This window comes from Octopus bimaculoides, chromosome 12 (assembly GCF_046866305.1).
Source record: "Octopus bimaculoides isolate indiv1 chromosome 12, ASM4686630v1, whole genome shotgun sequence".
Classification (NCBI taxonomy): domain Eukaryota; kingdom Metazoa; phylum Mollusca; class Cephalopoda; order Octopoda; family Octopodidae; genus Octopus; species Octopus bimaculoides.
In genome coordinates, this window is record NC_142939.1 from 23,609,860 (window position 1) to 23,681,948 (window position 72,089).

Here is a 72,089-nt window from a genome sequence, read left to right on the forward strand (position 1 = left end):
CCCCAATCCCGTTCATACAACGACTGGGGTATAACTAGTCGGTATACGGCACTTACTCGGTATTACCTGTATCTTTTTGGGTTTGGTTAAATCCAATACCCTCCTCAACCTTGTTATATATATATATATATATATATATATATATATATATATATATATATATATATATATATATATATATATATATATATATATACGTATACGTATGTATATGTATACACACACACACACATATATATATATATTTATATATCTATACACGAAGTTTTGCATGTATACGCAAACACACACATTTTCCTTGAGAGACAGATACATGAACAGAATAAAACAATATTGGTTTCAAATTGTGGCACAAAGACAACAATTTTGGGGGAGAGGGTAAGTCAATTGCATCGATTCCACAGTTGAAATGGTTCTTATTTTATCGACTCTGAAAATGAAAGTCAATGTCGGCGGAATTGGAAGCCAGAACGTCAAGACGGATAAAATGCATCTAAGCAGTTTGCTCTGCATACTAACCATTACTCTGACCTTGCTTCCCTATAGAATGATATAATAGTGAACGCTGAATAATTAAAATTCAAATGTAAAAACAAATGAAACATTGAAACCTCAAATCTAGGTTTTCTTTTAAAGGTATCTGTAGCAATGAACTCCACTTGGCTGTAAACCATATCTTTGTTTTTCTTGAACTAATCTCGGTAACCGTGTTGCGGAATATATCAAGAAGTAGGAGAGAAATATAGTTAAATCTCAAGAACTACTTACATTATTGTAACACAGACAATGAAGAATGAAATTCTATCGTATCTGGTTTTGACCTCACCGATAAATGACAGCATATTAGCAAAATATCATTTCAATATCAACAGACGGTGATAGTTGCGGTGGTGGCTTTTGTGTAAACAAATGGAAACAAATAAAGCATATCCGTTTTTCCCTTGAGTACCATAAAATATAGACGTAAGCCTCTACTCGTTTCAAGAATTTGAGATTGAAAATTGTTCGCTCTCCTATAGAAGTTCCATCAACGCCTATTTTGTATTGTTTTCACGAGAATAGAAAATGGAAATGAAAAGAAAACAAAAGTTTCTTCAGCATCAACATAATTGCGATATTATTGTGTGAAATTTTCTCTGTAATTTGAAGCTATAATAAGTATTATGGTGCTATCTAGTTTTAGTAAGTTTAGCTCCTAACCTATATATATATATATAAGTATTAATTTCGATACCAGAACTCAAATTATTGTTTTGTTATTTTTTTATTATTGCTAATGTGTTACACAATATACACTCTAAATGCATTTAAATCATTTATTTCTGTTGTAATAAACAATTTCTGCTTCAATTGAATTCCTAACGTTTATATAAAATGGTCGATATGTTGACCGAAATATATTTTCTACTATCAACTTGTATTTGAATTACATATATCAAATATGTTTAGTAAGCACGTTTTATGCATCGCACATTGCATTGCTAGCATTTATATTTTTGTATTGTAGGCATTTATATTCAATCATTTTGGTAATATAAAATAGCATTTTCGGTACTGAGAGTATATCGTATGGTAAAAATTGTTAATTGTTAAATGATTTATTAATTAATAAATTGATAATCCTTTACCCTTTTAATTTGTATATATATATATATATATATATATATATATATATATATATGGGGGGGGGGGAGAATTCACAAAAAAGCAACAGACGAAGACAGGTGGTGTAGAAAACAGATGTATTAGTATAACACTCGAGAATTGAATAATGCTTAAACGTTTACAACCTACGCTCTTCCACAGAAAGGAACACAGAAAGAAGGAGAGAAACAAGAAGAGAAAAAAATGTGTGTAGTGGTTAACAATGTCCGACAGGCTTCTTTCAGTTTCCGTCTACCAGATCCACTCATAATGCTTCGGTCGGCCCGTGTCTATAATAGAAGACACTTCCCTAAGGTGCCATGCAGTGAGTCGGAACCCGAAACCATGTGTTTGCGAAGCGGGCTTCGTACCACAGAGTCACTCATCTATATAATATATATATATAACAAAGCTTAAATTAGAAACAATCATGTGTAAAATACATATCCCGGTGTTTTGGTGGTTGTATTCTGATCTACAAGGGATTAGGAATTCTCTTACCATATGAGTTGTGTCAATGAGCATTGTTAAGTTATCAACATAGGTGCAGCCATGGTTTTCGGATTAAAAGGTTGCTTCCCAACCACATGGTTCCGGGTTCAGTACCACTGTGTGCCATCTTGGGAAAGTGTCTTCTACTATAGCTTGAGACAAACCAAGGCCTTCTGAGAAATATTTACTAGGCGGAAATTGAAAGCCTGTTGTAAAAATATATATATTTATATATATTTATATATATGCGTGTATGTGTGTGTGTGTGTGTGTGTGTGTGTGTGTGTGTGTGTCTGTGTGTGTGTGTGTTAGTAACGTAGGAGGTTTACACGGTCAAATGCTCAAAATGTTCGAGAAGTGGTGGGAGATTGTTATGATACAAATCAACAAGTGTATACACTGAGGTCTATGATCGCAGAGTCCGAAAAGCATAAATTTCGAAAGGTATTCCGGGTGGAATAGTGGCAATTTGGTTGATGAGAAGTACCAAAATTCTGAGAGAGGTAGGCGAGATGAGGGTGCAAGAGAGGGGGAAGTTCCTCTATGCATGATCAGACTGTTCATTTATGGATGATCAGTTTCAATATTATTCCAAATAATTAAACAGAATTAATTAAGGTTGGCAGTACTTAGACCAAGGGAACAAAACTTCACTGATTTTAGCCACGTAAGGTGATTGTTCATTTGATTCAGTACATCACTTAATTTGAGGAACAATCTTACCAGTAATGAACTCATGATAGCCATCCAAACGTTCCTGTTAGTGAACATATCTAATTTTCACTGCCAAAAGAAGCATTATCCGAGCACGGCAACTATGGCTGTAATGGTTTGATTATACTTTCATTGAGTAATTAATATAGTGCATTTTCGAACGCAAGGCAGTTTTTGGATTCAATCCTTTTAAGCTGAAGAACGAAAGGACAGGTTTAACACAACTTAAATTAAGTCAAATCACGGAAGCCAATGAAATTCAATGCAAGAATGGACACGGAGCACAATTTCTCATTTAGACGTGGAGAACTATGCGTCATTATGGCACACATTAGAGGATATTGTACAACTTGTAAATAAAGCCATCAGCGCGCGTTTTAAAAGCTGTATTACAATTTAATTTATGAATAAGATGTCTAAAATAAGATGCAACATAGCATGGTTTATTCGTTAAGGAAACGACGAAATTCATATCTTAATGAAAATATTATCAATTGAAAAGAGTGACGAATATAGTTAAACATATTTTAATAAGTCATTTCGCATAGAAGATGATGACAAATAGTTGGAAAATGAAGGAATAATTGGTTCAAACAAAGAGACGTCTCCGTAAGTTAAAGGTGTGCTTAACTTTGCTCGCACGCACAAAAACCGCCCGGCATCGAAAATTTAACTATCCGTTCCCCATCTGGAGCTATCTTCACAGGGTGCGTTATTATTATTATTATTATTATTATTATTATTATTATTATTATTATTATTATTATTATTATTATTATTATTATTATTAGCATTAGTAACTCATAGCTGGGTTGTCTGAATAGGGTTTACCCAAAGTGTTTCAGTGAAGTATGCATCAAATGGGTACACTCCACCCGATATTCTAACTAATTAGATGTTTACTAAAGATTAACTGTATTCGACAAGTATGTTATTAACACCAATGGTTTCCTTGCTCTGACTGTTTATAAAACACAGTTTATGCAAAAGATATCAATCTTCGTTTTCCAGTAATTTGATCATGGCAACACACAAAGGACAATTGTAACATCATATTTGTATCAGGTCCTGAAATAGAGTTCTGCAAATTATCATGAGGCTATCACTCACCTGGAAACATTCGCTGCAATATTTAAAAAAAGTAATCCTGCCGTACTTTCCCATAACAAATGTTATAAAAGCATTTTATCATCCTAGATTACGACTTACAATATCCAATGACTTTCGTTTTGTTGATCAGTAGATAGAAATACATTTGGAGTGCACTCACCCGTCACACTCTAAAACTATTTCTATCTTCTTCTTTGACATTGCGTAATCATTTATCGTTAGTTCATTGTTGTTAAAAATATATGTTAACGCAAACCTAATTATTGTCTATGTGAATATTACATGTGTGTGCAAGAGAGAGAGAGAGAGATATAGCGTATATGTATGTGTGTGTGTGTGTGTGCGTGTGTGTGTGTGTGCGTGTGTGTGTGTGCGTTTATATATTCGCATTGTACACTAGTGAAAGTTATATGCTTTAAATCTTCGAGTAGTGATCTAAAAAGCGCACACTGGAAAAGATAATTCTATATCAGTAAATGTGTATACATGTGCCTCTATGTGTCTCTGTGTGTGAGTTTGTGTGTATGTGTGTGCGTGTGTTTGTGCGTGCGTGTGTCTGTGTGTGCGTGTGTCTGTGTGTGTGCGCGCGCGTGAGGAGAAAAGGATAAAGAGACCGGGAAGAAGAAATAATTTTACCATTTATCACAGGAGAGGAAAACCGAATAATTGCAACGGAGTGGCAACGGATTAACTATCTTTCTGAATTCCATATGTACTCGTATACATATTAATGAAAAAAATGCTCTTCTTACTTTATAGCAGGCGGTAGATGAGGCAGCTCTTTCGAAAATGTATTCTTTCCCAGATATATATACTTGCTTGCAGACATGAACATTCTTCAATAGATATTCATGAAGCGTCTATAATAAAAGTTTATTGGATTCAATATTGCATTATTTTCCGTCTACACTTTGTTCTTGTGGTTATCATGATCAAAGCTGTGTATAGTTGTTAGATGGAATTCACTAAGTTCAATAAAAAAAGTTAAATTGCTTAAAATTTTAAACATTAAGTTTCCACTTGTCTCAAAGCAGAACATTCAAAATTACTTCTCTTTTGAATTTCGTTCATGATTAAATCCATTTTGTATCTGCTTTAAACCGAAGTTTGTAGCAGGTGAACATTACGCTTATCTCTATGCGTCCAATGATTAAAAAAATTGCCGGTTAAATGTACGTTTGCAAGAATTTTAGTTTAAAATTGAATTCGCATCCAATGTATACTGAACAGAGTATAAGCTAGCCACTTATCACTAGAACGTACAATGATGTGAAGAGGAGAACAATTGCGATCGGATGGAGATACAGAAATACAATTATCACCTGCTGTAAACTTTAGTTTGCAGTCAAAAATCGATTTAATCCAGAAAAAGTAGTAGAGAAATAAGGGGGAAAGTATATAGAACGTTTTGCATTCATGTCAAAATATAACTTTATTATTTAATGATATTCTTTTCCAGCCATGGCCCGCTAAATTCAATTCCCTGTAACCCATATACAAATGTGATAAATAAAAAGAAAATAATGTAAATGCTGTAACATTTTCCTTGCAACGTTTAATATTTTTTATAGTTTTATAGTTTTATATACGAACATAATCATTGAACTCTAGTTTTTCATTACATTCGATTCAATGGTAATATAGACTTTACATTCATCAGTACTGGAGAAGAACGAGGAAGCGAAGTTCATGTACAGTCAGTGTGGAGTAAACAGATGTCATTTACAATAAAGGGATCTGATTTTAATAAATTAAGAGATCGACATTTTTTATAGAATAGAATTCAGATAGACAGACAAGCAATTCCCTCTCGCTTTCCCACGCCACTACAATCATTTTTATATTTCGGGTCTAAGAGTTTAGCTATGATTTGTTTACCGATCTCGTTCCGAACTGAAAAGTACGTGCAGAGTACACACGCATGCACACACGCACACACACATCTGCATATATATATATATATATATATATATATATATATGTGTGTGTGTGTGTGTGTGTGTGTGTGTGTGTGTGTGTGTGTGTGTGTGTGTTTACATATATATATATATACATATACATGCAGATATACATATATATGCATAAATGTATATATGTATGTGTATATATATATATATATATATACATATATATATATGTGAGTGTGTGTGTGTGTGTATACAGAGCCATCTAAAAAGATGTATACACCCTGCAGGAAAGGAAAAAAATCTGTATGAATATTAAAACTGTACAAACTATCTTTATAAATATTGATACCTCTTTCGATGTTTTTTCAAATTGCGATAACACTGAATAAAAATATTTATACAGATATTTTCCTTTCCGGAAGTGTTTATGCATTTTGGAGCGGACTCTGTATATTGTGTGTGTGTGTATGTATATGTATATGTATATATATAAATATATATATATATATATATATATATATATATATATATATATATATATATATATATATATATATATATATACATACATACATATACGTATGTACATATACATATATATATATATACGTATATATATATATATATATATATATATATATATATATATATATATATATATATATACATATATTTATATATATATATGTAGGTAGATGCATATGTGCATATATGCACATAATACCAACAGACACATGCATGTGCTTATGTGTGTGAGCATCTGTGAAAGAAACTCTTTAAACTGAATGAGAAATAATATGCCCCATCCAAATCTACAAGCGCCTCTTTAACTTCATATAAAACCTTCCGTTTATGTTATCAGGGTAGTTTGAATTCTACAAACCTTTTCAGCGCTTGTGCGTTTTGAAGTCGAGTAGCTGTGTTCAGCGGATGTATATGGTATAGTGGTTAAGAGCGCGGGCTACTAACCCAAGATTCCGAGTTCGATTCCAGGCAGTGACCTGAATAATAATAATAATAATAATAATAATAATAATAATAATAATAATAATAATAATAATAATAATATTAATAATAATAATAATGATAATAATAATAATAATAACATCATCAACAACAACAACAAAAAAACAAACGAAAAACACCTTAGGAATGAGAACTCAGGTTCGAAACTTCCCCAAAGACACCTGATGAAGGCTGGAGGGTATATCTGCCGAAACGTTGTGTTAACAACAAACAAGGTGAGGACAAATATCCGACAAATGTAAATAAGGTAAACAATGTATGTAATCAACTGGTGTTTATTTTATATCGAACCCGAAAGAATGAAAGTTGCAGGCGACCTCAGTGGAATTCGATCTCGGATCGTAAATATGAATGAAATGTTTAACGATTTCGCCTAGTCGCTATTCTAAGTATGTATTAGATTTTGAAGACTTATGTCGACCAAGTTCTAAAATATATATTGAACATCCCACAGGATTGTGAAAGAACATCCAAAGGATTGTGAATAATCCTTGTGTCAAACATATTACGCTCTCAAAATTCTACCTCATAGATAGATAACTTGGAAAAGATTTTATCTGATAAAGATGTATATTCTAATTTACATAACCGGTTAATATATGTTACAAATATTACGTAAACCGCAATATTTCCCACTATCGTTGGTCAATAATAATGGTTATTACGCATGTTTAGGGAGAGTAAACGAGTAATGAATTACTTAGAATGAACCATAAGAAAACTAGAATCTCGACCAAATGTGATGAACAACAATAACGTAAATCGATTGGTGTTTTCTGTGAGATTTTATCTGAAATGGATGAGCAGTGGCGTAAGTAAGTATATTCTGAAGGAAATTGGAAAAATCTAACCGAATTGATGTATTAAGAAAATACAATTTAGCTAAGACTTCCCCATCGAAATCGATTGAAAATAATTAACTTTGTATAGACTGTACGTAAACTAGATAAAGATATACAATGATGTTTAGTTAAGTGGGTAAATTAGAAGAACCTATAGAAAATTATGCGACAGTTAAAGCGTTTGTTTGATGAAGATTGATAAAAGCTGTGAATGAATAAAGTTGAGAAGTAAAGTAACTACGAGGAATAATATCATAGATTGTGAATCAGAGAGTAAGATTTACGATATGTTTATCTACACAAAGAAAAGGTAACTTATAGAGATAGATCAGCTGTTTTATATATTAATTTATTTTTTGTAACTTATAGAAGATGCAAAACTAAGAAAATGCAATTATAACAACACTCATATAGAGAGAGTGCCAGAGAGATTTACAAGCCAGGATACTATGATAAACTGACATATATCATAGTAAGAATATAAATATATAGAAAATGAAAACCACTTTGCTAGATAAACAGTGTGATTCGAATAATATCATATTTTATCACAAATCACATCTATCATTCGGAGAAATCTCATTCAGCAATTCCAGCATTTCATTTGTTGTTTGCCTTTGTGCATTGCACCCATATTCCAAAGTATTTTTCTTTACTTTTTCTTTTGATATACATACAAAATGTGGAGTTTACTTATTTCCTCATCAAGCTATAAATTCCAGTACATACATGTATGTATAAATGCAGAAATGCTTAGATACATATACACATTCATATGTACATATATACATGCAGACATACATGTGTGCATATATATATATTTGTGCATGTAAAAATTGATATACAAATATATATATATATATATACATAAAATACATAAATACAGGGATATATATATATATATATATATATATATATATATATATATATATATATATATATATATATATATATATATATATATATATATATATATATATATATACATATATACATATATATATATGTATATATATATATATATATATATATATATATATATATATATATATATATATATACATATATATATATATACATATATATATATATATATATATATACATATATATATATATATATATATATATATATATATATATATATATATATATATATATAGATATTATATATTTATGTGTGTGTGTGTATATATCATTGTATGTATGCATGCATGTATATGTATGTATATGCGTGCGTGTTTGTGTGCGTGTGTGTGTGTGTGTGTGTGTGAGAGAGAGAGAGAGAGAGAGAGAGAGAGAGAGATGCATATGGAAAATGAAAACGAAGATAACTAAGAAGAAACTGAATTTCTATAAGCAAGATGACATTGCAATGCTATCTTGCAATGCTATCTTACATTTTTTTCTCCCGAAATATAACGTGAAAGGAAATTCTGAATGTCAGAGTTGAATTTTTATTTATGTCTGTTTTCCCTGAAGAACCTGGACCCTTAAGAAGTGTAACGTACTTCTATCTTGTATATATGAAGACATATACGAATGTAAGTATGAATATGCGTGCCAGTATATCATTTTACCAAGAAAATAAGCGTTCTTGTGTATATAAAACCTGCTATATGCTAAGTTTAGATTTCGGTAGAATATGAGATTGAAAAGTGAAATATAGAAAGTGTTCGTGAAGCATTCTTTCAGGAATATTAACTCATATACACAAATACATAGACGTGGCATAATAATTGAAACACACTTTGAATTCTGGGATTTTGAGAAAAAAAGACTTCAGTCAATCGCTTACAACACTCTTCCTCGTTATATTGCTTATGTATCGCTTACGTATACATTGACGAATTTGGTGAAAATATTTCTTACATTATCTAAATGCATTAAAAGTCAATTAAACAAGTCGTTATTTAAACATCTGCATACAATGACTAAAAATCATTATGGAGGTATATGTATTGTTGACGTCATACGAATTCTATAAAATTATGAGAGAACGTGAAATAGTTATGTAAATATCGCTAGTCGAACTTTTGGCTGTTTTGAGCCTTAAAAGTTTCACAACACATCAGCTTTTTTTTTACTTCCGTACTATATGCACGAAGGTAATATTTGATAGGTTACATAACTTGATTTGTTCTGGCCATTATCGGCCAAGGCCACGACTAACTTAATAGCACCACCCGAAGAGGTTTCGAAAGTCGCGTTTCGGAATACCATAGAGCACTCCAGCAAAGATTTTTTTTGTTTCCCGAGACGCATCCGCATCCAGGTGTTGATGGCTTGTCATATACTTTCTGGAATGAGTTTGTCTTCTTCAGATCAGACGTTTCATTCGGAAGGAATTTTTATTTGAAATTTACGGCCGAACAATTCTAAATACTTTGTACGAACAAATTATTTCAATTTTGATGTCATTCTTTTGAAAATCAAGGTTGTACTTGACGTGAGGAAGACTTTGACTGCAGGTCAAATACTAGGTTTGTCTCTCTCTTGACGCTAAATCTCATGTACTAAAGAGGATGAATGACTTTAAGGAACAAACACAGACACACAAACATATATACACAGTACATACATACATACATACATACATATATATATATATATATATATATATATATATATATATATATATATATATATATATATATATATATATATATATATATATATATATATATATATATATATATATATATATTTATATACATATATACGACGGGCTTCTTTCAGTTTCCGTCTACCAAATCCACTCACAATGCTTTGGCCAGTCCGAAGCTATAGTAGAAGACACTTGCCCAAGGTGCCACGCAGTAGAACTGAACCCAAAACCATATGGTTAGTAAGCAAGCTACTTACCACAGAGTCATTCCTGCACCCATATTCATGTATATTTATTACTTGTACCTTTTTCCTTGAGGCCTTAATTATTCCGACTAAATAATATAAACACATTTACAAATCAATAACTGTGAAACCCATATTGAAACATATTATAACTGTATAAAACAGCCTCCTTTGTAATAGGTTTATCTTTTTATAATGTGGGATAAGAGCATTTTTAAACAAATGCTATTAGTGGCTCTGTGGTAAGAAATTAGCTTCTCCAACACATGGTTTCTGGTTCAGTATCACTGCGTTACACCGTGGGCAAAGCCTCGAGAGTGAATTTGCTAGTCGGAAACTTAAATAAGTCTGTTGCGTATATACATGTGTGCGCGCGTATGTGTGTTTTTGTGCGCGTATGTGTGTCTTTGGGCGCGTATGTGTGCCTCACCACGGTTGGTCGACCGGTGTTGGCTTGTTTACGTCTCCGTAACCTAGCGTTTCGGTAAAAGTGAAAGATAGATAAGAGAACGAATGCATTAGTATCAGGTATGAAAAGTACCCCACAAATATGGGGATTGATGACTTCCATTAAACCCTTCAATGCTGCGCCTCAGCATGGCTGCAGTCTAATGATTGAAACAAATAAAAGATAAAAGATAACAGTAAACTGAACTGAAGCTGCTGAATCGGCCACCGAGAAATTTATAACGTACGTGTCGACGCTTGCACAAAATATACACGAATTATTTCTTCCTAAAAGGTGTCATCTTCTTTCCATAAGAGTTACCGAATTTGAACATCTTATAAAAAACACTTAGTTGCTATTATGCAAATGTGTCGTAAGTCCAAGATGTTGTTTTTTGGGTTTTTTTTTCGGAAAACGGAAAAATAGTTTCACCATTCTAAAACCGTTGTACTACACTTCGACAATTTTTGATATCTTGGCATCGGAAGCAGCTGGAGATACGATAGTTTGACCAAAAGAACCGCCTATTGCAATAAATTTGGAAGAAACGTATTTCGTCATTTTGAACATACGACAGTTTAGCATAATAGCAACGACTTGTTTTAATGTATTAATCAAACTGATTACTTTCCAATATTATGATAAAAAAATATTGAATGAGAAGTTATCGATCACTTCCATGATTTTACACGACTGCATTCTGATGCGTTAGAAATAATAAGAAGGAATAATGAATAAATGATAATAAATAATAGCCAAAATATCTAATGAAAGAAGCATGGTAAATTTAATTCAATGAAGTTATACGACACAGTGCCAGCTATACGTGAGAATTACACAATTGCATGTAAAACCTATAAGTGGCATACCAAATCGAATAAACTTGGATAGCGCAATATATAGAAGAATTATTGGTACAACATTCACTTAAGATTCCAAATTCCGCCTTTACTCGTTTACTTGTTTCAGCCTTTTTGACAGTGGCCATGCTGGAGCACCGCCTTTAGTCGAGCAACTCGACCCCAGGACTTTGGAAGCCTAGTACTTATTCTATCGGTCACTTTTGCCGAACTGCTAAGTTACGGGGACGTACACACACCAGCATCGGTTGTCAAGCGATGTTGGGGGACAAACACAGACACACATACATACATACATATATATATATATATATATATATATATATATATATATATATACATATATATGACGGGCTTCTTTCAGTTTCCGTCTACCAAATCCACTCACAAGGCTTCGGTTGGCCCGAGGCTATAATAGAAAACACTTGCGCAAGCTGTCACGCATTGGGACTGAACTCGGAACCATGTGGTTGGTAAACTAGCTACTTACCACACAGCCACCCCTACGCCTTGTTGAACCAAGCAACCTGATACAGACATTTCGAAGCGACAAGAAAAATCATTGATTGCCATCTAAGACACTTTGCCAGCAGATGTGAATTTAATTTTCCAAAATCACTATACATCATATATATATATATATATATATATATATATATATATATATATATATATATATATATATATATATATATATATATATATACATATATATATATATATACATGCTCACATATAACTTAAGGAAGTGTCGAGGTCCATCAAGAGATCAAGGTCACATATACGGCATAAATAACGTCATGGTGTAGGGTAAAATGCTCTCGAAAAGTATCATTTCATTGGTGATTAAGAATGTGCTTCTACTGTTGTTACACAGCATTCAGACATCTGAATAACTTTTTCCGCTGATCAGTAGATTATGTATGACTATAATTTCAGAAAACAACAGAAAATTTGTAATTTCTTGAGCCATAGTTTTCTATCTAAAAATTATCCATTACAGAAATAGAAAATAAAATATGTGATTGACAAAAAACAAAGCATCATTTAAAACACTCACTGTACAATTTCACAATTCTTAACAAAAAGTAAGAAATTGGCAAAGTAATAATAAATAAGTATAATCTACATTTGGAGTAGAACTTTAGCGTTGTGAAAATTTTGAATATTGCGACATGGGTTAATGTTCGAAACTGCTTCAGTGCCAGGCCCGACGGGTTGGGTTCATGTAACCAGGAAAACCAAGAAAAATTAGAAAATTATAACTTGAAAAACGTTAATGGATCGATAAATATGGGTTAAGTACTATATAATTACAGTGAGTCTGTGATTGGCCTATTTGTAACGATTGCCATAGATGATAAAATATGAACAAAATCTAATAACGTTTAACTGCATAAAATCAGTTAATCTGCGTAAACAATACATAATGATTCAGATTTTATTAGCTAAACGTTATGTCACAAAATGTTATAGTAAGGAACAACATGTGCGTTTTAAATAAATTTGCACATTAAGAAATCAATGGCTGCAAACATACAAATAAATGTTGCGTTATGCTGATTATTGTTATTACACAATGCGATTTTGTTCACAATTAATTAGGTAATTAAACGGCAATGTGAACCACTACTGGAACAATACCAAATGTGATATTCACAGTATTTTATAGAATGCAAGGAGATTACACATGCACATAAACTTACAAGGAAACATTCCTGTCTGTGCAATTCTTGCAGAAGCTAGAAATTAAATAACATGTATTGAATATTTATTAACATTATTAACGGCGTTAGTGAAATGTATCTATTGGTACTGTTTTATAAAATATTGAATATACCTATATTATATAACATATTATATAACAATCGGCGATCTGACGTAATCGTTGCTATGCCACACAAAATGCATAAGGGTCATTCATGCGTCTCTTTACGTTTTAAGATTAAATGCCATTGAAGTATACTTCGCTTTTCCTTAGTCTTGGGTCGGGTAATATTTCAGATTGTTAACGCAGAAGTAAAGAATATTTATCCTAATGTTCGATATTACCTTGTGTGCATATATATATATATATATATACACATATTGACAAACAGACACACACACACACACACACTTGCACATACATGCAGGCTCATGCACATACACTCATATACATCGATATATATATATGTATATATATATTGGGATATCCCATATATAATTGCATTAACTAAAATTCGGAGAGAGACGAGATAAACTATCTGCATCAACTTGCTATAAAAGCAGGTAGTAATTTTACCATCTTCTCATTCTTAGTGCAGTTCTGTTTTAACAGTTATTTTTTTCAAAGTTATAATGGAAGTGGCAAAGGGGCATATTCGACATATTTTGCAACAACGCAACGGAAAGGGCGAGGAATATCAATGCAGCATATGGGGATCAGACAATAAGCGTAAGTCCCGGATAACGGTGGTTCCAGAAATTCCGAATCGGAGACTACAGCCTAAAAGAGGAGCCTCGTCCTGGAAGATCTGTAGAGCTCTAGGAGGAAGTCCTGCAAACCCCAGTGGAATAAAGCCCCATCCTAACAGTTTAGGAACTAGTAGAGAAGTTTGATTCGGTCATTTAACCATTTGTCGTCTCCTGCGGGCTACCGGAAAAGTTAGCAGATTGGGTCAATGGATTCCTAAACAAACATTCCGAGTGAAATAGCGCGCAGAGAGTGGCTGTGTGCTCTTCTCTGCTGTCACGTCTCACGGATGAACTTTTTTTTTTAACCAAATAGTGACTGGTGACGTGAAATGGGTTCTCTATAAAAATGTCACTCGCCGTAGACAGTGGTTAGGGAAAGGAGAAACAATGGCACCCCAGGTTTTCACCCACGTAAGATGTTGTTATTTCTTTGGTAGGATATGCCCTATTTAGTCCACTTTGAAACTTTTAAACCCAAACCAAACGATGACAAAGGATATCGACTACATACAGCCTGAACGGCTTAAGTCAGTGCTAGAAAGAAAACGACCCTCTTTGGTTTCAAGACGAAATACGTTCTTCCATCAGCATAACACTCGGCCCGATACAGAGTGGATAACATTCCAAAGACTGGAGCGGGTCGAATGGGAAACGGTTCCCCACCCATCACATTAGCCGGATATTGCTCCATCTGGTTATCATTTATTCCGCAGTCTTCAAAATCATTTGGACGGAAAAAATATGAATTTTGAAGACGAGGACAGAACAGAACTACAGGAATATTTTTGGCCATGGACAAATGCAAGTCTATCAGATAGATGGAAGAGCATTGTACAAAACGAGGGAGAGTATATTTTAGATTAAAAAATAACTTAATTCTGAAAAAAAAACAGACAGAAATTATAAACAAAACTGCATTATTTATGGGATGATCCCAATATATATATATTTGATCGTGGCTAAGTTGAAGTGCATGAAGAATGGATTCTTGACGGATTCTAAATAAGATTGGGACGTATCCGCTGTTGTCATCTCTTGCTTCTGAAATGGGTCTACAACTTCATAGATGTTATAAAGCTCCATCCCTTCTTTGATTAATTTTTACAACATTGTATTTGAAGATTTGAAAGCAGATGCTTTATATTTTCCTAAATTATATACACCAGAAGGTTGTGAATTCTTATTACAAGTATATTCTCAGTTAATTAATGATATTCCACTTGAACAAAACCCACATAACATCTGCTGTTATGACAATTGAATAATGGATATTAGTAAACTTGTTATGTAATGCTTACGTATTCAACTACTGTTTCAGATAAGAGTTCCTTTCTTTCCTTTTTTCACCTAATGACTATATACACAGAAACACACTCACGTATATATATATATACATATATATATAAACACACACATATATATGTATGCTCCATGCAAGTTGGACCTATTTAAATACATATATTTTATATATATATATATATATATACACACACAGATGTACATTCTTATAGGCATATTCTCACAGACATATATATATATATATATATATATATATATATATATATATATATATATATATATATATATATATATATATATATATATATATATATATATATATATATATACTAAGTATATATGCATGTATGTAGACTATATGTGCAATGTAGAGTGTGTGGTGTGAGTTTTCTAATTTCTATGCTCTTTTTTCCGTAGTTCTATAAAAACTGAAAACTTTTCAAACAATCGTATTAATGATCATGAAATCACTAAGAACTTGCATCATGTTGCGCCATATATATCATCCCAAAGGTGACATTCATTATTTATATTAAGTACTGAATCATTTATAATCTGCTCACGCTATGAATCATAATTGCAAAGAGCACAACATCTATTTCTCATATTTATTATGTGTAAATAACCGTTACCGATAATCGTTTCACTCAAAAACCTATAACCAACCATATCGTTCCTAATTTGCAACTAAATTTCGATAGCATCATGAGTTAATGTTAGTAATTTCTCTCCAGTGAAAGAGTTACTGAAATCACACTGGACGTCATCATTCCTCCGCATATTATACAAGAAATAATATACACAAGTGATATATATTAAGCCATTGATAACGTGTGTAACTTAATATCTTCGATTTCCCATTGAGCAGGCATGAACATAGAAATCATGTATGATTCTACGTATCTGAGTTTTACTTTTTGAATAGCATTACTCATACATATTCTTCCTGTTAATATGCATTTTAGTTTCAGATGATATCAGTGATTGCATGAGTACATCTGTGTTTTTAGAGCGCTTAAACATATTAGTTTCCTTGCAAGTTGAGCGTGCTCTGAGAACCACAAACATACATACAAGTACATATAAAAACACATGATACCAAGAGTACTATTCTCAAACGAGAAGATATTGTTTGCATTATTTTAATAATCTAAAGCAAATATGTAGCATGACCTTTGAAAAAGTGTAAACAGACGGAGAAATCTATTTAAATTATAGGAAATTATAGTGACATCTGTTTTAAATAATATATCTGTTCAATTTAGAATTTGAACCAATATTGCATATGTCTTACACAATTTCTACCCACATACACTCATACACAATTGGCAAAATGCTTTCTCTCTCTGTGGAGAGCATATATGTGCATATGGTAGTGCCTGTTTGAATATATCTATGCATACGTGCATATATATATATATATATATATATATATATATATATATATATATATACTTTAACATACAAGTATATGTGTGTGTGTGTGTGTGTGTGTGTTTGTATATTCATCTCTTTTTCTCTATATATATACACACATGTATACATACATATATGCATAGGTATGTATTTCTATAAGCGTGAGAGTGTGCTTGCTATAAATAGTGAAGCATATATGTTGTATTCAATATTCTTACTTATTTGATTTAAAGCATGAATTGAATTCTTATTAATCGTTCATCGAAAAACGATTTGTTTTATTATCTTTATTTAACTTACAATTTTGTTGTGTTATTATTCATTGCTCGTTTTATTTGTAGATAGCGATACATTTATTTCAAACCTACACACTATGACATAAAACCTCAGCGTTTCCACACTTTATTGGAATCTATGGAGTTGAATTTTACGAGGTGGTATCTAGTTCCAGGACTAGTTATGTCTAATAAAAAATAACTTATTTACCTATGTTTTAACAACATATCTTCCGAAATAGTCATCTTTTACAGCAATACACCGGCCCCCACGTTCCTGCCGTTTTTAAAAATCATGCTTGGAAGTCGTTTACCGTAAGTGAGTCGAGGACCTTCTACGATTCGCACTTGATCTCGGCAATGGTGTTAAAGCAGTGACCGTTGAGCTGCATTTTCATCTTGAGGAAGAAATGGAAGTCTACAGGAGCTAAGTCTGGTGAATGAAGCGGGTGCAGAAGCGATACCATGTTGTCTGGCGAGAAACTCAAGATGGCAGAGTGCATTGTTGTCGTGAAGAATCCAGTTCTTCGCTCTCCACACATCCGGTTGATTTCGCCAAATGTTCTCCCTCAGACGCTTCAAAACGTCACAGTACAACTCTAGATTCACGCTCTGGTTCTGGATGACAAATTCTCAATGCACAATACGGGGGATATCGAAAAAAAAAAACGATGAGCAAACTCTTGACTGAGCTACGGTTCTGTAATTCAGTTGGTCGTGGAGATGAAGGGCTCTTCCATTGCCATGACTGCTGATTCGCCTCTCACTCATACCCGTAGGACACTGTGGCAGACTTCCAAAGTTTAACGAAAAATTCCAATTGTATTTAGCAAATAATAACCTAGATTGTAATTAGTAATACATATGGATTAGTGGTTAAGAGCGCGGGCTACTAACCCCTAGATACCGAGTTCCATTCCAGGCAGTGACTTGAATAACAATAATAATAATAACAACAACAGCAAAATCGAAAAATATCTTTGGAATGAGAACCCAGGTACGAAATATCCCCAAGTCACCTGATGATGGCTGGAGGGTATATCAGCCGAAACGTTGTGTTAACAACACAGAAGGTGAGAACAAATATCCGCCAAATGTAAATAATGTAAATAATGAACCCACATGATGTTTCATACAATATATTTCTTCAGTTGTAATTTGTTTCAAAACGGTTAATTCGCTTACTCTCCCGTCTTTCTTATTTGATTAAGTTGATCGTAGTGTTAACGATAATCGAACTGTTCAGATTCACTGAGAGGCAGTCTTCTTTATACTCAAAATTCTCGAGCCAATTTTTTTTTCCTGTTTTGTAGCAAATATATTTCACCCTGATATATCTAACTAATGGGTGTCAGTAAGCCTCTTTGTGCGCCGGCACGCTAGTTCAACAATAAAACAAACAGTAACCGTTGGAGGGGGAAAATGGAACAATTAATGGAGAAATTAAACAATTTAAAATACAAGTCGCCCTGAAATAGTACAGCACGCATGAAATGATTACATAGCCGAAGGTGTTAATTGAATGTAACACGTTTCAATGTTTGCCAATACTAATTTCTATTGAAATTCATATTGAAATATCGTAATGTTATTATCTAAATGGTTTCAATTTTTAAACTGCTGCTGTGCTGAACTATATTACTTTCAAGGAAATAATCGATTATAAAGACATCCACATCTTTATCTGGTACGAATTTGTAGAAATTCGCCACTTTGTCATAAATAGGCACCCAATTTTTCGGTAGTTGCTGTCTGAGTCACAATTATACATAGATATATACATCACAGACATATTAATACAGGTATACATATATACAGAGAAATTCATATACAATTAATACCTAAACGCCGACCAATGCTTTGCAAATGCTGCTAAATGGAAAGCACCAAGAAGACATTTAATAGTTGAAAACTTGTAAAAAATAAGTTACCATTGAAAAACGTATATTTCAAATATCTAGTTTGTCTTGCCTAGAACATAATCTATTTTTTAGAGGGATGACATTGAATTTAGACCACAAGTAAAAGAATAAGAGACAGAATAGCATTTTTGAATATTTCTATTTTAACTGCGTATATTCTATGTAAATAACCAGCAGGTAGTTATAGAGAGATTCCGGTTTGGCAGAGCTGCGGGTTGATGGCACTAGCGATGTCAATTTGGTTATATTCTTGACAAGCCCAATAAAAAATTGCTGTTTGATTTCGAATGTTAACAGGAAGCGAATACAATAACAGGAATCATAGAGTTTATAGCAGAGGCTGCAGCTAAGAAGATCTAAAGAAGGAATTGTAATTCCGAAATATCATCGGACTATAGATAACCAAATTCCAACAGGTATATAGTCCATTGTTTGTTCTATAGTGCATTGTTGTACCATTCTAAACTTTTTATTCTTTAGGAATCATAGCATTTATGACTATCTGTGACAGCCATTTTGGCGTAACGGAAGTTTCCTGGTGCTGCAGCGCTTAGCTATGAAGTGACTAAAATTTGAGTAATATTCGCCCTAGTATATTTTAACAGCACCCTCTAACACAGTAATGGGGTTCACTTTAGCTTCCTTATACCACCCGAGACCATCTTGATTTGTTTCAAAACACCAGGTAAAATATACGGGTTAAATATGCTCCCGTGAATAGCCTCCGTATATAATAGTTGTGTTGATATCATTATCAGTTGTATTGATTTCGGTCTTCGCTAAGTTCGTATGAAGAAAATTCGACGTAAGTGAATATAGTTTCCAAATCCGGTAAGCATGTCGCTAATTTGGTCTATTTGCCGAAGAAGGAAGGTAAAAAAAAACATTTGCAGATCTTTGCATAGCTGCTAGGTGTAAAGTTCAAAAGAATTTTCACTGATCCTTTTCCCTTTCATGTCTCTGTCACAGTCTTCAATACGCATGGGTAGCAGCTTTACGTGAAGGCGCAAAATGCTTATATACACAAGTATGTGCGCAAATATGTACGTATGCATGTGTGTATGTATATATGAAAGTTTCTATATATGTATCTCGTTTCGCTCATTCTATAGTTGCGTTAATTTCTATCGAACGTACAATGCAGATGAAGTGCCTGTGGATTTTGGGTGAAATATAGGATGTGTGTTTTGCTTAATACTTTACATATCTAATCTTAATTTCATTTCCTCTGAACGTAACAGAATGTGATTATCCATAAAAATCTTTCAATGGCATTATTCGCTATTTATGGACTTCTTCACGAATTCATAGAACAGTAGTTACTTTCTTTATATGGAAACGTTTCTCTTCCATGCTTGCACATCGTTATTATATTACTGTGTCTATTCTTATTGTTATGAAAAGATATGTAGGCTAGACATATTGCTTTTTTTTCCATCTCCCTGTTCTTCTTAATGCCAAGGAAACTGTATTCTGCATATATTAAAAAAAAGTAACTCCCCTTCGTGTTTTAATTTGTTTATATTTACTCATAAATATTCATATTCAGTGTATTCTAATGCATTATGTTGCAGTGTTTATATATATTTCATTAGGTCACTATTTTTAGCTATAAATACACTTTCAATGCGGATAGTCATTTAATATTTATTTGCGTTACATTTAATAAAAGAAATCGAATCGTCTATTGCGTGTTTATGCGAACGTTAAATGTTGTAGGCGTACTTAAATTATAGGTATCTTTATATGTACACAAATATGTATGTATATCAATGTATGTTTGTCTCCTTTACGCCTGTGTATTTGTGCACGGGCATGAGTGTGTGATTAAGTTAAACTAACTAAATAAATATGAGTTCAAGATATATACAATACGATAATTTCTCTTCTCCCTCTCCCCCTCTCTCTCTATATATATATACATATGTATATATATATATATATATATATATATATATATATATATATATATATATATATATATATATATATATATATATATATATATACATGTATGTATCTGTGCATGCGTGTCTTTGTGTCTGTGTTTACCGCTCCCCATTACCGCTTGCTTGACAACCGGTGTTCCCATGTTTATGTCTCCGTAACCTAGTGGTTTGGCCAAAGGGATTGAGATAATAAATAGTTTTTATGTTTTTAGTTTGACCTGTTTCAAAATGGTAGACTATGTCTTAGTTTATGCCTCACCACACGAATTGGTAAATTGCCAGTGTTTTCTTTTCCATATTCATGCAATAAGTCTCCTGATACATTTCTACGATTTCCTTGGCTCAGCTGAGAGGAAAGGAATCATGATAGTCTAGCATTCGTATTGCATGCACAGATAAGCTGTATAAATTATTAGGCAAAGCAGCAGCTCATGCACCATATATCACTGGTCTGCCTAAAATCCCATGCTCTTCATACACTTTCATTTCATGCAACCGAAGTCTACACTGTCGCAGGTTATCTATAGTGGGATCGCCTCTATGACCAGACTGCCAGCATTTTCTGATAAGATGACCAGTCAAACATTAGGACCGTTCAACATTTTCGCAGCTTCTTATCTACCTGATTGCTTTCTACAATTTCATTCCCCTATCTATCAGAAATTAATTTTTAGTCTTTATGAGTTTAAATTCTCCTGAAATTTAAAAGAACTGCAATGTTTCTCTAGACAGAAAGCACTTTCCAATATTGTTTCAATCCATTCTGTGTAATCCTTAACTTAAAAAAAAATTATATTGCCACAAAAACATTAATAAACAACTGTTTTACATCAGTAATAAAGCTTTATTCCAAGTATGAAGAAGAAAACTTATTACAAGACTGACATTTTACATTTGTTGCTTTCAAATCTTGGCACCAGGCCAGCCTTTTCGGGCGGCGGGGGATAAGTTGACTACATCTACCCAAGTACTCAGTGAGTACGTATTTTATCGACCCGACATGATCAAAGGCAAAATTAACCTCGGTGGAATTGAACTCAGTAAAAAAGAAGGACGAAATGCCGCTAGGCATTTTGTTCGCACTGCGTAAAATCCTGCCGGCTCGCCTCCTTTCATTTTACGTTTATTGATATTCACTGGTAAGTGTAGTGAGTTTCTTATAAACATCAATGCTTACAAATATCCTCTTCTACTCTAGGCACAAGGCCCGAAATTTTAGGGGAAGGGGGCAGTCGATTAGATCGACACCAGTGCGCAACTGGTACTTAATTTATCGACTCCGAAAGGATGAAAGGCAAAGTCGACCTCCGCGGAATTTTACCTCAAAACGTAAAGACAGACGAAAAGCCGCTAAGCATTTCGCCCGGCGTGCTGACTTCTTATTTCTTTATTGCCCACAAGGGGCTAAGCATAGAGGGGACAAACAAAAGGATTAAAACGATTACACCGACCCCAGTGCGTAACTGGTATTCAATTTATCAACCCCGAAAGGATGAAAAGCAAAGTCGACCTCGGCTGAATTTGAACTCAGTACGTAATAGCAGACGAAATACTGCTAAGCATTACGCCCGGCGTTCTAACGTTTCAACCAGCTCACCACGTTAAGGCTTACAAATATCGATCAGCATAATTGTACCACAAAAATAGCAGTAAATACGTGGCCAGGTATTTCGTTTTCTATAATTGCTCTTAATATGAATGTTTATTCAGAAATGAATAGCATATTATCATTATAATACCTATAACATTTACTGCATAATTGTTTACTCATTTACTGCTTATCCGTCAGTTGATAGGTTATATAGCTGTTTATATAAAATGCAGTATATTATTGGTGCTTTATTCATTTACTGCGTTTAGATCGGGGTAAGGTAACATATAACCGGACATATTATACAGTATATATTCCGCTAGACTCTTTAATTAATCTAGGATGTGTGTATAATTTCGTGAATGAACACTGAGAAATATAATCTATGCTGAAATTTACGGTTTCTTCATCAGGTTCTTGTTCAGCATAGATCATAACCACTATTTTCTCTTCTTCATAACCATACAAAATGGACTCCCGTCCCATTCAGTATAAATTAATTTTCGCTCATCATATCATAAAATAGTGTCTTTAAATACCAGTGGACAGTGATCGAGTGAGCATATGATCTGAACCATTTATGACATACATTTTCTTCATGACTATTACAGGTAACGACAATGAACAAAGACATGTTGCTGTAATATCGTCATGCTATCATTTACGGAATTCGTATCACGTATAGATGATCGTGGTAACAAATACGTGTAACTAAGTTAAGCAGTGAAGGTCTCCCTTATAATCTAATTGGTTAAGTAAAAATTATTGCAAAAATCACGAGTAATTCCTAAATATATTAACTATTAATTATGAAATATGTGATTATATAGTTTTGCTGATACACTCTACACCCTGGGCAAATGCATTTAAAGTGAATTGTGGTATTATGCAATGCTCGGGGTTAGTTATTTCAATAACAGTGTTAACTTCCTTGTTCCTCTGCCCGATATTCTTAAGAGACCAACTTGATTCATTACCATTGATTTCACTACATTCTCCTGAAGTGATAGAATTGGTTGTAAGAGATCTTCAATATCACATTTGTATAATGACTCAGAGTAATTAGATTACTTAAAATCAGCTTTATCACCTAAAAAAAAAAAAACAGATATAATAATTCTTTAATTACATGGTGTTTCAGAAATTTGCAAGTGGATAGAAATGTCACGATAGCTATTTAAAAGTATAGTGACTACGCTAATGAAAGGAGACAACGAAGAAACCTCTAAGAGGGAACCCAACCTGCTAGAAGTAATAATCACAGAGAAAGGTCACCTGAGTAATTGTTGTTCAAATATTAAATGGCATTATACAACAGGCAGGCTATCTCCATTCTCTGTTGTTCCTGTCTGTACCATTAATGCCACTAAGAGTGGAACTATCCGGTTTCGTTACTACAACATTCAAGCATCTCCTCGCCCTCAACCTCCCAAATCTAATCAATTTATTTGCGTTTGCTCTTCCAATAGCCCACACTAACAAATATGTCCAGTTCTTTCTCCTCTTTACATCGTCCTCCAGAAATCTTTTCCTAGCACATTTCTCCTCAGAATATGTGATTGGTTTTTAAAGCTTTTTTATATAATACACACAAGTTTCAGGAAGTCTATTGTCATTCTTACAGAAGAAGGTGGCTCTGTTACGCAATATTATCCATTCAAAAAATATAGTTAATATGTATAAATACAAATATACGTATATCTGAGTGTGTGTGTGTGTGTGTGTGTGTGTGTGTGTGTTTATAAATATTTTGAATGCTTATAAATATTTAGGTTTAGGTTTAGATATTTATATTGTAGTGCCTTTGCCTTTTGTATGTGCGAGAGCGTACGTCAGTAAGTTTGTATAATATATTTTCGCGTACAATACACAGAGTCTACGAGGGTTGTATTTTATTCTGTTACTACGCTAACACGAACAAGTTAAACATTCTCTCTGAAGTGGCGCCGATTTTTGATCGCATAGATGTTCAAATCAACTTGTAACGTTATCGTGTTAACCGTCGGATAAATTATTAACGTAAGGTTTCTTTGATAAAATGTTGACTGTTAAATAGATTCATCCGAAAACTGGTACAGTCGAGTTAAGCTCGCCTCCGACAAATCTTAAATCACTAATTTCACTCCCATTACAAACGAAGTAAATATATTGGATGGAATTTAAACTATCCTCTAAACTTTTCGAGAAGCGTGTATATCTTATTTTTCTAAAATGAATCTTGATTTTAATATACATTAATCTGTACACATTTTTGATTCATAATTTGATTTAATTTTGCTGATAAAAAAGATCCAGAGCTATAAGTCACTATTTTACTATCATAACATTTCTTTAATCCAGCAGTGAATAAGTCATAAATTACTTACGGATGTGTACAGTATAGGTATTACATCGTATAATGATTAAATGGTTTCCGCATGTAACTACCGAAGACAAACATGCGCAAGTTAAGTAAATGGCTCACGGACCTCAATTAAATTACTTTTTAATACAATGGAATATGTATGAGTAATATATGCACCTAAGTGTGTGTATACGCGAGCACATTAATACATATACATATATGAATATAAATGTATGTATGTATATATATATAAATGTATGTATATTCATATATGTGTTTATATTTTTGCATATTTTGTTTGTTCGTGTGTCTGTGTGTGTGTGTGAGCTAGAGAGAGAGAGAGAGAGAGGGAGAGAGAGAGAGAGAGAGAGAAAGAGAGAGAGAGACAGACAGACAGAGAGAACGTCATATTTTATTTTGTAAATCGGTGTTTCTACAGAAGTTTTCTAATTATCTTATCTTGAAATGTCAAGCAATCAAGATAAACAGTTGATGGCAACTAAACGAATAATGATGATGATAAACAAAACAGATACGCTGTGGGGAACATTCATCTTAAAATGCCAAAACAACTTCAATGTAGTACAAAAATAACAAACACAAGGGAAAGTGTGCCAACAGGGAAATAATCCAACAAAAACATCGTAGAAAAAAACAACCACCAACCTAACAATTCTGTTGCTGATATCTTTAACATTGCACATCCATCTCGCTGTGTGGCCGTAATTATCTTACATAGCTTTTATATATCATAAATATGAAAGCGAGTGAACCATAGAATGATGTCTTAAAAACAGGTGGGTAGAGATTGATAGCTTAAGAATAGAAGGTTGAGCGTTGAAATTATATTCCGTATGTGGTAAGTGTGTAGTGGGCGAAGTATAAGAATAAGTGGTTTTAAGAAAGCAAAATAGATAACAGAAAGTGGATTAAAGAAGTGTAAAATAGGACAAAAGAATGAGAGTTGAAAAGAGTAACGATAAAGTGTGAAAAGGAAAAATTCAATGATTTATTTAATGACGTGCGCTTGTATGTCCATGCACACAGGTGCGTGTATATGCGAGAGAGCAAAAGAACAAAGGCAGTAAAGCGTATTAAGAAAATACTGTGAGAAGTTAGCAACAGCTGTGTTTGTAAAACAAGTGGGAGTTCAAGGATAACAATATGAGACGACATGACTTCAGATTTTCTCTAATCAGTGGTGATGTTATGTTTTAATATAACATACGGATTCAAACATTGTAAATAATGCAGGATTTCTCACCCCCAGTGTAGCAAAACTTTACCGAGAGAGTTTCATCTAAGGTTACCGTGCATGCTATTTGTTATCTTGTATTTGTTGCAATTTCTTCTTCTGGATCCGCTCTTATCCAGATCTATAGAAAAGATATCCGGTTTTTTTTTTTCGATATAGAGGGATATTTTACTCAAATGCATCATGTATTTTAAGTCACTAAAGAATGATTTTAAAAGATCTTTGGTTGCCACTTCCAAAACCTGGAGCGTCTTTGTATTGCTTTTCTCATAGGGTACTTTTATTTAATATTTTAATTCAGTAACAAGAATAAAATAGAAAACTTTCCTTTATTTCTGTTGTATATATATAATATGATTGGAAATTTGTATTTAAATAATACTGAAAAGAAAACAAAAACCTGTATTCTGATTATAGAAAAAGCTAGATTTGATGCTATTGTCTTAAAATATTCACAATTGTGATTGGATTTTTATTTACGTGGGTCTTCTATTATAATGAAAATAAAACAGGTGCAATGAACAGTAAACATAGAACATTCTTTGCACTAACGCACACGTACAAAATTGAATATATATAGATTGATGCAGTCCACTAAAAACTTACGTAACGCAAGGGCCGAGAGTATCGTTCTGTGCCCTATGCTCTTTGCTCTTGTGTCACATATATTACGTTAGAACTGATTAGAAGATATTTATATTCTAACGTATTGATTACTCTTTCTCAATTGTTTTACATTAAAGTGATAGGCATTGAGTCTAAACACACACACACACACACACACACACACATACACACACACACACACACACACACACACACACACACATATATATATATATATATATATATATATATATATATATATATATATATATATATATATATAAATATATATATATATATGCATACTTGCGTACATACATATATATGTGCATACATACACACACACTCTCCCATACGTACACGCACACACACACACACACACACGCACACACACACACACACACACACACACACACACACATATATATATATATATATATATATATATATATATATATATATATATATATATATATATATATATATATATATATATATATATATATTTGTCTTCGTCTGTGTGTGTGTAAGTGTGTGTATAGTACGACCGCGGTTCCTTGTATGTTTGTCTATGCTCAAAGTAACATATATTGATAAATCCTATCATGTCTGTAACGTTGCGCATACTCACATACACAACCCCAACACACACGCCAGATAACACCGACCGACTGAAGTCACTGTTTAATGCCCCTTTCTTTTAGTTATGAGCCAACGCAGATTACATCATAGATTAGCGATACTTAAGCGCAGAATTTGTTAAAAAGGATAGCGTTGATGCGTAAAAGATTATTTAAAATACTTTCAGAAGTGCATAATTCATTGGATTCTTGTCAAATTTTACTTCATTATACCGTATTTCAGATTAAAATGTCTGGAGTAGTCGAAACCGATTATTGATCTACGTTAGTCCTCGTTGTATCAGAGCACAAAATGGGATATTGCAATAAAAATAGTTTATTATGGAACATAAGCATAACAGAGTCTAAAGCTTGCAGAAACGAAAGAGCTATGTGCATGATATATTTTCAGCGGTTTTTAGTTTACATTGTATATAAGCACCAAAATTACAATACACTTTACTTTGTAGTCTCATTGCTGAAGGTATTACTTATGCATTCTACATATATGAAAAGTTACACTTACTTCGATGATCTCATGTACGTTAAAGTATGTCGTATTTCAATATTTAAAACTTCTTCATGTGTCTCTTTTATCTGTTATTATATTATCGCGTCTTTCTAAATAGTTTCACCTAATCTTATTAAAACTGTCACACTACTTTGCTAAGTATACCGAGGGATTCAATTGTTTTAATCGACAAAAACTGCTACCAATGCCAGAAACCAGTGCACAATCTTGCCTAAAGTCATTAAATGGGAACTCGTATAAAGAATAACAGAATAATAGAACTATTAATGATATTTCTTTTATATATCCATATCTACAGATAAGGCAGCATTACAGTCAATTTTCATGAACTGCAATAAATATATCTTTGCCATGTACCTTTTGGTTATATAATTATTTATTTTGTTGATCCATCATTTGGAAACTGCGTTTACACCGTATTCCGGTTTACAACCACAGTTTGATTTGCATTAAGGATAAAAAAATTCCTGAGATTTCTGAAATCCACGAAATATTTGCATTGTATGTTATTTGTGAAATTAGCAGTATGATGCTTCACTCAATCTTGAACCCTATCTTCAATTTTGAATATTAATTCCTATTTCTTTATTTTTTTTATGGGGTTAGACGTGGCATTCATAGTGTTCATTTCATTCACATTTCATCTATATTTCTAATATTATATTTATTGAAACATCAAAATATAGGTCTGAATATTCTAAACATTTTTTAATGTGTCAGCAAAATATTAACAATTTTGGAATTTATTTAAATTATAACTTTCGGAATAAGATTTCTTTTTCACTTCTCTGAATAAGATTGCGAAAGGCCATTAGCTGATTACATCATATTTCCAATCGATGTTTATTTCCATTATACAGAATTGTTAGTAAAATATAAAATTTCAAAGATACAAAGGCCATTGTATTCTAACCTACTAAATTGCTGCAGGCAATGTAATATTTGTTTATTTTAATTTGGTTACTTTCTAAAATACCATTCACTAATAATGAACAGTAACGATTTATTGTCTGCTGAAGATTTCATATGTCAAATAAATGTCTATACATCTTAATATCTATTAATGTCTAATCCTGAAACAAATTTCTAGGATATTGTATATAACTTTATATTTAGTTCGAAAACCGTTTAATTTTAAAATTTCATTTTCATTACTCAATTGTGAATGAAATGTTAATTGTTGTAATTTTCCAACTAACTGATCTTATTTTAAAGGTTGCTGCATCGACTGCGTAATGGGGAGCAAAAAACCTATTCTTAATACGATATGAACTTGATCAATTTCTGGTTTATTATACATCTGTGAGCAACAGTATGATTGAAAAAAAAGACAGTATAAACTCATATTCTAAATTAGCATCTCTCAGCGTAAGAAAAATATTTTATGGTAATTTCTATCTTGGCTTGTACTATGTCTAGAAATTTTTATTCGAAATTCCTGGCTTTCTGACAACAGCATAAATGAGCTTTAGTCTAAGAGCATAAGAAATGAAAGATGCATTTGTTAATTGTATTTAGTTAAGGTAATTCTATTAAATTCTACAAATTAATTAAATTCTACACCGAAGCACCGATTCAATATGGCTGACCATAGAACGAAATTTAATTGAATACCCACCATAACACACACAAACACACACACACATAGATATATAAAATAAATATGGCTTTGTGCGCATAACAATGGTGCACTTTTGTGTGAGTATGACTATGTACTTAGGGTGGGGTAGGAGTAGATATGAATTTACAAAGAAAGCAAATGATATTAAGACAGTGCTTCTTAAAAATCCTTAATTGCTAAACGATAATGAAACAGAAACCCATCCATTAGGTATATGCATATTGTATCTTTAATTTGAAATGTAGAAAATATATCAAAATTTTGTACAATAGAGTCTTAACAATATATGGAGACTAGAAATAACAACCCGCTAAGTTTTTTTTTATGGATTCGTACATCTAAGAACAGGAAACAGCTGCGATAAATGCATACTACTTAAATGTTTCAATAAATGCAAACTATGTACATTGTTTCTGTGACATAGACAATGTGCTTTCCTAACTCTCTGTTGAACTCCAGGTCAGAAATGTTCAGTGGTTGCATGCATATGTATAAATATATTTTGAAGACTTGAAAAACTCTGCCTATTCCTGACTAATTTGATATCTTTGCAGCCTTATTATTTAAGGTCTAATGAGGATAGCTCTTTTAACTTTTCACTTTTTATTCTTTAAATTTCAGTTTCCATTGTTTATTGTTTTCGTTTTCTATAGGCTGCCTTCTCAGTTCTTTGGCGTTTCTTCGATTATTCAGTTTCTTTAGTTCGTTATAATACGTGGTTGCGCCTGAAGAATATGTTTCAGGTTTCTCAACATATGAAACTATAGTAGCACTTTAATACGTGTATTTTGACCTTTAAATAAATAATACATACATACATATGTGTGTGAGTGTGTGTGTGCATATACATATGCATGCATATACGTATCTATTAGTCTATCTCAGGTACATGTATCAAATATATATAAACATGTGTGTGTGTTTATTTGCTCTTAGATGTCAGTGCAACCGTCAACCAACATTGTCCAAACGTCCCGATTGTTCACGTTCCTTCTCGCTTCATTGAAGCTAACTCCCATCGCCGTGAAGTTGTTCCGGAAATCAGTGAAGCACGTCTCTATGGATTTCTATTTCGGTATTTTCCTCATTCCGGCTTTCTCACCATTAAGATCAAAACATATATCTCCTCTGTTAATCGAAGCAAATGGCCAGTAAGCCATATCTGCAGCTTATTAAATTTGTTCTACATACTTTCTATGCCAACTCTCCTCATGGCCTATTCGTTTCTCACGAAGAGATATCGAGTATGGAATGTAAGCAGTGTTGATGGAGCTCAAGGAACATTTGAGATATCTTCGCTGTCTTCCTCATGATGTCTGCAGCGTAGGTTTTGTTGTTATAACGATGAATGAGGATCGCTACAGCATATCGTCTCATTGATGGACTTCAGTTTTCATGTTAGTCGAAGGCGTTCGAATACTGACTTAGCTTTGCCTATTCCTGTTTTGATTTCAACTTATGCTTTAATGATGTATTTTGGCCATGTTGGCACGCAAATGCTGACACTGTTGTTGAAAAGTTTGGTACCAAATATATTTTGAAAAAGACTCATGAATGCATCTTTAAAATATCAAATTAGGAAAAGTTGAAGCAACCGATAAATGCAAGAACACTGTGTAATAGAAATTATAGACTGAACCATTAAAAGGTTTACTGGACTTTCATTAAGAAATGTCTCTAACAGACGGGGATGTTATCATTGAACTTAGTCAATGAATGGTGTGCGGAATGTTCCATTGAGAAAATTTGGAGCTAAAATCACAATGTCATTGTAAGAGCTTATGTTGAAGAGCAACGAATAGCACAAGTAATACAAACAAAATGAGATTAAAGGAAGCATTTCAGAAAAAGTAATAATTGAAAGAATTCCAACTATTGAAACTCTTATTTGATTCATTACCATGATTACGGAAATCATGAAACAGGTTGTAGAGAATTATCACGTATGGAAGAGTACCACGAGGAGAGCAGTGTTGATATTCTTTTCTACCCCAGGCACAAGGCCCAAAATTTTGGGAGAGGGGGCCAGTCGATTAGATCGATCCCAGTATGCAACTGTTCTTAATTTGTCCAGCCCAAAAGGATGAAAGGTAAAATCAACCTCAGGAGAATTTGAACTCATAACGTAAAGGCAGACGAAATACCACTCAGCATTTCGCCCGGTGTGCTCACGGTTCTGCCAGCTCGCCGCCCTAACGACATGATATTCTGACAACGTAAAATATTTCATGATCGAAAACGTATAAAAAAAAAAGAAAAAAAAGGCGCAGAGAGACTTTTCGAAAATCAATCGATTTCCTAGAAAAGTCACAACTTGCATACTAATTCCAGAGAAATAATGTTTATCCTTTATTTTATTCATTGCAATTATAATCTAAGCTTTGTAAATAGGATTCTGCACGTTTAACTGTAATTTCTTTACTTACCCTGTGTTATAATTTCTAATATTAATACTTAATCTATGAATCTTGTTATATATTTTCCTCCTATGCTTGGGGACACACTGTATCGCCTAGAGGTGGTTATCAAAATAATAGATATTGAACTTGGGTCTTTCAGTCATTTGCCAATGTTTATCTCTTTCATTAGAGTTCACTAAAATATTCCTGTAACAGTTGTATTCGTTGATGTATTCTGCTTCAAAAACCTTATATCATGCAGTCATGTTTACAGCTGCATTATTACGAACATACCCTAATAACATAATTAGTATTGTATTATAATTATAATGCATGCACCACATTTACATCTAAGCTATTATGTAAATGCATCTGCGTTCGTGCTAGTGCGCACATATCTGCACGCCTGTGTATGTATGAATGTGTATCCATAGACAAGAGAGCGATATAAGATAGACAGAGAAGGAAAAGAAGTGCTACAGTTATAACTCTATGTATTTCTCTTTATTTAAGGATGGAAGAAGCAAACACATCGTTATTTCTGGTAATAAAAATAGAATCTACTGCATCATAGACCGCATGTTGCTTCCTTTAAAATTATATTATAATTTTTTTCTCTTCTCACGCGTATGTCATAATGACATTTTAATTACGCATTTTCACATATATTTCAAGAACTTAAGAATGCTGTGTTGGAATTAATATAGGTTGAAAGAAACAACTGTAGTTGTATCATTGTATTCGACGCTGTTTTTATTGGCTGCTATTATGGAATGATAGAGCAGTGAGATATATTTGTTTTATAACTCGTTTAGATTTCGAGGAGATGATATAGATTCAAAATGCATAAACTCCCAATCATTATGTATTACTGATTCACCGCTAAGAATAACACGTTATTCTCATTTTTGTCACGCATTATCTGGAAATACTTGCCATTTTATGGAGTAAAATACTTATTCTCTAATTGAATTATTATGCAACAAAAGAATTGTTACATAAAATAACAATAAAAAAGTAAATATGAAACTTGACAATACGATAAGGATCTTGGCGTATGTTGTATTCAGAAAATAATAATACTTGTTTTGGTTTCTCTATACACATGGAATTCCGGCAGTTATTTATGCTCCATAAAGAAATTACTCCTATGGTTGATACATGGATTGTAGTGGAGAAAAACAACCTCCTCCGTCTATCATACGCACCTAACATGCACTTCATGAAATATATGGTTTTGAATTGTGCTTATATAAGTCTTACGCTCTGCAGAAAATCGATCAAACTATTTGACAATTCCTCTGAAAATAACTGAAATATTGAAGCGAAATGTGTATGCTGTAGAATTTAGCCAAATGGCAGCTTGTTGAAACGATTATATTATATTCCTAGTAATCCTTCGAAAGTATATCCAACCAGAAGAGAACTCAGGATTTTTATCGGCGAATTTAACATGTGTATATAACTCTGTTTGAAATTATTCAATTTATCATGTATATTACGAAGGTGAGCAGACAGAATCAATAGTATGCCAAGCTGCTTGGTTTCATGTCTCCTGGCTCTTCAGGTAATAAGAGCGAATGCCGGCAAGATCAACGTTCGTTTCCTCCCTTCGGAGTCGATAAAATAAGATACCATTGAGTACAGAATCCAATGTAATTGACTGGCATCTCCTAATTATTAGTCTTGATAAACAATGATGAGATTTAGCATTGCACATGCTTTAAACTCTTCATCATGAATGTCTATTGTATCGTTAATAAAGGGATCAAAATATCATTGACTTTAGGCCTATGCTATGGTTTAATTTGTAACGAGAAAATATATAAAAAATAATATTAAATGATTATTATGCGGCGAATGCACAAGAGAAGAGGAGGTACGAAATTCAAACCAGAATAGGAAACATCTAGATATTGAGCACGATATGGAGAGATATAATACAGTAAGCACCACTGGTGGATATGTTATAATAGTAATGTAATAAGAATATTACATAAACTTTTAGCGTTTTTTAATCCCGTATATTCTAAAATGATTAAACGTGAATATACATTTAAAGAATATAATTCCTTCTAGCAATAAATGAACTTTAACTATAATAGCAAATATTCTACATTAATCTAGAATCGTAATAATTATTTTCTAAATGTATATTTTTTATCGAAATCTCTAAAGCGTAAATATCATGTTTTGTTTTTGAAACCTAGAGTATTTAACAACAGCTACGCCATCTGAAAGAGATTGGACTACATTGCAAAGAACTATTAAACGATGATTTACTGTGGTAAGTTCATTTGCTTTATAGATCATTCTTTGAAATAGAAACTTGAAGCTTCTAACTTGTCTAATAAACGCATTTAGTATTTGGTAAGCGGATAGCGAATCATTTGTTGAATCCACAGCTTGTTTCCACCTCCCTGTTTGTTCGACAGTTGACATGCATAAAGAAATATTGCACTTGCAATATCTATGTATTTCTTTTAAAGTGACAAGTGTGCTGGCAGAACAATTACCACGCGGAAAAAATGTTTAGCCGCAGTTATTCCGGCTATACGTTCTGCGTGCAAATGTCGCCGGGGGACTACTTTGCCTTTAATATTTTCGGGGTCGATAAAGTAAGTACCAGTTGAACAAGGGTGGATGAAATGAACTTGCAATCTCCTCCACAATTTCTACCCGTATGCAAATATTTGAAACCGATATCATTGTATTTATTTTTTATATCACAGGCGTCTACATGTGCAGGAAAAATGTACACATTATAGTTTAGTACGAATAGTGTCGGTGCACATATGTATAATGTTGTATGTATGTGTGTCGACAATTATTTCATTTTTAATAAGTGAAGCGTGTATTTTATTCTATTGGCTTCTTAAATACTGGACATGTATTCTATTCTATTGACTACTTAAATTTATTGGCCATGTATGTTATGCAGACATCTTGTGTCCGTGGCAAATACTCTGGAAAATATTTCAATTTGTCTAATTTCGAATAATTTCTCAGCTCATTAATATCATCTTTAGCAAAAGATTAAAACTTTAAAACTGTTAAACTTTATAACTTTAAAACTGGAACACATTGAAGTTCTGCAAAAGCTACAACGATCTCTACAACTTAATTACTCTGACGCCATAGAAAAACAACAACAAAAAATAATTTTCGAGATTCGTAGAGAATTCTCTGAGAACTTTTTGGAAGTTTTGAACTTTTTTGGTATATATATTTATATTCTTTCAGCATTATTCCAAAATCTTCTTCGCTGGGATATTTGAAGCTTATGCAATCTATTAAAGTGTCACCCTTTCACACTATTTTATTTTTCATCGTTAAATCATTTTCACCTTTTCACATTTTCGTTTTCATTCTCTCATTTTTTACTTTCTAACTTTTTCTTGTCTTGCCTATAAGTAATGTTGATCTCTATTAAATTCTCCAAACTTAGCTTAGTTTCCGGTTTATTCAGATACAATACTTCAGTCTCCTCTTTTACCTACCCAACCTTTCTTATTAACGGCGTCACCCTGTTGCCTTTCTATGCCAGTCTTTCTTTAATATATAATCGGATTTCAAGTACTAAAATATGTCACAAACACTGACAAGCGAGTGATAATTTCAAATACCTTACTATCATATATACTTTCCCTAAAATATTTCTGGTATTTCAAAGTTGACAGCAACATAACCGCGATGGTTATAAAAACATATCTAAGTTCAAAATTGTGACAATGCTGTATCAGTCCAAATATTTAAGGATTTATTATTTTTATCCATAGATTATGAAATCATTGATTGCAAGAATTAATAAGTCTTGGTCGAAGAATATCCTTTTATATCAATCCTATAACTTAGATCGAAATGTCTCATAAAATTCTTTGCAGGTCATCGATATAACCATTTGAAAAAAAAAGTAGCAAGTAATAGAAATACGTTGCTTGCTCTTACAAAATGTCCAATCCTAGTCAGCGAGTTAGTTAACTGGAATTGTTCTCATATCACCTAAACAACACTGTTCTACTCTATGATGTGTTATGTATAGAATGCATCAAATTCAACATGTAAGTAATCCATCATGAGAATGAAATATAGCTTCGGCTATTGCATAACCTGCAGCCAATCCTACTTTGCAATAATGTAGTTAACATAACAAATATTTTGCCAAAAATATCTAAAAATTTGCGGACACATCTTAGCTGCAACTCTTGAAATATACTGCCACCGTAATTACTATCAATGCAAACACATTTATCATTCCTCCCGGCTAACGATCTGACACTTCGCGTTACACTTACAGAACAAAAGTCTTTAGAAACAGTGATTCTACCCCTCTGCATACCTTATTGCAACGTTTGTTACTTCATCTACAAGCTACAATTGATTGTATGTTCGGCTGTAAGTAAACGTATACCTGGTAATTGTCACATTCAGTTGTAGAAAAACATTTATTCTTCCATTGACGCTGCATTTGGAAATTTCGAATAAGATTAACATTTGCAGTGACGAGGATTATGTTGAATACAAAATAGAGATTTATTTGACTCGCGAATTCATCTCAAAACGAGCATAAAAGGGTACAATACCTTCTCCTTTATATACATGTACAGTGTAATTATATTTTAGTTATCAAAACAAATATTCATATTATTTGGTGAGATTCCAGAAAAGCAGAGCATGAATCAAAATGACGTCTTTCGCTAATTTGCGACTGACGTTCAGTTATATCAATAGAAAATTAGAATCGTTTAAAGATTGCAGTCTACCTACGTATAATCAGATACATAGTAGTAAGAAGCGAAAATGTATTTCAAATGGCGAGGTTTTACTAAAATTTAGGCTATATTTCAATGAAAAGTCCTAGAGGTCGGACCGTCTAGGGAGATTTCACCATCCCTGTTGCAATCAGATTCATTCCTGCAAGTTCTGCCTGAATGTTATTCATACATTATTGTAGTTAATGACAATTTAGGAATTGTCTGGTATTTGCGAACAAAGTTGTTCAGCAATGCTATGATTAATGCCCCACACTGTTTACTAAAAGTAGAGCAGGAAACTAATAATTTTCTTGACATTCACAGATAATTGTCCCCATTTTCAATGTGCTTTCACGTTATATTTAGCGATATAGGGTAAACCATATATAGTTTTTTTAATATATATACGCATTAAAAGATATTAAGAATTACTTCATCACTTGTATTGAGTGGATGTCCATAAAGTCAGGAAATCTGGCTGGCAAAGATTTTCTAATGCACAACCTGAAATACTGAGAAACTTTCGAATTCATAATTATTAAGAGTAATCTTAAATAATATCATTTGAATATGAACAATGTTTACTTGAGGTTGGTGTGCGATGTAGAAACATATGCTGCGATGCATTACTGAAGCCTATAAATAATCATGTATATATTATTATATATATATATATATATATATATATATATATATATATATATATATATATAAATATATATATATATATATATATATATATATATATATATATATATATATACATACATATATATATATATATATATATATATATATATATATATATATATATGCGTGTGTATTTGATAGTGAGCTATTTTCTATTATTTTTTCAAAGACTTCCCTTGTAAACACATTTATAGAGCGTGCTTATTGATGTAAACATTGGCAGAAAGATACCTTTAGTTTATATAAGTGATATCTACCATTCTATATAGTTTGAACATTGATTTTCTTCTAACATTTACTTACTTCCACTAGACATATCTATTTCCAAGCCTTTAAGCTTTTATTTTAATTCACATATTGCTCTATATTTCTCCTTTATTAGTCTTCTGCTTATTTCTTTCCTTTTCCCTTTGTCTTGCTGTAGGCTACCTTTGACGTTATATCTTTATAGCATTCCGTTCATCATTATACACATCCATCACATTCTGTTAAAAATTCCTATTGATGAGTTTGGTTTCTTTCTTTCTTTCTCTGATAAGAACATTACATTGTTTTACACCATTTTATTCCTTAGGAATAATACCAATGTTGTCTTCGAAACATATGTCGGAAGTAAAAGTATTTGAATAATACCTGCGTTTAACTCCACTTATATATATAAAAATCTGTGGTGGTGTGGGTGTGTATGTATATATATATAAATATATATAAGGATATTATATATACATATATAAATAATGATATTATTGCTAGGAGGACTTAGAACTTCCGCACTTTTCCCCGATTTCAAGTAATGTGTGTCAGTGGAAATTTGAGGTTATAATCATCTTCTGGCTGCCATCTTTTAGCGTGCTGGTGCCACTTGTAGCATCCTTGATCATATATATATATATATATATATATATATATATATATATATATATATATGCATGTGTGTGTGTGTGTATTAATTGCTAGTGGGGATACCGTATTTTGACTAGCAATCATATGTCCTACCAAGCTTATTAAAAGTGTATAAGTCAATGTTGTGCTGTATTGAGTTAGCAGTCATCTCCACAGATAGAAGCAGCACTAAAAGGTAGAATGTTTCATTCACGAATGCATCAACGAAAAGAAGTCAGTCGAAGGAAGAAAGACAGATAGGTAAGTGTTGCATATACATATTTTAGAAGGTATTGTAGAACATCAAACCTATTGACTGTCCCTGAATAAAATGGTTAAAGGTGAAACACTACTGAATTTTTCAATTTACACATTAAGTATGTTTCTGGCAACTGGTACAGAATATAAAATGCTAGTAGCGACATTGTATTTCATTTAGCAAACATTAAGTTATTTTTATTATTTTTTTCCGTTTTCGATCACATTGTTTATATAGAAGGATGGTACACAAAACGTCGTAACTTTTATTGCTGGCTCTAAATTCTATTGAATATATGTAGAGATAACATAAAAGTACTCGTGACTGTATATATATTAATGTGCATATATGTTTCTCTTACTCAGGTTTCCTTGGCAGTTGACATATTTCAAAAGGTTTGTGTGTTTGGTCCCAGAAATGAAATACTTTACAACCATTCTTAGATATAGGTGACTCGATATTTCCAACTGAATTGCTGAAGAATTACTTAAGTGATAATTCATGCAAAAATTTTATGTGTATTAATAACCTGAAAGTAATGAAATATGCAGTAGATATTGTGTTATATATTTATAGATTTTTAATATTTTTCGATTTCCTTTCTTTGAATATTTTAGATACTATACCAGATGTTTTGAAAGCAAGGTTTATAATTACTTGTAATATTTGGAAAATAACTATATCTCATTACATTATATATTCCGTTATGTTATTACGTAGCATCAGTTTGGATTCAGACTATGCCTAAACCATTTTGGTAAGCAGTTATATACGATATTCATTGTATTACTGTCCCTTATCGTGCATCGATATTAAAGCTTTAACATTTTGGATTGTACGGATGGTATATGTATCAAATATGTGGACATTGGCATGGAGACGTTCTACATAGAAATGTGATAAAGATATGAAATTGTAATGATTTCAGTATCCAAGTATGGTATGCAGCTAAAAGCGCAGATATCAAACATGCATGTGCCATGTGCATTTACTATTCATAGTAAATACACCGGAATATATTTCAATTGATTTAATATCCGATAATAGTACTTCTGCCTATTAATCTCAGCTTCTACGCGGAAACTCCTTTTTTGAATATTTAATGTATCATTATAACCAGGGACATACGTAACACTTAACCAGAAAACAGCAATTAATATCGATGTTCGGGATATTTTCGTCAATGGCATGTAGACTTTGTAAATTAATATAAAATATAAAATTATAACATGGGGATATATACACTTGCATTCCTCATGTATTATACTCAATTAGATAGTGCTATTAAGTAGTTATTCATAATATATTTAATAATTTCTGAGGAGATGCACCGCCTTGTAAAAGGCCAGGATATATGGATTTTCGAAACATAATGTGTTATAAATTTATTCAGAACAAAATATCAGCAATCAAGCTTTGAGATCAAAAATGTTTCTTACTGAAATATTCTGTATTATGCATTTATGAAGAATACATCTTTTCAAAGATACTTTATTGTATTCCCATCAATTTGGTGCCATATATAGTAGGCAGGCCACTTTGTAGAATTCCCTGTGGACATAACACGATTAACTAAAGGTTACACAGATTTTATAACTTCCTTCCAGTTTGATAATCCCTTCGCATATCTCCGAAGAACCGATAGGAAATTGCATTTCCCCAGAAATTAAATTAATATTTCTGCTTTAAATATTTATATATGCATGCACATATATATATATATATATATATATATATATATATATATATATATATATATATATATATATATATAGAGATAGATAGATGCATATAAGTGTGTCTGCGTGTGTGTGTGTATGTGTGTGTTTGTGTGCATGTGAGTAGATATATGGAAGAACCGGTGGATAGATGAATGTATGGATGGACAAATGTATATATAGCTGTTAGAAGGAAGATCTAGAACGGGATTAATACCTAAATTATATATGCACACCGAGCACCACTACACCTTGTTAGGCTTGTAGGCCGCCGCTATATTAGCTGAAAGCAGTGGATCTAACTACAGTCCTTCATTTTTTGAAACTTGTCTATTATAGAATGAGCTAAATTAATTTGCAGCCCCTCATTTTAACCCTCTGCAATTTGTTTACCTCATGTTCATACTCAGTGTGTTTGAATATCTAGGGTTACTTAATGTAATATTTTCTTGTTTTTTTCCATGTGACTGTACTGTGGTTTCTTAACAAATATAAAACACATTTGTATGTAGACGAGAAAACGCTTCGTCGTTCTCCCATTGCTTCGTTACAAGTTCCATGACAGATGCTGTGTTGCATGCAGTAGAAAATCAGCAATGTTAAGAGCGAGGCAACTGCAAAATAACATTAGTGATTAATTGTGAGTCATGACACTGCCTTGAGGCAATTAATATACCAAACGTCAGTGTACTATAGAGACATAACTTGGTATGCTTCTATATGTAATCATATGTAATTACATATTAAATATATATAATAAATGAGAGCCAAGAGGACCCCGTCTAGGAGAATGCATATGGATCACATCAAAGAGAATAAAATACCAGAGAAAATCTCATAAATAAATGGATTTTTCCTTCAGGCTAAATTACATCCGCATATGCATATGTTGGATACACATATATACATCGTTACCACAGTATACAATTGATCACAATTCTCCACATATATTCGTACATGCAATATATATATATATACATATACACACACACACACACACACATACACACACACACACACACATATATATATGTGAGTGTGTGTATGCGCGCGCGCGTGTGTGTGTAAAGAAGTGATTTTAAATTCTCAAACGGAGGATACTACTACCCCTATTGTTGCATACACACACACACACACACATACACACACACACACACACACTCACACACACATATACATTGGGTTGGCTTGAAAGTAATTTCGGCATTTTAGTGTGAAATAAAAGTCATTTTCTTTCATGCAAAGACTGCACATTTATCAATTATATATTTTCTGTTTAGTTTGATGGCCTTTGACATCTATCTGCCAACTTTATGATCCCACGCTCATAGAACTTCTATTCCTTATTAGCCAAAAACTGAAGCAAGTGCGATTTCAGCTCATCATCACTATTGGAAATGTTATCATTCATAGAATTTTGCAAACTTCGAAATAAATAGTAATCTGATGGTTTCAGTTCAGGGTTAGTTGATTGATGTGACATCACTTCCTAACCAAGCTTCAAGAAGTTTTTACGTGTTAGCAAAGATGTGTGTGGTCTAGTGTTGTCATGGTTGAACACGATTCCTTTACGATTAGCCAACTCTGACCGTTTTTCAGTTTCATTAGTTGTTGACAGTAAACACCGGAATTGATCGTTTGGTTCCTTGGAAGCAGCTCAAGATACACAATGCCTATGTAATCCTATTAAATTGACTGTATGAACGCTTTTTTATGCAATTCTTTCTATGTGGTTTGTGCTGGTTCATTACGCATAGACCATGATGGGTTTTGATTGATTTTATTGTAGACAATCCATTTTCATTACCAGTGATGCATATCGGTAGTATTGACTTGTTGTGTTAAGTGAATATTTTTCAATTTATGTGGAACCCAGATATAGAACATCTTAACGAGTCCAAGACATTATAAGTGATTTTCAATTGTAGATTGTGATACATCTAACCACTCTGCAATCTCTCGCACAGTTATATGACAAATAGATTAAATTATGGCTTTGATTCAGTCATGATCATGTTCAGTAGGTCGGCCAGAACGTTGGTCATCGTTGAGCGAAAAATCTCGAGAACGGAATTTTTTTAGCCATTTCTGACATGTGATTTCTGTTACGCAATCCTACGCCATAAACGTCACACATCTCTTTGTGATCCTCAGCAGCTTTGTTGCCTTTACGAGAATAAAAAATAAGCGAAACATCTGTAAACAAAGCTTCTCGCAATTTTGTTCTCAAAATAAGCTAATAGTAATGACTATCAAATGTCAAAATAAAAAATACCATAACACTGTGACAAGTCAGTCAAAAACATCGTAACTTTATTTGCGAAAAACGAAATTACTTTCTTGCCAATACAGTACATGCACACACACATACATACATGCATACATACATACATACATACATATGTATATATATACACACACGCGCGAAAACACACACATACATGCACGCACACACACGTATATATTATGAACAGTCAGGTTACAATATGCACCTCTTTGATAGAAATAAGAGTTAAAGCACTCCAAAGCCGCGCATCTCACTGTATGTAAACGAGCAGGGGGAATGTAACAAATATACTAAGAAATCGTAGTAAGCCTAGCTGGTGAGCTTTAAGTGTCTTTCGGCACAAAAAGCGCAATCAATTGATACTGGGATATCTACTCTCGTCTAGTTTTACAAATTGGACGACTTCGTATTTACATATTGTGAGAGATGAGTGGTTTTAGAGTTTTAACTCTTCTTTCTAGCACACAGATGAATATTGTGCCTTGACATTTAATGATATTTATTTTGCTTACTTTGGTTATGTTTGCTAGCCACTTTATCATTATCATATTTTTAAATTTTGTATATATATATTTGTGTGTGTGTGTGTGTGTGTGTGTGTGTGTGTGTGTGTGTGTGTATGTGTGTGTGTGTTTGCGTGCGTGTGTGTGAGTGTGAGTATAATTATATATATATATATACATAATTAAGGGATCAGCAAACATTTGCTTCACCACATACCGAAGCACATATTTCTGAACTTCGGTATGTGGTGAAGCAAATATTTGCTGATCCCTTAATTATGTTTATAAATGTATAAGAACTTTCCAATAAGTTCTCCCCCCGGTAATGGTGTTTACATACCGAAGGGCTTGGTAAACATTATTAATTGTTGATTTATTAATAAATTAATAAATTGATAAACCTTTACCCTTTTAATTTGTAATAATTATTCACTCCCTGATAGTAAACGCAAATTTTCTGCGGTATTGCTTGTGACGCACATGGTAATTTCTTGAGGAGGAAATAGTGGACTGGCTGGCCGAGGTAGGTTCGGTTGTGCTTCCAGGTTGTGTCGATGCATGATGTTCACTCGTTCATGCATGCACAGTTTGTTAGCATAGTCGAATTTACTACTGGAATATCATACCGATGAAGGAAATTGAGTATTATCGCTCATAATCCAGAAACGCGTCTATGATTAACTTTAAATGGTTAGTTTTCATTGTTTTTTCTTCTTGTTTTTGCCTTTGTGAGTTACAAGTAATGCTATTTGTTGGAGTCTCAGCTTTCTTAGCTGCTATTTCTGAACTTCGGTATGTGGTGAAGCAAATGTTTGCTGATCCCTTAATTATGTTTATAAATGTATAAGAACTTTTAAATAAGTTCTCCACCGATAATGGTGTTTACATACCGAAGGGCTTGGTAAAAATTATTAATTGTTGATTTATTAATAAATTAATAGATTGATAAACCTTTACCCTTTTAATTTGTAATATATATATATATATATATATATATATATATATATATATATATATATATATATATATATATATATATATATATATATATATATATATATATATATATATATATATATATATATATATATATATATATATATATATATATATATATATATATATATATATATATATATATATATATATATATATATGCGTATATACATATATGCATACAGATACATAGAAAGATAGATATTTTACGAACCGTTATTACACAAAATAGCATACCCTCCTACGAAAGTCCACTTGACCGTCAATTTATAAGATACATAGTATATATGTGTCAAATGTGTATATCTTCTTTGTTTTCATTGATAATTTACTATAATTATGTATTTTGTTATCTGTTGTTGAACTCGCTACAAATGTCTAGTATTTATCATCCATTGTCTTTATTTGCATCAATATATTTAAGACAACTGAAGTCATTTCATTTATATATGATCACCTCTTGCAATATGTTTCAAATTTTCTTGTCTGCTATAAAATGAAAAGGAATATGTTTCTATTTCTGTAGACAAATCTATAAGTTATTACTCTCACAATTTCCTCATTTCAGAAACAATAATTTTTAATTTAACATGTTGCTATTTGTACATAACTAAAAGTCTTAATAATTAATTTTGCATTTCAACACATACTACATTATTAAAGCTTCTTCAAATATTTGTATGAAAATTTAATTAATTCAATTTTCGATTGTGATGGCATTTGAAATATTTTAATTGAATATCTTGTTCTATTTATATATAAATAATACTTATATTGTAGTTGCTGCAACAACCGCTGTTGCAATAAAGCTATAGCATAATTAACGTTATCGCCTGTGTATGCGCAGCCATGGGTACACCGGTATTGTGACTAAAAATGACGCTCGCGTTCGTTTAATTTCATTATCATTACTGTTAATTTATATAATGTTATACTTATGTATATTTATACGCAAAATGAAATACTACTCTTTCTCTTGAGGAATGCTAAATTATTATTGAAGATTCTAACATGCATATTGCTTATGTTACCTCACTATTTAGAATAGTCTAATAATGAATATGTTATATTGAAAGGAATTAGTTAATCACGACTCAAATGCCCATGGAATTTTCATTGTTTGACTACATAATTCACTATTACCATTATATTTTTTTTTAATTTCAGTTACAAATTAGAAATTACAGTCATGTGTACCATTAGTTTCCTTTTTCACACCTTTCTAAAGATAAATGATTATTACTGAAACAATATACATCAGCAGAAATTACCTGCAGTCTTTTGTCCCTTATAGCAGGAAGGGCTATAAATTATTCATGAATAGTTTTGTATTTCTAATTTCTGTGCTAATAAAACATTTTCAATTATGATTAATATATTTGTAGCAGAGATGCAAGTGTGTGGGTTTATACACTTTTAGATAACCTCGTCAATCATAAGCGTTCAGTCTTACTCTGTAGCCGATATATCACGATAGGCAGGAAGTAATGTTAATTAGCTCTAGTAAATTAATCTTAATGTGATTTAAAATCTTGATATCTATATAAGTAACAGCTCCCATATGATTGAAGACATCTATTTTTAGACAATTACTCACATACCTGTGATCGTGAATAATGGACGGATACATACACATATGCCTGTATGTAAGTATATATATATATATATATATATATATATATATATATATATATATATATTTATGTATGTATATATACAAAGAAAGAGAAAGAGAGAAGGAGATAAGTATATATATATATATATATATATATATATATATATATATATATATATATATATATATATATATATTTATGTATGTATATATGCAAAGAAAGAGAAAGAGAGAAGGAGATAAGTATATATATATATATATATATACACACATACACATGCGCATATATGTGGTTTACTATTCCATTAATGTAAAATCAAATTAATTGCGCTGCAATCCAGTGAGAGATGAATATCATTTTATATATAAATTGTAAACATAAAAGCTACTAATAGTTTTTTGTTGTGAAGGCACGTCGCTTGACAGGTTTTCATAACGTGCCAAGTGTATCAAAGCAATGTGCTGGCTCTGAAGCCGTAGTAAAGATGAGGACGCTGATGCTTGGGAAAACATTAGAGAAATTGAGAAGGCTGATGCAAAAATTGGAAGTATGATTAAATGGAAAATGGAAAAAAGAGAAAGAAAATACGAGTTATGTCTGCTTTGAGGGTAGAAACCAGTATTAAACTAGTTCTAGAAGAATTCAAGGGTAGGTGGTCCACAGTCAGGGTGAAATCGTCTCGATCCAGAGAGATTACCTTTCACATGTTCCACAAAAGAAATTCAACCATATGCTTGCATTTGCTGAAAATTTCAGATCTAAATTAAGTACTGATTTAAAAAATATACGTGTAATCTTATGCCATAACAGGCATTTCGTAAATCCATTTACGTATGGCATGGATTTATCTACGATTCTCCATTTGGCTTTACATTTGTTGATAGGAAAAGCTCTTCTCTTTATACTGCGTACATTAAATAATATATACCCATATATGCGTGTGTATGTGTATATGTATATGTGTATACACATTAATATATATATGTATATATATATATGTGTTTGTATGTATATACATATGCACACACACACACACACACACACACACATATATATATATATATATATATATATATATATATATATATATATCAACACACGCAAGCGCGCACACCTATGCATACACACACGCACGCACATACACACACATGCACACTCACACACACACATACGTATATATATATATATACATATATATATTTGTGTGCCTATCGGTATAGAGTCATCTGTAATATGAGGTTACATTTTTTTAATGCCAGTTTCATATATATATATAAATATATACATCTGCGTGTGTATGTAATATTTCCGTCATTATGCATTCATTTCCACCATGATGAAGTATAAAAACGCGCTGCCCATTATACATATGCCATATAATGCAGATCACGAAAGCTGTATATACCATGGGTAATAATTTTAATGTTTCCAACACGGGAATTTAGCATCAGTTAGTTATAAATGAAAAGCGTATCATGAAGTATTAACTGAGAAATTTTGTAACAGGTTTTATTGGTAAAACTCGTTATACGGGTTTTAATAAATAGGAATATAGTCAGATATGGAATCTGGTTAGAAGGAAAAAATAATTTGTGAATCATTGAACTGTTACGATAATATTTTACCACATCATAACATCTTTTTTGAAAGCTCTTTACTGGAAGTAAATATTGCGAACAATTTTATTATCTTAACAGACTTCAACTAATAAATGTAGACGAAGACGTTTAACGTATTTGTAACGTCGATGAATTTAGAATTACTTTATTTCACCTCTGATTATGTTCATTACAATAAAAATTTTAACGAAATGCAAAAAATGTTTCGAATGTGTAATTCAATATACAGCCTTACCTTCCATTTATGGGTAAAGTAAAGCTTACATTTGTCACTGCGCAAACACTATGTCTTTATGAATTAAGATGAATGGTAACTTTTGTACTATTTTTTCTGCTGCGCTTGCATAAAAAAACATAAATTTAACGTCAGAGTGAAAATGTAATATTCTTTGAATAAAGATATTTACTGGTGAATATTTTCTGCGGGTCAATAGCAGAAACATTTTATCTACACATTTATAAGTAGCTTATATGAGAAAATATGTCATTTCGATAATCATATAAATGCGAAATTGTATCACACAAAAGAAAATGTGACTTACTAAAGGGTTAATAATCATTTTAAAAAAATCTTTGTTAAATTTGTGCGCCTACTTAATATGTGGTAGCACATAATAATCAATACTTGTGCAAAATACTAAACATTTTATATTGTATTACATATAAGTCAGGACCTAATACTAAATTAAAAAAGCATAAATTGGAAGTAACTTAAATGTGGTTCATGAACTACATTGTTTTGAAAGAAATATTTTTTTTCTAACAAATGAGAGAAGATCTATCACAATGAGCTGAATGCCTTGGGGAATTCTAGAATTGTAGGTCTCATAATTTGAAAGTATTTATCAATTTTGATAGTATTATGGAATACATATCTGAGCTAGAACAATGTATTAAAATGTCAAGCAGTCATCTAAAGAATTTCGAAGAAACGAAGAACAAATTATTCAAATCAAATTTGTATAGGTTTTTTTTTCATCTAAATTACAAACAAAGCTAATTGTCGATGGTAGCTCAGTGCTATCATGTGATATATCATTACAAATATATTATAATTTAAAGAATATTATATAATTTTATAAATGCATAGTATATTTAGAAGAGAATTATATTTTTAAAACATGCAGGCTATGCAAATATCTTTATAACATAATTTTTACATAATTCTATTTCAGATTGAAGCAGATTACAAAATTGTTATTCTTGCACATATCATAACAGAAATATACTGCAATTTCTCAAATGCATCTTCTCAAAGTCTACAATGATTTATCATTTTAAGTTGTATCCTTCGAAAGACACTTTATGTAACTATATTATAACACTTTACAAGCTAGTACAAAATTATGCGATAAATGACTATCTAGCATACTTGCTTCGGTCATCCATTCAAACTGATGTCTCGAAATATTGAAACTCTGTTGAGTGAGACGAGGGACAGATACTTATAAAACAATGTTGAAAGGTTACAAAATTATTCAAAGTAAATTTTCAAGTTTGGTACAATTATTTACGTCATATTGCCCTCTCTAAGTTGCTTCAAATTAAATATTCTGAAAATGTAATTAAACATATAGGAAATGCAAAAACATAGATGCATGACGGCCATCCTCATTGCAATTAGAAATGTTACTGACTTTGTTGATTTAGTGTGGTATCGTTTTGTTAGCTCCGAAGTGTACTTTGACCAAACCACCGTAGCAATTGCTGGGATGGAGTCTATGCGAGGACACCCTGTAGCATGTCATACAAGGGATAACTACAATGTTTCCAACAAGTATACTTTAATTGAATAATTACATATCCTAATTCAAGTTCTTAGCAGTAAATGATTACTTCTATACATGTTCAGAAGTTATAATTTGCCAAAAACGTGCGTAATATACGCGCATACCAGATGTGATCATAAAGCAGTGTCTTTGTTGTAAATGTACCTTGAACTAGGATGACCAATTGCAATATTAAAGCTGACGGTGGTATTTGAGATCTAGTAGGCAAATGATTAAAAGATTGGGAAACCAACTTCGAGATGCCTTTATAGCTTGTGACTGATTAATGTAATACCAGTTGCTACAATACGTGTGCCTTTTATATGCAGTATGTTGTAGAACAATTGTTGAATTAATACATATCTGTTGATTAGGAGGATATTATTCTAAACCAGTTAGCGTAGATCATTTCCAGGACTTTAAATAAATAAATGACAACAAAAACTCAATCAAGTGAATCATATATCAATATAGAGAAGACATTACTTTAAATAAACACTGAAAACGCGAATAAGTACCAAATTATCAGAATGAGATGTTTCGATATAGAGAAGATAATATATTCGAATCTATCAGATTGTGTGTTGAATAAATTCACGTAAAATTAAGCAATGTGAAAATGTGGAAAAATCCCAGTAATTAGATTTGAGGAATATTGCTCATGAAAATGAACGAAAACAATTAATTTTCATCAAAGCATTCTCATAACTCACTAGAACTAATTTTCAATACTTAAAAATGAAAGCGGTAGAAACAGAGTGGTAAAGTGTTTAATTCGGTAAAAATAGTTATTTTCTCTCCATTAATACTTGGACTTTCTAATTTATGTGAAGTTCTTGAAGACGATTCTTAAAATATTCCGGATTCTAATAGTGACAGGACTTCCCTTGGTCTTTCGTTTTGTTTTTTTCTGTCGATTTAACGATAATGCTTCATGTGTTTATTATATAAATATTTCTGCTTTTTGTTTTGTTTTATTAATATTCTCAAGCTGATAACATTTGGTTGTCGTTGTACAATAAACACGTCAACCCATATGTTGCCGGCTTAATGATCTAATAATTTCAAGCCACCAACAAAAATACTCCTTTGTTTAAGGCCTGGTAGAACTACATTTTATATTATGACGTTTTTGTTTTTTTCTGCAATACTGCAACAATGGAAAGTATTATTTCAGGGAGAATAATTGATGTTTCTAGGACATTAAGTTACTTGGTCACGAACAATTTCATTGTTGGCCCCAATTATTCCAAGTGTTTGGTTGTTGGCGAATAAATTCATCTCGTATTTTCAGTTAAGATATACAAAATTTTACAAACGACTCATTGAAAATTTTCATGAGAATTGAAATAAGTGATGGAAACTATATTGATCATTAAGTGCGGCAACAAGCAATACTAATTCATTTTGTCCTACATTCGTGTGATAACAGGTAACATACTACCTAATACTGGATATATATTTTGCGTCTGTTTATTCCTAAATTTCCATACATGAAACTCAAACACATTCATATGTATTCTTAATGCTTACATCAAACAGAGTCAACCAGAAATATATATTTGTGTATAGGCAGGTAAATAGTCAGTTCAATTGACAAAACTATCTGATTCTTTTATTACTGCATCGATCCCGTAAGAATTACGAGCAAACGAACAAGAATTCTCTTTCATCTGCTATATCACAGAGATAATATGGTTAGACAGAGGAATTTGATCTCTTACCTAAAGTTGTATAAATGATGACCACCAAGCCTTTTCACTGATATAATCTCGCTACTGATAGATCACCAAACTAAAATATGTTCATAATTTTATCTCTATAACGAAAAATATGTAATTGACTCATTACTAGCGAGCAATATTTTAAAAGATGCCACTATGATTTTAGTACAATAAACTTTTAAAACTTGGGACGATTTATGACACATCTAATTATTATATATTACATACTTACGTTTGCTAATTTAATTCATTTCATTTCATAAGAGCGTAAATTGTTAGTGAATTATACGGTATCGATAGAAATATTTCTAGTACCCATCATATCCGGCAATTTAATGTTTATATCAAGTCTTTGAAGTTTTATACTGCGTCACATACCACTGGTTTAGGTGTGGTATTTAAATGTTTAAACCACGCAAATGATATTGTTCATTATATGCGTAGGCTAACATATTTGATGCTAAATGCTGTTTCCAAATATTTGGCAGACGAACATAAATTTCGGGGAAGGGGCTAAATTGATTAGATTGGTCCCAGTGCCCAACTGGTACTTATTTTATCGACTCCAAAAGGATGAATGGCGAAGTCGACATCGGAGAATTTCAACTCAGAACGTAAAGACGGACAAAATACCACTAGACATTTTGACCGGCGTGATACCGATTCTCCCATCTCTTACGCAACTCAAAGTATTATTAATCAAAGTTGTATGGGTGGTATTCTCCGTGAATAAATCTAATAAAGTGGAATGCTTCGCTTTATTTATTAGATGAAGGTAAGGTTCAAATTACGTTTGCAATCTAAATACTGGGATCTTTTTACCTGTAGATATACGTAATGCTCACTATCTTAACCGAATAATGATTGCCATCAAAACGAAACTTGTGTTGACTGCTGCATTGTATTGTATATTTATTAATATTAGCTATAGTTAGTAACAAACGAAAGTGAAGATAACGTTCCTTTATTATTTATAAGCCTATAATGGCTTTTTCATGATTATTACACTTTGATATTTTCTTCCTTTATATACCGTTAAGCGTGTGATCATTGTTTATCGCCTCTCAACCAGAAAATATCTCAGGTATATTGAAAACGTTACCAACGTTTCGTTGCTAACGTAATAAATCTTAGTGGCGTATATTTTCTGGAAGGAGAGGTCCATTACATTCGTGAAATACCAAATATATTACATTATTAGTTTTTCATTGTGTACCACTACATTTTATTTATCTTTTAACTTACACCATACACATAATTTTAGAACAGCTACCAACCATGGCACCATAATATACAGATAATTATTTCCTAAAATAAGTGAAGGCGCATGTCTCATCATGAGATTCGGGGACCAGTCTATGTGTTGTGTTCTTCAGCAAGACAGCTTATTTCACGTTGCTTCAGTTCACTCAGCTCTAGAAATGAGTTGCAACGTCATTGTTACCATTCTGCGTCGGCCTTTCCATTGACTACCATCGGTGACGGGAAATCCCATGGCCATTCATGACCAAAGGAGGAGGTGGTCTTTACACTTATTTGGTAAAATAATTTCGGGTTGCTTCCTAATAACTTTACAATAACTTGTCACATCTCAAACTTCATCCCATTTCTTATAATTTAAATAGTATTTGTAACCGTGTGAGATATCAATATGAATACTGTCGGCAGAGAGGAAAATATGGACTGGTGGTTTCATATCTCATGATTTAAAGAATATCTATAAATTAGAGTTACTATTGGTAATTAAAAGAATCTCAATATATGATGCATTAGCTAAGTTGGTATAGCAGTGTGGGAAATGTGAAATAGCAAAATGTATGACCATGCATATATATGACTACTCAAGAACACCAGTTTAAAAACATTTTTTAAAACACTGCATAAATGGACTTCTGTATGAAATATTCTCACATGTGCACGCTCGTATCCATAGAGAGGAGTGGAAAGGGACTTTATGCAAATACACCAAAGAAATGAGGGTTTTCATGGGGTTCCAAATCTAAACTGGGTGTTCTAAGAATGCCTGTGAAGCTATACGTCCGAAACGTGGAGTAGTTTTAAAAGGAAATGTATATAACCTGAACACCGCAAGAATTGATATATACATATATATATAAGCAATGTTAAATCTCTGAACGAGGTATTAACAGTAACTGCACGATAAAGTGAAGTATATTTGCCACTTAAATGTGGCTGACCCCGAGGGGTGGATGTTACTGTTGCTTTTAGCCCCAGGAGGACATCTCCTCCAGCTGGCTATCGACGACACAGAAGTGTGTCGATAGCCAGCTGGAGGAGATGTCCTCCTGGGGCTAAAAGCAACAGTAACATCCACCCCTCGGGGTCAGCCACATTTAAGTGGCAAATATACTTCACTATATATATATATATATATATATATATATATATTTATATATATATATATATATATATATATATATATATATACATACACATACATACATACATACATATATATATATATATATATATATATATATATATGTATATATATATATATATATATATATATATATATATATATATATATATATATATACATACATACATACATACATACACACTTACATACATACATACGTTAATACACATACACATATAAACAAACACACACGCACACACACACACACACACACACACATATATATATATATATATACATGTGTGTGTGAGTGATTGATATAAAGAATCCATGTATATTATTTGGACATGTATGCACAACTATATACACAGTACATATGATATGAAAAACATATATATACACACATACTTTTCTATGTGTGTGTGTGTGTGCGCGCGCATATGTGTTCGCATATATTTTCACATTCATAGGCGCATGTATTTTATATTTCCCACATCATATTTTTTAGCAACATTTTGTCTGGCGACGGTTAAGAATTTTTTTCTGATTGGAGTCGTGCTTATGAATAATTTGTTTGTAAATAGCTTTAAATATTTTAAGTTATTGCTATTTTTTCTTGCTGTTGTATAGGCACACATACACACACACACACACACATACACACACATACACAAACACACACACACACATGTACATGCACACTCTCACTTTAGCTCGCTCATACGAAAAGCATGTACATATATGATATATGAGCGAATTAGTATGTATTTGTGTATCGGTATGTATATAAACACGAAATTACATTTAGCCTTTGTATACGCATATATACATAATCTTTACCTGTCTGTTTACCAATGAATAATGTTATCAAGTATTTCCTGGTCGCTCAACTAAAAGGCTATTTTCTATGGCTGAGGAATGTGCAGTTGAATGCGTTGCTGTTAAGGGCCTACGTACAATTTAGACCATTTATTTATTTTAACAATCCTTTCTCCTGAAGGTACTAGGCCTTGAGATTTTGTGGGAGGAGACTAGTTGATTACATCAACCTCAGTGTTTCATTGGTTCTTAATTTATCGATCCCAAAAGAATGAAAGTGAAAGTCTACCTCGGTGGAATTTGAACTCGCAACGTAGTGGTAGACGAAATATCGCTAAGCGTTTCGTTCGGCGAAGTAACGATTCTGCAAAGCGCACCACCTTTTAAATTCTTCTCATAATGACTGCTAAAAGAAGTCGTGAGATGGCAGAACCGTTCGCACGTCTGAGAAAATGCTAAGCGGTACTACGTACGTCTTTCCGTTCTGAGTTCATATTCCACTGAAGTCTTTTTTGTCAATCATCCTCTTTCTTGATCGATAAAATATTTATCAGTTAAGCATCTAGATCAATGCAATCAATTTACGGACCTCCCCAAACTTCAGGCCTGGTGCCAAAATGTGAAACCAATAAATACTGCATAACTACTGTGTCAAATACAGTTGACATGCTTTCAAAATTTGATATACAACATATAGGCGACTAGTAAGTAGTTTCCTGCCCTACTAGATGGTTCCAGATTCAGTCCAACTGTTGATTAGCATGGTCAAATATCTTCTACTATAGCCTCGGTTAGACCAAAGCTTTGTGGGTAGATTTGGTGGACGGAAATTAAAGAAAGCCATTGTATATATGCACATACAAATCTACATCTGTGTTTGTCCCCCGCCTCACCGCTTGAAAAATGTTTTTTGGGGTATGTGCACCCTCGTATTCTGGGGGTTCAATACAAGAGATTTGTAGATTTTTAGATATTTTTTTTAAAGGCATAAAGCCGTGATGTCGATTCATTCAACTAAAGTTCTTCAACGTCTGTGTCCAGATTGATCGCACTGTAATGAATGACACATTTAAATGATACAAGATATAGATAAACAGACAGATAGATAGATTGATAGATAGATTCATTCATTCATTATATGAAGATGCGCGCGCGCGCGATGACTAACTCTTGAAATGCATGGTAGTGTTACACAAGTGGGCGTAACACACTCAGATCTTTGCATTCACAAAACAATATCTGACGTCATGATCATCACATCTGAATTGTTTTCTCTTTTGTTTTGGAAGAAATTTAATGAATAAAATATATGCTCCTTTGAGATTATTCAACTATTTACAATTAAGATAAAAGAATTATTTTTAGTATATATTTGATACATTGTGTGGCTAGGAAACACAACGCAGTATATTAAATTTTGTTTTGTTTTATGTTCCTTATAATTAATTATATGCACGTAAAAGTGCAAGGACGGAATGAAAAAACGGTTTAGTTTGTTGTGTTAGCTCAATATTCCCTCTGCTCTGCAAAATCAACCAATAGAATTAAACATGTGTCTCAGCATTTATTCATATCTTTTGTCTTGGGATATGAGATAAATATCATTTACTAGAAATACTTTGGCAAAAATGAATTATATAAATATAAAAGTTTCCTTTGTAAAGCGAAAAAAATCACAATAGTCGTTGTCACCACACACCAAGTTTGTATATTTACTGCTTTGAAATGTTTTCATGTTGCATATATAGTTTACCAAAAGTCTTTTAGGCTTTAGAAATTCTTTCAAATATTTCTTAGTAATTCTAACACAAGAGAGTTCTCTTTATTTCGCTAAATTTGTATTTTCTCGGCCCTTAAATTTCCAAAGTGAAATGCATCCTTCATTTGCGGGGTGGATTGGCAGAAAAAAATCAATGCATTATTTGTTTTGCTCTTTTATATTATGAGTTCAAATCCCGCTGTACGCTAGGCATTGCCTTTTATCACTCCGAAATAAATAAGATAATGTATTAATTATCTATTGACGTCCATGTTCTCCTATGTTATATGTTTATAATTGCCCTTGTTCTTTTCAGAGACCATACTTCTCCTTACTCATTCATATTATTATTATTATTATTATTATTATTATTATTATTATTATTATTATTATTATTATTATTATTATTATTATTATTATCATTATTGTTGTTGGTGTTGTTGTTGTTGCTATTGTTGTTGTATGTTTGCCTTTTGCTTTGTAATTGTACAAGTTGGCTCCAAGTCTCACCCAGAGACATCAAGAGGTAATAAATTAGATGTTATGCCTAGATTGTTACATATTTGGTTTTGCACACAACATTGTTCTAGAGAATGTTTAAGAAAACAGGAAATTTCTGAGATTTGTCTTAAAATTTGAGATTACATAGACAGTATTTCACGTAGGATATTTCTAAAGTTTTCAGATGATTTTCATATTGGGTGATATTGAACCCAATGCTCCGATAACAATATGGACAACCTTTATTTGACTCTCGTAATTGCCACATTTTAGCGATCTCAATTCTCAGTGCTCCATATTTACGAACCTTTTCCCTTTCTTTCATGGTGATATGTTGATCTCCTGGACTGTCGCGTCATTTATTAGGCTCTCATTTTTGTCCCTTTTAAAGGTTACTATATCCGGCATTCTGTGCTCTAATGCCTCGTTTAACTGGAAGTGAATGTCCCAGAGGACTTTTGTCTTCCCCTTTTCGTCCTGTATCGCTTCCGGTGTACGTTGGTACCAAGCACCCGTAACATCATATCAATACTTACGGCATAGTAGCCAGTGGAGGTTTCGGGCTACTTTGTCATGTCTACGCTTGTACTCTTTCTGCGCAAGACTTTCACAAGCACTAACAATATGAGTCACGCTTTCGACCCTCTTCCCATACATTGTGCAGAGGTCCCTTGAACTTGCATGCTATATATTCTTTTTCACTGAGTTGGTATTAAACGCCTGATCCTGGTAGCGATGATTAGGCTTTTCAGTATTCTGTTTTAAGTCACCCTTGTTAAGCCACCTCCATGATGCTTCGTGGTCGTTTAATTTGTTGATTTGACGGTGGAACTGACCAATATTATTATTATTATTATTATTATTATTATTATTATTATTATCACCCCCCTCCTCATCATTATCACCGTTACCACTCTCGACGACCTCTTCATCGCCATCATCATTCTAATTGTTAGTTGTTGCTTCGTATTTGTGTTTCCGTTTGTAAGAATCAGACGTGTTACATTCCTCTTCATAGACTTAGTGATATGAAAGATTTAATGATATTAAATTTACTGGGAAGATGTTTTATTTAATACAAAATTTCTACACAAAATATTGTTTGCATTACTTGTGTGTGGGTGTGGGTGTAAGTTTGTGTTGTGTGTATGTCTGTATGTGTGTGAAGTGAAATGCTGTACACTTGTGACGAAAATATTTTCTTCATTTATAAACAGATAAAATGTTTGCTTCAAACAGAAACGACATCGAAATCTAGAATCAGCACAAAAGTAATTTTATGGATGTTAAAAAACATGAAGACAAAAGAAAGAAATCAAACATAACACTTTGCAAAAAAAAAAATCCTTCACATTTTGGAAAAAAATCAATTAACGACACTTATGCAGACGACGTTAGTCAAACTTTTTCTAGATCCAAATGTTACAGCAACACAATAGTAACAAAAAAAAGACACAAGGCAAACACTTAATCGTGCACGATCTTAACGGAATGGAAAGTTTCCCCGTGTTAATGATGGTGGTTAATAAGTTGTACGCGGCTACAGCGGCTACATGGCAGTCGAGGTGGAGGTGTGAAATCTATGTGACTTTCTCTGGTAGATTTACCAAACAGTACAAGAAGACAATATTGTCTTACCTTTACCTTACCTAAAACTGGGCATTCAATGTACAATTATATCGTAACTATAGGCCCGATGTTTTCATCAACATACTTTCTAGTAATCAGAGTAGAGTACACGAAAATGTCTCGCATACACACCCATAGACTCATGTGATAATACATGTCAGTTGTTTGAGGACAATTGCCACTGACATTAAATCATAGCCCATTGTCACTCTTGTCACACTATATGAACATGTTGAAAGGCTCGACTAAAAATGATATGTAGTTTAACGAAATATTACAGAACCATTCCGAGATTATACGTCAACTTGTGAACGGGGACAAAACAACGGAAGTGCTAATTCACCATATATTGTCCAGCAGATACACTTATAGCTGTAGACTACTGTTTACTCCCCAAGTAACTACACACACACACACACACACACACACACACACTTATATATATATATATATATATATATATATATATATATATATATATATATATATATATATGTATACATATATATATATATATATATATATATATATATATATATATATATATATATATATATATATATATAAACATACATAGAGTGGGGAGAGAAAGGATGCTAGTGTAGCAGTCCAGTCAGGTGTACTATAGGTTGCACCACTTAAGATGGACAAATGATACGCCCCTTCCTTAGAACAATAACCCAGGCGGAATGATATAATTGTTCTCGTACCACGTTATCTCGTGTGTTGATGAGGATCTAATAGAGATATGAAAAAATATTGTTGGTAAACACACAGGAAAAGAGACAGAAAATGGTTTCGTCATACACGACAAGAACTTCCTCCGCTGACAACTGCATTTATACTTTTGTGAATGAGATACGCAGGTTTTAGAACAAAATGGGCATTCTGCAATGTAAACCAATGAAAATATACTGTGCGAGAAAACTTGGCTCAAAGCATATCTTACAGACAGCTTCAAATGATATAATACTGTTTAACCTAAACAATTTCTTTTAGTAAAGCATAAAACAAACATTCACAGAGGGAGTTCATTGTCTTCTCTCTCTACCAAATAATAATAATAATAATAATAATAATAATAATAATAATAATAATAATAATAATAATAATAATAATATTTGCAGTTTAGATGCTACAGATTCAAAATCAACTCTTGTTAACGTCATCTGGTTCAGGTTTCGCGATCTCTTTTACAACAAAATATTTTGAAAGATACGTAGATTTACAGTAATCATTGCCGATTATCGTGCCATTATCTTATTACACTTTGACAAAGTTTTGCACGCAACAATTAATTTGTTGTTTGCTGTTTAAATATAAGGGCACCAGTTTTTTTTGTTTTTTTTGGTGGGGGGGTGCATGTACGGCTGACTCAATGTCTGTAGTTGATGAAGCCTAATTACGCAGAAAGACCTCTGTTGCATTCCGATGACGTCAATTACGGCACATTTAACTGTGTTCTTACAAACATTGTCTATAAGGAGAGTTTAACCCGCGAGACAGCTGTCAAGTTTTATCCACGTTTGTGTGTACGTGAATATGTTATATATAATGTATGCATATACAACTTTCTCTCTCTCTCTCTCTCTCTCTCTCTCTCTCTCTCTCTCTCTCTCTCTCTCTCACTGTATATAAGATGTATATGTGTGCGTATGTGTATTTATATAAGTTTACAACACATAAATTACTCAACGAAATCACATAATTATTACCTACATGTATGTGTATATCTTGAAGCTCACAAATTCACATATATACATACATTCTTCGATAACACACAGCAATGTTTTCAATGGAAGACAAAGGAATATAGAGAAAATTTACAGAAAACGAAAATATAGTCAGAATGTATAACAATGCACACAGCAAACTATAGAACTTAAATAACAACATATGTACACACATATTCATAGAGATCTTCGTATTTATTATACAACGCACACATAAACACAGCTTCTCAGACACGCTTTTATGCAGAGAGGCGATGAAGGAAAACAAATATGATATTTGTAAGAAAAAAAAAGTAAATTAAGAATGAAGACTAAATAAGGTGATTATATTTTCTTGCATGGATTAACGTAAACAGGATTAGACTAATGATGTCTTAGTTTTTAGTTTGTCGTTATTCTTATTGTTATTGTTGAAGATAATGACAGCGGCGATTATGCAGACGGCGCGGTTAGGATGATGATGATGATGATGATGATGATGATGATGACGATGATGATGATGATGATAATGATGACGATGATGATGATGATGATGATGATGACGTTGATGATGATGATAATGATGATGATGATGATGATGATGATGATGACGACGATGACGACGATGACGACGATGATGATGATGATGAGGATGATGATAATGACGATGATGATGATGATGATGATGAAGGCGGTGATGATGACGTTGCTGGTGGTGGTGATGGTGGCGGTGTTGGTGGCGGTGGTGATGGTGGCGGTGTTGGTGGTGGTGATGATGATGATGATGATGATGACGATGATGATGATGTTGATGATGATGACGATCACGATCACGATCACGATGATGATGATGGCGACGACGACGACGACGACGACGACGACGACGATGATGATGGCGGTGACGATGGTGGTGTGGTGGTCGTGTTGTTGGTGGTGATGATGATGATGATGATGATGATGAAGTTGATAATGCCGATGCTGGTGATAATGACAAATATAATTATCATCATCATCATCATTGTCATTATGATGATGTTATGTTGCCTCTGGCGATACTAATTTTTTTGTGTGCATAAAATGAAGTCACGTTTATTATTATTTTTTTAATGTTGAAATTAACATTTTGACATTAAAGGTGAGTCACAGTTAGAGAGAATTATATTTTAAATTAATTATTGAGAGGTGTAGGAGGAGGAAACTCACTGCTCATCACCTTTGCCAGGTTCTAAAAATAAAATAACACTGAGCAAGTTGAAAATTGATTTAAATATAAGTAATTTGAGAGTTTGCTGGAAAGAAATTAATAGGGCAATATGATCTTTTCTAATCTAGGTACAAGGCCCGAAGTTTTGGTGAAGAGGGCCACTCGATTATTTCGACCCCAGTACGCAATAGGTAGTTAATTTATGGACCTCGAAATGATGAAAGGCAAAGTCGACCTCGGCGGAATTTGAACTCAGAACATGAAGACAGACGAAATACCGCTAAGCATTTCACCTGGCGTGCTAACGTTTCTGCCAACTCGCCGCGTTTGTAGGGCAAAATACTGGCTTCAAATTTTGGCACAAGATCAGCAATTTTGAACTTAGTGCTCAACTGGTGCTTATTTAATCGACAAAGTTGACCTCAACGGAATTTAATCTCAGGACGTAAATACGAACGGAATGCGGCTAACTATTTTGCCCGGCGTGCTAACGGGAAGAAGATAGCATCACAGGAAGAGAAACAGCGGTATTGAAGAGATCAATTAATTATATGTTTAATTTTAAATTAGTGTGATTCAAAACATGGATCCATCAGCTCTTCTCTACGAACCAAAAGAGCTTCCATTTCTTTCTCTCCGCTTTTTTTCCTCCACTGATAAGCTCTTTTGTGCCATGTATTTTCTTTTATCTTCAAATTATGTTCTATATCAACGTTTAGAATACAGATATTTCCTGGTATCTGACTGAAAAATTTATAAATTCATGTTCACATTATACAGAGATATAAGTATAATTTTCTAATAAACTTTTAGAACTACTTATGCATACACAATTTTATCTATATACATTTTTAAATGAGAAGATCGTGTAACTATGGTGTTCAAATCGAGACCTCGGATAGGACGGTGCGTTGTATTCTTAAACAGGGTACACTTTTTTATTCACTACACTCAGTTTGTAGTTAGGATTTGTGGGGACTATGTCTGAGACAGAAGCCATTTCATAACAGAAGCTTGAACTGTGAACCTAAAAGACTTGTTACTCTGGATGAGGATCAGATTTATATGACATACTACATATACACATATTTCAGTATTTCATATATCAAATCATGTGTGTGCTTGCCTGTGTAGCACCTATATTCATAAATATGGTTACTTTTCAAGTAGCAAAAGTGGGAGCCTTTGTGTTGTTTCTTGAACAGCTAAAAACATTAACGACATTTCACTGAAAACACATTCTACCTTGATAAAACTGGAATGAATATTTCCTTACATACGTTTACAATCCTGTAACGGGCACAATTAAAATGATTTTCATTACAGATTTGCTGAGTCAGAGTTGAGACAAGCAAAACATAAAAAAAAACAGCAACAACTATATGTCTTTTAGTTTGAACACACATTTTACGTGCACCCGAATACATTTACACATTTAGAAATATTTTCCCCAGACAAACTTTGAGTACATTCACTTGTATTTGAAATATAATAACAACCAGATCATAACTAAGAACAAAAGAACTGTAAAGAACAAAAAGCAACCACATTTCATTTTTTCCTTGGAGCTATAAAATGCAATTACGGTAACAAAAAGAATTGGCCATATTTAAATTAAATTGAACAGTTACTCTCATCATATTTTGCCAATAGTAATATTTTTTTAGTCTTGTTGGATATATTATATAAAATATTTCATAAAAGGGTAAAAAGAAGAAAGAACAAATTAAATGTACAAAGCTATGAAGATTTTTCTTTAGGTCGTTGTCCTATTTTGCATTCTATAATTTGTATTTTCACACAGCTTCTCAAATAAATAATGTAATGTTTCTTTCTATGGCACAATAATCTCTTTTCTGAAAAAATGCAAGAAATCATTAGGAAGTCATTTATCTCTTATCAGAATATTGTTATACGGCTGTCAGGTTTGTATTGTAACAAAATATTTTCTTGGTTCTTTGATAACACATGTGCAAATCATGAATTAATTTGGGTTTAATGATCGCATTAACTGTTTTAGTGATGATCGTTATGACTTTGCAGAAAATGCTGCTGCTACTGTTGCTGTTGCTGCTGTTTCAGCTGCTGCTGCTGCTGCTGGAGATGATGATGATACCAATTAATATTCAAATGTTGATGTCATCTTTCAGTTTAATTGACTTTCGTCGATTTTGATAAGACTCGAACCAAACCACTTTGATGCTAAGCCTTAACAATGCTAAAGACAAAACAAATATAGCGAAATGTAGTCCTAATTTTGGTTTGAAAATACAATCTTGTAAGCATAGAGAGAGCACATTAAATATAGTTCGACTGGTTCATAGCAGAATCACGAGTAAATTACAACATACAGCTGAAGAATTTCGCTTCTTGTGCACATAATCGTAGATGTTAGGTGACCTCCCATTGGATGATTATTACTATAATTCTGAGACGTCACGTAGCATCTTAGCGTATATGCAGAGGCAGAAAAAATCAGATTAACTCTCCTTGCATGCTTAGGAAACCTAGCATGCTTTATTAACCTGCAGATGTTAATAAAATTATATGCATTTATAGCAGATTTCAGTTCTGAAAAATAACTCAATTTTTAATGAAGCGGTGTTTTCTCCTGACACTACCTCCAATTTATGCTATCTACTCCTTAGTAGCATCCGATGCCTGGCAATTGTTCATCAGGTGTGTCTTTCCTCATGTAGGTCAACGGTTAAATAATATAATCCTGATGATTATATGTTTCAAATTTTGGCACAAGGCCAAGAATTTAAGGGGAGGATATAAGTCGAGTACGTTGACCCCCAACTGATAGGTAGATAGATAGATAGATAGATAGATAGATAGATAGATAGATAGATAGATAGATAGATAGATAGACAGACACACACACACACACACACAGGCATATCTGATTTTCTGTACATGACGATTTAGACGACTATTGAATCCCGCTGCAGATCTACATTATTTGAAAAATAGATGTCACACAGAAGTTGTATTTTTCACTGCACCTTCTATCTGGATAGGTTTGCACACGTTGCCTCTCATTCATTGGCATAGCGCCTTCAGCTGATAGAAAGACAAAGGAGGTCACAAGAAAGATAGATCTGTACGCCATTGGATTATATTGAAAAAACGCTTGTGAAACAAGTACCAGTCTGTATCATTAGTACCTACTGACAGACTAGTTCGTGTTGAGGAGTAACCAAATAATACCTGAGGTTTTACATCATAGTATACCTCACCAAGTAAATTACTCTGAGATTAGCTAGGACTCCATCACTGCACAATCAACACACACACACACACAGACACACACACACACACATATACATATATAGAATAGATGTGTGTGTGTCCATGTGTTTTAACATGTGTGCTTGTGTGTAAGTCCGTGCGTGTGTGAGGATGAATCTTTGCGGAATATGCTTATGTGTATTGTGTGCGCGCGCGCGTGCTTGTGTGTGTGTGTGTGTGTTTGGGTGTGTGTGTGTGCGTGTATGCGCACATACACATGCATTTGACCATTAAAATTGTAAATTAAAGACATTGGGTTGATTACATTATATGTCATTCCAGAAGGCTTTCAAATTTCTATGAGAATTCCCTGAAATAAATATTTGGATCACATCAATTTTGGCGCCCAGTTCTGGGACCCATTAAAAAAAAATACCACTGAATATATGTAAGTAAAACATCGGTGCCGGTACCAAAAAATATGACCTTACATTAGATGTTCGAAACGAAAGAATTTATCGTCGTAGCAAGTAGTTCCATAAACTACTCAGCTAGGAGTCATCTTAGGCTAAAACATTACCCAAGCTTTTTTAATAACGATGAAACGAACCGCGCTGCAATGCTGTTAGTTTATATAGAAACGCATATTGAAACATTAGTAAACTTTCTGTATCGAATGTTTTAAGAGGTTATTGTTACAATTCAGCATTCTCAGTAGAAATTCACAGACAGGATTTGACTTTTATGCTTAACCTAACCATAAGTATAAATGTGTCCGTCAGTAAATCTCCCAATTTTCCGAATCAATTTTTAAGTTAAAGCAGCAGATTTCATCATTTTAAAGGAACTACTCCTATCTACGCGGTTACAAAAGTTTCAGTTTCTACTCTAACTCCCCTATACTGAATACGTCATGAATTTGAACATCTGACAATTTCCCCAATTTCACAAAATTTTCCAATATTACAAGAATTATCAGAACTTTATTTCTTTATTGCATACACGATATATGTTAATCAGACGCAGCAGAACCACAAATACTCCATTAAATAGCACTTGTGGTCTTCACATATTTACCGTTCACTTGTCTGTTAATGAGAAACAGAAGAACAACAGTTATAACATGAAATTTTCTTTCGCTTAATGACTTTACAATTTTCCATTCTGTGATTTATAGAAATTCAATAAGTTAGGCTAAATCCTGCACTTACCAAACTGAGACTATCCTATTTTACAAACGGCTAATCTATCGCCAATTTGGGCAACTCATTTTATCTTAAATATTTGAAATTTCAATTTATATCTAGACTAAATTTTTGAAATGTTTATCTTATCCTCACTTCAAACAACTATTTAAACTCAAGACTTTGCCATGACTTTACAAACTTTGGACGGATTAATGACGGGTTAATCAATTTGCTACTCTGATATTCTGTAATGTATTGCGTCTTATTAATTATAACGATCAATATCACAAACATCACCGTTGTTATTAACCAACAACGGCAGTATTATCATTATTGTCGTCATTGTTATCATCAGAATCATTAACATCGATTCTTTTTCATCGCAACCATCATCATCATCGCTGTCACTTTTATCATTATAATCCTCAGTGTTGTCTTCGTAGCCATCACCCTCACGATCATCGTCATCATTGCAGCGAACATTATCAACATAATCCTCCTCCTCCTCATCATCATCACCACCACCACCACCACCACCACCACCACCACCACCACCACCACCACCACCATTATCATCACCACTAACATGGTCATCAATAGCCTGCTGATCTTCGTTACTTTATCATGATTATGAAATTAAAATTCGACCATTGAACAGAAATTCCTAGACAAAGAGTGTGTAATTGTTTCCTGTCCACAAAAATAGAACTAACGATTAAATAACCGATAAAACTACGCGAAAACTTTATTCAATCTTCCACAACTATGAACATATATATATATATATATATATATACAGAGAGAGAGAGAGAGAGAGAGAGAGAGAGAGAGAGAGAGAGAGCTACATACATATATATATATATATATATATATATACACATATATATTTCAAAACAGCCATACATAGGTTGTTCATGAAGATATGAGTGATACTTGGACCACACTATATTAATAAAGTTACATAATAATAGGAGTAAATTACGTAAAGTTTAGAGTTTCATGGTGTGCTGACAGTTTCACAGCGTTACACACTAGTCGCTTGACAGCATCGCCTTTTTTTACGACCCCAATAAGTTCAGGAAGCATAATTTGAGGATGAGTGGCGATTGGTTAGCTCCTTCTTAAAAGGTATAATAACAATAATTCGTACCAAAACTTTGGGATCTAATTAGTAATTCAACATGGTGCCGCAGTACTCCTGAATATTCTCGCATTGTCATGGAGATAGAAAGTTTGATTTTGTTGGTGTTCCTGGTATTTAATTGTACACAGTTTGGAAATTCTGATCATGTCGCAATATCCTCTAAACCAACAATTAATTTTGGTTTTCTTTTGGGATTTTTACACGTGCCTATTGCTTTCCCGGTGTTAAGTTTTACTACTAATAACGCTTTATTATGATTGAATATAATGTAGCTAGCTGGCAGAATTGTTATCACTCCGAAGTAAATGCTTAGCGGCATCTTAAACAAAATTCATTTTCTGAGGTCAAATAGCAAGGATGTCGACTTTGCTGTTCGTTATTTCCAGATCGATAAAACAAGTACTACGGTCGATAAAATTGCTTTAAGCGCCTATGGCCAAAGTTACTGATCTTGTGATAACATTTGCAGCCATTATTCAGTCGCCAAGTCCAAAGTTTCAAATCACAAATCCAAACCATTTTCTAATTGTTGAAAAACTGGGAACAAATGATATTCGCATACATACATTTGGCTAATACGTGTAAATGTATTGCAACTGGTCGATACGGCTTTGATATATAAACAGATTTTAGCGACGGGAGTTATTTAACGACTGCCCAGTGATTGAGAGATAATATATTTACAGTGCATGGAGTTTAATTCGGATTAGTAACGCGGTAATTAGATTTATACTTACTATTTAAACTCTATAGCAATCGGCATTCAAATACTAGCAATGTTACGGTTCGTGTTACACCTCAACATGCTAAGAGTTACAAATACAATTTCCAAGCTGAGTTACTACATTTTCTACGTATCGGTCAGGTTTGATGGCGGTGTTACGACATTACTTTTCTCATGTGATACACGGCGAGTATAATTGATGTTCTTTGCCCTTAAACTTTTCAGAGTTTGCGATAGTAGGAGACACTGCGTTGTGATGGAATTTCTGATGTCTATTATACTCGACTGAAGATATCGGATGTCTTACGTTTAGGGTATAAGAAGCGTAGTTTCTAATATAAGGTATATGATGAGAACGACAAAGATGCTTCAAGGTAGTCGAGTGGTGGTGGTACCAAATCAGCCAGGTCTGGGAAGTAGTCACTATTTCAGAAATAATAGAAAAGGTCATATAAGAAACAACATGTTTGCCGGGTACGCACTGGCGTGCGTTAGCATATGATTTCATGCTGGACAATCCGGTGTCCTTCTTTGAAAATTGTCCGGTTTGCTTTTGTATGTTTTCGTTATGGCATCCTCGATTCATGCATATTACTCTGTTCCAAGACCTCATCTATACGTGGTTATTATTTCAAGGCAGGGGCTAAATTCACTGTCCTGAAGAGATATATCAGATTTTGAGATGAAATCTATGGTTAGAAAGAAATATATTTTGGAAAAATTATTGCTTTTAAAATCATTTTGATGTGAAATAAGAACCAAAATATTAAAAATATTAAAAACAATAATTAGTGTGTATCTAATGTATTGTTTTAAAATCAATGCAAATAGTGGATAATTACAATAATGAATGTATCGGAAAGTGGCTCTGCATTGTATGAACTTTACGTACAACAATAGCAAATAACTGTTATTGTAAGTATGTACATTAGTGATACGCTTCAAATAAATTCTATACCTAAATAAATAAACATTCGCTGCTCAACGTTAGATTATTGAATCTAAAGTAGTTTTGCATAAACTATTTACTATATTATCCGGTAAAACTATAACACACCGCTTGTAATATGCCCAATATCAATAAATATCAATTTATTCTACTACATTAACTTAACATCTTCATTACCTCCAATAAACACTTTAGTCACGAACAACATTAAACATTTTCATCACTTCAATAATTTTATATTTAATATCAAATGTCTCATTGTTTTCTTCTTTCCTGTGTACTCTGAAATATTTAACAAAAATATTGTGGTCCAGATATTTGTGAAAATTGTTCAAAATACATGCGCAGTGTGATTAAGTGTATTTTAAGTTGAAATACCTTTCATTTTTTAGTGAAGGATGTTCATACTACGAGGGACCTGAACTTAAAAATGATATTATGATATGACAAACGATTACCAAACACATCTCAAAATATTCTTTTTAAAAGTATTACAAATATAAATACACGGTACGTCGGTTTTCGAACAATTCTGATCACGAATAAATCGTGCTTTATATATATATATATATATAGATAGATAGATAGATAGATAGATAGATAGATAGATAGATAGATAGCTATTTTTATATATAATGTTGACCACTAACGTGGACATTCAATGTGCTAGAAATAGATAACATCTTGTGTCTACTAAGACCTAAATTGTTCTCAAAACGAAATTCAGCGGAATACCAAAGCGTAAGCGGGCAAGACATTTAAAATTACAGAAAAAACATTATTATTAAAACAGGAACTAGTTTCGAAATTAACACCCTTACCGAATGTCTGTTTCTCTTCAGCAGCCTAATCCGTAATGTAACCATAATTCTCAGAACCCTATACAAAGTTGCCCACCGTCATAGGTGCACGTGTATGTGGTTCTGTTAATTACAGCTTAATGGTAAAATTCAAGTCTTCGTTTTGGCGCGCTAATTCCGGGAATATGTCTGCAGAAAATATTTACTGCGTCGCATATATCCAGTTTGAGAACTTAGCTATCGTTAATCACATGAAAACATAGGGTAAAAAATCATATATTAATTGATATCAGATAGATAGATAGATAGATAGAGAGAGATAGAGAGAGAGAGAGAGAGAAAGAGAGAGAGAGAGAGAGAGAGAGAAAGAGTGAGAGATAAAAAAGCACGATTTATTCGTTACTAGAGTTGTTCGAAAGCCGAGGTACTACTGTATATTTAGAGTTCGTGATTATCGGTATCCCTTGCAAACATACATATGTATGTTCGTGAATATGCATAATACATAAATAAAAGTAATATGAATCTATGTGTGTATGTATGTGTGCGTGTGTGTGTATGTGTGAACGCGTGCGCGTGTGGGTGTGCGTGTATCTAAGTGAGTACATGTATATACTCAATACCAGATATATATCTTATGATGTTTGGCATCATTGACACCAAGTGAATATCACAACAGTTAGAAGGATATGTAAATCTCCAAAAATAATAATAATCAAACGCTAGAGAAGATGAGCTCAGTTACTGCTGCTAAAAATGCAAATACTGTTCCGTATATTACTAAATTCTGTTCATGATTTCTGTTCAGTTCAGATTATCTGAAATCACAGCCAAGCCTATTGTCTACAACATATTTATCTTTAGAGGCAGGCGTGGGTGTTTTGTAAGGGACTTTCTTCCCAACCACATTGTTCCTAGTTCAGTACGATTGAGTGAAATCCCGGAGCAGTTCCACTTGCTATAGTTTCGGGCAAACCAAAGCGTTTTGGGAAGATTTGGTAGCCGGAAACTCAGAGGAGTCTATTCTCTATGTGCGTGTGTATATGTGTGTGTCGGTATGTGGTGTGTGCGTGTCTGTGTGTATGTGTGTGTGTGCGGTGTGTACGTGTGTGTGCGTGTGTTGTGTTTTCTCTCACCACCACATGACAACCGGTGTTGGTTCATTTACAACCCTGTAAGTCAGCAATTTGATGTAAGAGATCTGTAGAACATAGTAGCGGACTTCACAAAATAAGTACTGATGACAATTCGTTCGACCAAAACATTTCAAGGCAAAACCAGCCCCAGGATGGCTGCAGTCTATAAATGATAAAAAGTAGTATATAGCATGCAAATAAGAGAAAACACGTAGTGGTTAGCGACACGAATATGAACAACATAGACAAATACAAGCATATCAAATACAATAAATGATAAATTGTTCCTTTATTAAATTTTTCTCGCAGGGGCGTGAGGAATGTCTGAATACGGGTTCTATGTAATGAAAGTAACTATAGCGATGTGATTATGGATTTAGTGCTGTGGAGAATATTTCACTGACAAATACAAGAACACGCATAGTACCTACGTCCCTACTATGAAACCTCGTAGGCTTCGTATATCACTTTAAGTTCTACGAATTTGTTGATCACGTAAAAGACTACTGTACGTAAAGTAAAATAATAGGTGGGGTTCGATTTGCCAATCACTAGAAGAGCAGATTGTATGCCAATACAAGCAGATCACTGCAAAATCATTTAAGTGAGATTTCGTAGACTGCGAGAAAATCGTTATGAAAAGCCATGAAATCATTGTATGAATCATAGTCTAGCACCAAAGACACAGAAAATTCGTTTTTCGCCGGTTGGCTAGTGGGCCATAGAACATATGCACCAGTACGAGGGGGTGCTGAAAAAATTTTAGCTTAAAGTGTATGGCGAAAAGCTTTGCCAGAGGCACAAGCTTCCGAGTTCTATTGCAAGGCTCAGAGATACTGAAGGACTACTGCAATAAATATGTGAATCTGAGAGGGGCGGATGTAGTATATAATCCGATCCTCCTCTATTTTCATTTACCGAAAGCCAGGAATTTTTCAGTAACCCCTCCTACGTACACACACAAAGACACACACACAATTTGCAAACACACACACACACACACGCACACAAACACACACACACACAAACATACATGCATATATACGTGCGTTTGTGTGTAAGTACGTGCCTGTGTAATTATACATTATTTAAAAAATTTAAAAACCTGCAGGAAATTATGTTCGCATCGATATCCGTAAAGAATCGGTAAAAGAAACCAAATATTTTATTTGTAAGTCTCAATCTACGTATATATAATAGCGTTAGTGGAGCAGAATAGTTTCTGTAAGACGCTAATGTTCCCATATTCGTATGTTGCCTCTTTTAAATTCGTTTCATTGTTAGTGAAATCATAAATTTATATTGGAAATTTTGCCAACTCCATTTCAACATCACTGAACAGCGACATAGAAAATGCAAAACTTTGGTAAATTGGAAGAACTCCAACTTTAAACTGATAACAACTTAATTTCCATTAGCCAATAAGAACAGCAAAAATATCTAGTAGTGCAGTAGCAAGCAAAACGAATGTGAATATTTTGACATACTCTTGTCAAAAAACATCTTCAAAAATATATCAGACTGTGTAGACAGAGAGAATATATTGCATTTAGATAAAAACAACATACGAAATAAGGAAAATCTTCGAATAGAGAGCATTAAACGGTATGAAGTGCGAAATTTGCAAAAATAAATAGAATACGTCGAAAAATTGCAAAAGCGAAGATTTTCTACTAACTATGCCCGTAATGATTTCGATCTCTACGTGATTTTAACAAAAATTCGATTTTTTGTGTGTATCAAGTGAACCATTCTTTTCAAATAGTTTTAAATGCTTAAGTATAGCTGTAGGCGTTCGATATATAGTCAAACATTATCAATAAATATATGTGATGGATACTATGTTAAATACTAACGAAAATAGTCACACACACACGCGCACACATGCGAACACACACACACAAACACAC